This window comes from Macaca nemestrina, chromosome 3 (genome assembly GCF_043159975.1).
Source record: "Macaca nemestrina isolate mMacNem1 chromosome 3, mMacNem.hap1, whole genome shotgun sequence".
Lineage (NCBI taxonomy): Eukaryota > Metazoa > Chordata > Mammalia > Primates > Cercopithecidae > Macaca > Macaca nemestrina.
In genome coordinates, this window is record NC_092127.1 from 119,781,456 (window position 1) to 119,853,037 (window position 71,582).

The following is a 71,582-nucleotide window of genomic DNA, read 5'->3' on the forward strand; positions in this document are numbered from 1 at the left end:
ATGCTTACATTTGCCTTTTTTTGGTATAAATTTATGGGGTACACATGTAATTTTGTTTCATGCATACATTGTTTAGTGTTGAAGTCAGGGCTTTTAGAGTATCTACCACCCAAATAATGTACATTTTACCCATTAAGTGATTTCTCATTATCCATGCCCCTCCCACTCCCTCCCTCTTCTGAGTCTCTATTGTCTATCATTCTGCACTTTAATCCATGTGTCCACATTATTTAGCTCCTACTAGTAAGTGAGAACATGCAGTATTTGTCTTTCTGTTTCTGAGCTGTTTCACTTAATGGCTTCCAGTTCCAACCATGTTGTTGCAAAAGACATGACTTCATTCTTTTTATGGCTGAATGGTATCCCAATGTGTGTGTGTGTGTATGTGTGTGTGTGTGTGTGTGTGTGTATATATATATCACGTTTTCTTTCTCCAACCATCCATTTGATGGATAGTTAGGTTGATTCCTTATCTTTGCTATTGTGAACAGCAGTGTGATAAACACATGAGAGCAGATGTCTTTTTGCTGTAATGATTTCTTTTCCTTTGGGTGGAAACCCAGTAGTGGGATTGCTGGATTGGTTGGTAGTTCTATTTTTAGTTTTTTGAGAAATCCCCATACTATTTTTCATAGAGAACACACTAATTTATATTACACCAATAGTGTATTAGAGTTCCCTTTTCTCCACATCCTCACCAACATGTTATTTTCTGTCTTTTTAATAATGGCCATTCTGACTGATATAAGATGATCTCTCATTACGGTTTTAATTTGCATTTCTCTGATGATTAGTGATGTTGAGCATTTTCTCATATGTTCGTTGGTTATTTGTATGTCTCCTTTTGAAAAATATCTTGGAGGCCGAGGTGGGCAAATTGCCTGAGTTCAGGACTTCGAGACCACCCTGGGCAACATGGTGAAACTCCATCTCTACTAAAATACAAACAATTATCTGGGTATGATGGTGCATGCCTGTAGTCCCAGCTATTCAGGAGGCTGAGATGGGAGAATCACTTGAGCCCAGTAGGTGGAGGTTGCAGTGAGCCAAGATCACGCCACTGCACTCCAGCTTGGGCAACAGAGTGAGACTCTCTCTCTCAAAAAAAAAAAAAAAAAAAAAATGTATATTCATGTATTTTGCCCACCTTTTAATTTTTATTAGAGACAGAGTCTTGCTCTGTCACCCAGGTTAGAATACAATTGCATGATCATAGTTCACTGTAACCTTGAACTCCTGCTTTGCTCACTTTTGTTTTGTTTTGTTTTTTGTTGTTGTTATTTGAGATGGAGTTTCGCTCTTGTTGCCAGGCTGGAGTGCAATGGTGCGAACTCAGCTCACTGCAACCTCCGCCTACCAGGTTCAAGCAATTCTCCTGCCTCAGTTTCCAGAGTAGCTGGGACTACAGGCATGTGCCACCACACCTGGTTAATTTTGTATTTTTAGTAGAGACAGGGTTTCTCCATGTTGGTCAGGCTGGTTTCAAACTCCTGACCTCAGGTGATCTGCTCACCTTGGCTTCCCAAAGTGCTGGGATTACAGGCCTGAGCCACCGCACCCGGCCTTTGCCCACTTTTTCAATGGGGTTATATGTTTTTCATCGTTGAGTCGTTTGAGCTCCTTGTAGATTCTGGCTATTAGTCCCCTGTCGGATGCATAGTTTGCAAAATTTTTTCCCATCTGGCAGGTTGTCTGTTTACTCTGTTGATTATCTGATTATTTCTTTTGTTGTGCATAAGCTTATTAGTTTAATTAAGTCCCATTTGCCTATTTTAGTTTTGTGGCCTGTACTTTTGAGGTCTTAGTCATAAATTCTTTGCCTAGACCAATGTTCAGAAGAGTTTTACCTAGGTTTTCTTTTAGTATTTTTATAGTTTCAGGTACATATAAGTCTTGTAATTCATCTTGAATTGATTCATCTTATATGGTGAGAAATAGGGGTCCAGTTTCATTCTTCTGCATACGGCAATCCAATTTTCCCAGCACCATCTATTGAAAAGGGTGTCCTTTCCTTAATGTATGTTCTTGTCAGTTTTGTTAAATATCAGTTGGCTGTGCTTTCTTATAAATGTTGACTCATTTAATTCTCATATGACCTTTATCAGAAAGGTGCAATTATTATTCCCATTTTACAGATGAGGAAACTGGGGCACAAAGTGGTTAAGCAACTGTCAAGCTAGTAAATAGTAGAGTTGGAATTTGAATTCAGGCAATTTGTCTCCAGAATGTGTTTTGTCTTTTTTTTCTTCTTTTCAATGTTTAAAAAATTTCAATAGAGGGCCGGGTGCAGTGGCTCATGCCTGTAATCCTAGCACTTTGGGAGGCCAAGCTGGGCAGATCACCAGAGGTCAGGAGTTCAAGACAAGCCTGACCAACATGGTGAAACCCTATCTCTAGTAAAATACAAAAAAAAAAAAAAAATTACCCGGGCATGATGACAGGTGCCTGTAATCCCAGCTACTTGGAGGCTGAGATGGGACAATTGCTTGAACCCGGGAAACAGTGATTGCAGTGAGCCGAGATCGCGCCACTGCACTCCAGCCTGGGTGGCTGAGCGAGACTCCATCTTAAAAAAAAAAAAAAAAAAAAAACATCAATAGGGATGGGGTCTCACTATGTTGCCCAGATTTGTCTCGAACTCCTGGCCTCCAGTGGTCCTCGCCGCTCAGCCTCCCAAAATGTTGATATTACAGATATGAGACATCAAGCCTGACCCCCAGAATGTATTTTAATCACTACATAATCCTGCCTAGTCCTTATTTATTGAACCACAGCACCTAGCTCCATCTCTGGCATTAAGTAGATGTTCAATAAAATATTTATTAAAGAAGAAACAAGTGGCTGGGCACGGTGGCTAATGCCTGCAATCCCAGCACTTTGGGAGGCCAAGGCGGGCAGATCACCTGAGGTTGGGAGTTCGAGACCAGCCTGACCAACATGGAGAAACTCCGTCTTTACTAAAAATACAAAATTAGCCGGGAGTGGCAGCGCACATCTGTAATCCCAGCTATTCGGCAGGCTGAGACAGGAGAATCACTTGACCCTGGGAGGCAGAGGTTGCAGTGAGCTGAGATTCTGCCATTGCACTCCAGCCTGGGCAACAAGAGCGAAACTCCATCTGGAAGGAAGGGAGCGAGGGAGGGAGGGAGGAAGGGTAAATGATTCACTTTTGTACAACAATCACATTCCAGGATATTCTTGGGGAGTTCTAATTTAAAACATTCTGCCATGTTTTCAAAACATGTTAAATTAGGCATGAGATGATACATTTGGATTTAGGGATCAGAAACCGTGGCAGTTTCCATAAGATTATTAATTCCATTTACTCTGATTCTATGTTCAACACATCATCTTCAAATTGATAATTCTTTTTTTTTTTTTTTTTTTTTTTTTTTTGAGACAGAGTCTTGCTCTGTCGCCCAGGCTGGGGTGCAGTGGCCGGATCTCAGCTCACTGCAAGCTCCACCTCCCGGGTTTAGACCATTCTCCTGCCTCAGCCTCCCGAGTAGCTGGGACTACAGGCGCCCGCCACCTCGCCCGGCTATTTTTTTGTATTTTTTAGTAGAGACGGGGTTTCACCGTGTTAGCCAGGATGGTCTCGATCTCCTGACCTCGTGATCCGCCCGTCTCGGCCTCCCAAAGTGCTGGGATTACAGGCTTGAGCCACCGCGCCCGGCCTCTCCAAATTGATAATTCTTAGTCTACCATCTTAATACCAGGAATGAGGTGCCCTGGGATAATTGTTGTCAAATGCCAAGCACTGGAAAAATATCAAGTGTTGACCAGGTGTGGTATCTCATGCCTGTAATCCCAGCACTTTGGGAGGCTGAGGTGAGAGGATCACTTGAGACCAGGAGTTCATGGCCAGCCTGAGCAACATAACGAGACCCCATCTCTAGAATTTTTTTATTTTTTATTTGAAAAGGATAGAACTTTTTGTTTTAGAGATGGGGTCTTGCTATATTGCCCAGGCTGGAGTGCAGTAGCTATTCACAGGCACAATCCCACTTCTAATCAGCACAGGACTTTTGACCTGCTCTGTTTTCGACCTGGGCTAGTTCACCCCAGGTGAACCTGGTGGTCCCCTGCTCCCAAGAGGTCACCATATTGATGTCAAACTTAGTGTGGATGCCTGATCGACATAGCACAGTACAGCCCAAAACTCCTGGGCTGCAGCGATCCTCCCAGCTCTGTCTCCTGAGTAGCTGGGACTACAGGCATGCGCCACTGTGCCTGGCCCCTAGAAAGAATTTAAAATTCACTGAGTGTGGTGTGGCAGTGTGAGCCTATAGTTCCAGCTACATGGCAGGACAGCTTGAGCTCAGGAGTTCAAGGCTGCTGTGAGCCATGACTGTGCCACTGCACTTCAGCCTGGGCGACAAAATGATATGTTGTCTCAAAAAAAAAAAAAAAAAAGAGAGAGAGAGAAGAGGAAATTTGGACACAGAGAAGTACAGAGGGAAGACCATGTGCAGACTCAGGGAGAAGTTGGCCATTTTCAGAGCCAAGACAGACCTCAGAAGAAGCCAGCCCCGGAACACTTTGATCTTGAATATCTAGACTCCAGAACTGTGAAAAAATTAATTTCTGTTGCTTAAGCCATCCAGTCTGTGGTACTTTGTTACAACAGCCCTAGCAAACTACCCCAGGGGCCTAGCCAAGAATGTACCTTGTTAGGATACTATCTTATGGCAGGGACTGCTTATCTTGTATTATAATCTGGTCTACAGAATCTTTCAGCTAAGGATTCCATGGTCCAGAAAACTTTCTATGCTAGTGGTTTTTATGTGTTCCCTGACCAGCAGCATCAGCAGCTCCAAGGAACCCATTAAAAATACAAATTTTCGAGCCCATTCTATAACTACGAAATCAGAAACTCGGAGTGGAGCTTAGCTATGTGTGTGCCCTCCAGATGATTCGGCTGCAGGCTAGCGTTTAAAAGTGACTGATCGGCTGGGAGAGGTGGCTTACGCCTGTAATCCCAGCACTTTGGGAGGCTGAGGCAAGCAGGTCACTTGAGGTCAGGAGTTCAAGACCAGCCTGGCCAATATGGTGAAACCTCATTTCTACTGATAAAAAATACAAAAATTAGCTGGGCGTGGTGGCAGACACCTGTAGTCCCAGCTATTCAGGAGGCTGAGGCAAGAGAATCACCTGTACCCGGAAGGCAGAGGTTGCAGTGATCTGAGATCGTGCCACTGCACTCCAGCCTGGGTTACAGAGCAAGACTCTATCTCAAAAAAAAATAAAATAAAATAAAAAAAGCTACTGTTTTACAATAATAACTAAATTTGGTTTGTTTTTTAACTCAACTTTATTAAAAGAGAAAGAAAAAGAGATGGCAGGTACATCCCAAGTTCCAAGAATCCCCATGAGGTTAAAGCGGTGTTTGTTTCATGTATAATCAATCAGAGGCTGCCCCTCCTCTACCAGTGGTGACTTGGTGCCCTGTCTGCTCTAGCTGTGCTTTCAAAACTAATTCTGGCACACCTTGCCAGAGTGCTCCCTAAATGCCTTTTTCTCCTTAAAGAAGCCTGCAGGGAAAGGGGCTTTGGGCCCTGCTCCACACTCCTGGGGAACCCTAGGTGTTCTCATGAGCACACCCAGGCCAAGGCTGGACCCTTCTTCAAGGGGCCAACCACTGCCGCCTCCCCATTTTCCCCTCCTGACCATTCCATACAGGCGCTGCTGCCTATTATAGTGCCTTCTTTCAGGGTGGGGGCTCTCAGCTGTGTCTCTCTCTGTCCTCACTGCTCTGGGGGTTGTCTCCCACCTTGAGATGCCCTCTCCCCTTGGCAAGGAAGGAGCCATAGAATCCTAAGAAGATGAATGTTCCCTAACTTGCCCTTATGTGACCAGGGCTTATGCAACTACTGACTGCCTCAACCTGCCTGCTCCTGGGGGCCTTTCCTGTCCCCCATAAGCATCAGTAAAGTCGTCTGACTCCGGGTGGTGGGGGGTGATAAGGCTGATTATACTTTCACAGCCATAACTACTGCTATTATCTATCAGAGCTGTGTTCACTTTCAAGATGCTTCCTGTAACCTGCCAGCTGTAGCTCCTACTCCCTTAAGCGGACTTCTTTCTTTCTGTATGATTTTTGCTCTGCTTTTATTTCAGAGAGGTCATGTACACTGACGTTGGGGCAGGAAGAGAACAAATTCTAGTAGTTCATCCAAAGTATCTGGAAAGTCTACCACAATGTGCAGGAGATATTGACTTCATTGTTATTTTCTAGGTGGCGCTATCTAACTCCCCTTGGCAATAGCTCCTCAACACTTCCCCATTTAACAATTCATGTCCACTATGTGTGGGCTTCACTTATCCTAGGGATCGAAGACTATCTGTGTGTGAGTCTTGACGAATGAGCTATTTGAAGACAGCTAATTACCCTTAGGGAGGCCTGAAAATGTTCCACTATTTTAAAGTAAATATTCCTAAAGTATTCTTTTGTAGTTCTGTCACCCTTGTTTCTTATTTCTGCCATTAAAATATAGCGGCCAGGCGCGGTGGCCCATGCCTGTAATCCCAGCACCTTGGGAGGCCAAGGCGGGCAAATCACAAGGTCAGAAGATCAAGACCATCCTGGCTAACACGGTGAAACCCTGTCTCCACTAAAAATTCAAAAAATTAGCCAGGCGTGGTGGTGGGCACCTGTAATCCCAGCAACTTGGGAGGCTGAGGCAGGAGAATCACTTGAACCCGGGAGGTGGAGGTTGCAGTGAGCTGAGATTGCACCACTGCACTCCAGCCTGGGTGACAGAGCAAGACTCTGTCTCAAAAAAAAAAAAAAAAAAAAAAATATATATATATATATATATATATAGAGAGAGAGAGAGAGAGAGAGAGAGAGAGAGACAGAGAGAGAGAGAGTTAGTCAAAGAGCTTAGGATGCAATTGTGATGTAGAACAAGATTGACCTTAATATTTATCCTCCTTATGCCCTTATCATCCAGTTTGCTGGTTTCTGGAACCCTGACCAAGAAGATAATATATTAGCAACTCATCCAGATTATGCTGCTAAGGTAGGGAGGGATGCCATATAGGCCTCTACTCATATGCCAACGTTGACTAGCCTACATAGGCTGCCAGCAGCACTGTGTTGAGGATTCTTTTTTTTTTTTTTTCCTGAGATACAGTCTCTCTCTGTCACTCAGGCTAGAGTACAGTGGCGCAATCTCAGTTCACTGGAACCTCCACCTCCCGGGTTCAAGCAATTCTCCTGTCTCAGCCTCCTGAGTAGCTGGGATTTACAGGTGCTGGCCACTATGGCCAGTTAACTTTTGTATTTTTTTTTTTTTTTTTTTTTAGTAGAGGTGGGGTTTTACTGTGTTGGTCAGGCTGGTCTCGAACTCCTGACCTCAGGTGATCCACCTGCCTGGGAGCCTCCACACCCAGCCTTTTTTTTTTTTTTTTTTTTTTTTGAGACAGAGTTTTGCTCTTGTTGCCCTGACTGGAGTGCAATGGCATGATCTTGGCTCACTGCAACCTCCGCCTCCCAGGTTCAAGTGATTCTCCTGCCTCAGCCTCCTGAGTAGCTGGCACCCACCACCGTGCCCAGCTAATTTTTGTGTTTTTAGTAGAGACGGGGTTTCACCATGTTGACTGGGTTGGTCTCAAACTCCTGATCTCTGATGATCCACCTGCCTTGGCTTCCCAAAGTGCAGGGATTACAGGCATGAGCCACCACGCCTGGCTGCCTTGAGGATTCTAACGCTAATTCCAGACTCTGTGAGAAAGCGCGCGATGATAGATTAGTGACACCTGCAGTCAATTGGCAGCATGCCTGGGAACTTGCCTAGAATTTGCATCCCTGTGTTAAAAACTTAATATATTACCTTTCTATAGGATATTTGCATGTTAAAAGAAGAATGTGAAGGAGACAACCATTTATTAAACGACCGATGAAATGTGGAGGCTCAGACATTGGTAGAAGGTCAGTGGGATATATTAAATACATTTTGCAGGAGCCATGGAGAGAGTTGAAGAAGGTGGAAGCAACATCTGTCCCAAAAGAAAGAATCAGCTTGAAAGGGTGCAGAGAGAAATTGCTGATCTTAGCCTTACTAACTACCATTTTATAGACCTAATATTAACTCAAAATTCTGGTTAAATGTATAAAATATGTCCAAGGTGCTGTGATTTATTTTGCCAATAATGTGGTTTCTATTTAAAAAACAACTTTCCAGGCTTCACATCGTGCCCTGGCTCAGTTGTTTATTTTATTTTCCTTTGTCTGATGTGAGCCAAAAAGCCTGAGAAGGTGGCCTTATAGAAGGCATGGAAGGTACTGTATGTGATTTTCCTACTGGTCTGAGCACATCTTTGGTGCTCCACAAATAATAAACCACCTAAGTGCTGCCACCTACTTGGGAACCAGCTTTTTCCCCAACAGAGTCTAAATGAGAAGCTCCTGTCTCAGCAGCACTGAGAACTACATCCTTTCAGCACCTTAGTTGTTTATGTAATCCCAGCACTTTGGGAGGCCGAGGCAGGGAGATCACTTGAGGTCAGCAGTTCAAGACCAGCCTGGCCAACATGGTGAAATCCTGTCTCTACTAAAAATACAAAAATTAGCTGGGTATGGTGGCGCATTCCTGTGATCCCAGCTACTCAGGAGGCTGAGGCAGGAGAATCGCTTGAACCCTGGAGGTAGAGGTTGCAATGAGCTGAGATTGCCCCACTGCACTCCAGCCTGGGTGACAGAGTGAGACTGGGTCTCAAAAAAAAAAGAAAAGAAAAAAAAAGAAAACAGTAACAGTAGCCACCAAATCCACTGCAAAGAGAGGAAACAAAGGTACTGTTGATCACGACAAGTCCCAAATATATTTACAAGCATTTATTTAGTGTGTAAAACCACACTACCCTAAAATCTCTACCGTAAATGCTCCTTTTGAAAGATTTTTCTGCATGAGTAAGACTTGTTGCAACTTTCGAAAATATATGGTTTAGAAAGACAACTTTCCCTAATAAATCACCTGTGGCAAACAAAGGAATTCTTCACTCTTCCAAAGACCTCCAAACAACATTGAAAATGAGGGTCATCTGTCTCACATATATATTCATTGCTGATTTGATGTGCACAGATGCCTGTGAAAGTCTTTGAATAGAAAATGCTTCCACAGTGTTGCCTTGCTCTTCCTTTTCAGAAAGAAATTCACTGCCAAGCTCCGTATTTGAGATCCTGGACTTTTCACTCTGCCCACATCAGGAGCTTTAGCCAGCAGGCTGGTCAGTGGTCTCAGGCCAATGCGATGTCATTAGGGCTTGGTCCAATAATCCAGTGGTTTCCAACAGCAGCTTTAGTCACTTGGGGTGTACTCATTTCCAATATAGTGAAGGTCAAAAGCCCAAACCATTTCAGATCATGGGTGGAAAACATGCGTGAAAATATAAAGTATGAACAACTTTGTAAACAGTATAGCCAAGCAAAGATAGAATGTTATATGCATTGCCTGAAGTAATGCATAAAGGCAGAAGTTTTAGCCAAAATGAAAGATTGTGAACTGGGGGTGGGACAGGGGACCACGGTATTGAGGCAGAAAAGCTGGAGAAGAAAATTGGGAACTTCCTCCTCAACCCGCCACCCACAGAGAAGCACGCCCCTCTTTCTGATGGCTGCGGGAGCTAGGTTAACCTGGACCGCTAAGTTTGAACCCTACCGTGGCAGCTTGTCAAATCCCTTTCCCTGACTCCTACTCCAGAAGGCAAAATGGTTTCGGTTTGTCTTTATTTCCCATCTTTTCACCCAGGTCCTCAACTACATGCTAACCTCCTCCGGACCATTGTTCAGTTTTATTCACAGAAACAGTGTCTTCAAGAAATCAAAGCATAAGAGCCTTTGGAAGCAGCATTTAAGTGCAACGTAACTTTCCCAAGGTTGGTGACGATGAATAGATGAATCGTAGACCGCAGGCTGAGCTGCTTGAGCTAGGAGCAGCAGCAGTTCTCAGGGAGGCACTCACTGCCCCCTGGTGTCTCCACACTGGCCAGGAAGCATTTTTGGTCATTATCTGTAAGAGATTATTGCTGGGCTCTTTCTGACTCGTGCATTTGTTGGTTCAAACAAGACTTCCTTCATCTCATGGCTTTTAAAATCAGACCTTGCTTCCTCCTCCCCCCACTCTGATTTTTAATAAGACCCATTTTATTATAATTAGCAAAATAGTGTATACTGCTTGAAGAAAATTTGAGTATGATTATTTAATTTCATTAATGTTTTAATGTATTTCCTCCCCCAATTTTTTTTCTTTCTACGGATAAGGAAATCTAATTTTACTTGGGGGCAGAAAGAAAAGCCACAAAAACTATGAAATCTAATTTTATCATAAATGTCATATAAACACAATCCTCTGCACAGTAATAAAACCAGTTTTTGAATCTGCTAGAGTACTAAGAAACAGAGTTGATGTTTCTCTCTTAATCAATATAAAACATAAAGGATAGCACTTTAAATCATAGGCCCGCATAAAATGTGCCTGAAGTTCCAATACTATGGATTAAGAATACTGGAGTGGGTTTTGGCCAGGCTCAGTGGCTCACGCCTGCAATCCCAGTACTTTGGGAGGCCAAGGCAGGCAGATCACGAGGTCAGGAGTTCGAGACCAGCCTGGCCAATATGGTGAAACTCCGTCTCTACTAAAATACAAAAAGTAGCCGAGCATGGCGGTGCGCACCTGTAGTCCCAGCTACTCGGGAGGCCGAGGCAGGAGAATCTCTTGAGCCAGGAAGGCAGAGGTTGCAGTGAGCCGAGATTGCACCACTGCACTCCAGCCTGGGTGACAGAGCGAGACTCCATCTCAAAAAATAAAAAAAGAAGAAGAAGAAGAAGAAGACTGTAGTGGGCTGGGCATGGTGGCTCATGCCTGTAATCCTAGCACTTTGGGAGGCTGAGGAGGGCAGATCACTTGAGGTCAGGAGTTCAAGATCAGCCTGGCCAACATAGTGAAACCCTGTCTCTACTAAAAATACAAAAATTAGCCAGAAATCACTTGAACCCAGGAGGCAGAGGGTGCAGTGAGCCAAGACTGTGCATTCCAGCCTGGGCAACAGAGCGTCTCGAAAAAAAAAAAAAATACTGTAGTGAATGCAACTATAGACAACCATTAAATTAAATATTATCTGATTTTCAACACAGAAAAATAAAACTCCCTGCTCTCAAGAGAGAATGTGCCAATTATTCAATTTGGCAGTCTAAATGATTCTGTTATTGGCAACTGCTTTCACATGTGATTGCTCATATTGCTAAATATTGTGTAGGTATGTTGCTTCCTGTCACCATGGAGAATACAGAAACAGAGGCTTAGATCTGGGTGTTATAGAAGGAGGTGAGAATGAGGTCTTTTCTTCCCCAAGTTCCTTTTCTTCTGTATTTTATTCGTTGTGTGTACCAGTTAAATGCGTATACAATATAACCTAAACATAGTTGTATCATGTCAGAGAGCAACTGTGGATGAGAACTGGAATGAGGTAGAAGGAAGTTTAATGCTTTCAATATTTTGTCTGATGCTTTATTTTCTTTGAAGACCCTGTGACTAAGAGAGGACATTTCAGTATGAGCAGAATTTGATCTCAATTAGGAGTTTGGAGAGGGACAGGTGAAAGAAGCCCTGGAATGTGGGTTCTCAATTTTTTTTTATCCTAAGATCACTTTAATTCTACGGGAAGAAAACTCCATGGTTGGCTGTGCTGGCTCACTTCTATAACCCCAGCATTTAGGGAAGCCAAGGTGGAAACCTCATTTGAGCCCAGGAGTTTGAGACCAGCCTGGGCAACATAGTGAGACTCCTATGTCTATTATTTAAAAATAAAAATTAAAAAGGCCAGGTGCAGTGGCTCACACCTGTAATCCCAACACTTTGGGAGGCCGAGGCAGGCGGATCACTTGAGGTAAGGAGTTCGAGACCAGCCTGGCCAATGTGGTGAAACCCCGTCTCTACTAAAAATACAAAAAAAATTAGCCATGTGTGGTGGCGGGTGCTGTAGTCCCAGCTACCTGGGAGGCTGAGGCAGGAGAATCACTTGAATCCGGGAGGTGGAGGTTGCAGTGAGCCGAGATTGCGCCATTGCACTCCAGCCTGGGCAACAAGAGCAAACCTCTGTCTCAAAATAAACAAATAATAAAGACAAATAAAACAAAGTGCTTTTTTGTTGTTGTTTTTATTTTTTTAAATTATACTTTAAGTTCTGGGGTACATGTGCAGAGCATGCAGTTTTGTTACATAGGTATACATGTACCATGGTGGTTTGCTGCAAAAAAATTAATAAATAATAATAAAATAATTAATAATAAATAAATAATAGAGACAAATAAAACAAAGTGCTTTTTTGTTGTTGTTGTTGTTGTTTTTATTATACTTTAAGTTCTGGGATACATGTGCAGAGCATGTAGTTTTGTTACATAGGTATACATGTGCCATGGTGGTTTGCTGCACCCATCAACCTGTCACTTACATTAGATATTTCTCCTAATGCTATCCCTCCGCTAGCCTCGCACCCCCTGACAGGCCCTGGTGTGTGATTTTCCCTCCCTGTGTCCATGTGTTCTCTTTGTTCAACTCCCACTTATGAGAACATGTGGTGTTTGGTTTTCTGTTCTTGTGATAGTTTGCTGAGAATGGTTTCCAGCTTCATCCACGTCCCTGCAAAGGACATGAACTCATCCTTTTTTATGGCTCCATAGTATTCCATGGTGTATATGTGCCACATTTTCTTTATCCAGTCTATCATTGATGGATATTTGGGTTCCAAGTCTTTGCTATTATGAATAGTGCCACAATAAACATATGTGTGCATGTGTCTTTATAATAGAATGACTTATAATCCTTTGGGTATATACCCAGTAATGGGATTGCTGGTTCAAATGGTGTTTCTAGTTTTAGATCCTTGAGGAATCGCCACACTGTCTTCGCAATGGCTGAATTAATTTACACTCCCACCAACAGTGTAAAAGCGTTACTATTTCTTCATATCCACAAAGTGCTTTCTTAAAAACAAATAGTGTTGACCAGGTACAGCATCTCACACCTGTAATCCCAGCACTTTGGGAGGATGAGATGGAAGGATCGCTTGAGCCCAGGAGTTCAAGACCAGCCTGGGCAATATAGTGAGACCCAGACTCTGTCTCTACAAAAAAAAAAAAAGTTAAAAAGGGTTAGCTGGGCATGGTGGTGCATGTCTGTAGTTCAAGCTACTTGGAAAGCTGAGGCAGGAGGATTGCTTGAGCCCGGGAGGTCAAGGCTGCAGTGAGCTGTAATCTTCACTCCAGCCTGGGTGACAAAGTGAGACCATGTCTGAAAAAAAATATATATATATGTATATATATATATACACACACACACAAGCATACACATATAGTGTTCAGCAAATAAATGTTCAATAAACTAGGACATAGGGCCCCTTATTTTGAGGTTTATGGCCTGGGTGAGCTCACCTCCAAGACATGGTGAGGAAGTAGCTCCCCTGAAGGTTGAATGAAAGTGATTTATGTCTAACTGTTGCCACTTGCTTTGCTGCCTGAAGTTCAGCTTCTCCTTTTGTCCAAAATACTCTTGCCATTGTAATGCAGAAGCCATCAGAATGAAACTGACTTCAGTAAGCCCGCTCAGAGCACTTATTAAGCACATAATGTATGACAGGCACTATGCCAAGTGCTGGGAATTCAGTAGGGAACACAACAAATATTGGTTTTAACCTCACGGAACTTACAAGTCTACAGCAGACATCAGATTCTTAGTTTTCAAGAGTGAGAGTTTTTCTGCTTTTCAGAGAAAAAGAATGATCCTATAAGTTCTGCATGTATAGGAGCTAAGGGTCATTTGTCATTGTATACCCCATGCTCATCACATAGTAGATATCTACAAGTGTGTACTACATAAATGAGTGAATGATCAGATGTAAAGACTTTTTGTCATTAAAAAAATCTAAGCCAGGGCCGGGTGCCGTGGCACATGCCTGTAATCCCAGCACTTTGGGAGGCCAAGGCAGGCGGATAGCTTGAACTCAGGAGTTCAAGACCAGCCTGGGCAACATGGCGAAGCCCCATCTCTACAAAAATAAGAATAATTTTCAAAATTAAAAAAAGGGCCGGGCATGGTGGCTCACACCTGTAATCCCAGCACTTTGGGAGGCTGAGGGGGGTGGATCACAAGGTCAGAAATCCAAGACCAGCCTGGCCTATATGGTGAAACGCCGTCTCTACTGAAAAATACAAAAAGTTAGCAGGGTTTGGTGGCGGGCTCTTGTAATCCCAGCTACTTAGGAGGCTGAGGCAAGAGAATCGCTTGAACCTGGGAGGCGGAGGTTGCAGTGAGCCAAGATCACACCACTGCACTCCAGCCTGGGCAACGTAGCAAGATTCCATCTCAAATAAATAAATTAATTAAATAATAAAGAAAGAATCTAAACCAGTTTAACGTATGCTCCTGGAACTGTTCATGATCATCTGGGCATGCAGCATTGTTTTTTCAGAGTAACATAGGAAAAAATGAAATTCACTCTTGGGCAAGTCAAAATCTTGTTTTCTTTGTGGTGTGTGGATTTCTGGTTTGAGTTATCTTGCCTGTTCTTGCAGGAAGGAAATTCGTGGAGGTTGGTGGTTTTGTTGTCATTATTTTGTGAGCCTCCTAAGCCGTATTTTCATGTCCTCAACCAACAAATATGCACTGTGCTAGGTGCTGTTCTGAAATACTGAAAATACCATGATGAGCAAGACTTGGAGGATCTCCATCCTTGGCAGCTTCTATTCTAGAACTGTCCATAGACTGTTGCACTTTCTTCTCACCATTTACTTGAGACAACTATAATTACTATGCCACCTTTAAAGAAGAACATTAGACCAGCCTGGCCAACAAGGTGAAACCTCATCTCCACTAAAAATATAAAAACTAGCTGGGCACAGTGGTGTGCCCCTGTAATCCCAGCTATTCCAGAGGCTGAGGCAAGAGAATCACTTGAACCCAGGAGGCAGATGTTGCAGTGAGCCGAGATCACGCCACTGCACTCCAGCCTGGAGCGAGACTCCGTCTCCAAAAAAAAAAAAAAAAAAAAAAAAGTAAGAAGAAGAAGAACATTAAGGGGGAAAAAATAATTCTTCAATAAAGAATGAATGCTGGCCAGGTGCAGTCGCTCACACCTGTAATCCCAGTACTTTGGGAGGCTGATGCGGGTGGATCACCTGAGGTCAGCAGTTCGAGACGAACCTGGCCAACATGGTGAAACCCCGTCTCTACTAAAAATTCAAAAATTAGCCAGGCATGGTGCCACATACCTGTAATCCCACCTACTCCAGAGGCTGAGGCAGGACAATTGCTTAAGCCTGGGTGACGGAGGTTGCACTGAGCCAAGATGGCACCACTGCACTCCAGCCTGGCCGACACAGTGAGATTCTGTCTTGAAAAAAAAAAAAAAAAAAGAATGGATGCAAACTGAGTTTGCAGAACAAGTCTGAGTAGATTCGGGACAGCACTACTTCTCTAACTCAATGGTAGTAGAAAGAAGAACCAGGCACTCATTTATCACAGAGGATGTAGATAGGTACACCCTTTTCAAAAATGTTTTGCAATTTCTTTCAATATTTTAAATTTGTGTATCTTCTGACCAAGTAATGCCAGTCTTATGAATTTGTCCTACAGAACGTGCACAAACAAGGAAGGGCATGAGTACAAAGACGTAAGTTTAGCCGGGCGTGGTGTCACATGTCTGTAGTCCCAGCTTCTCACGAGGCTGAGGTGGGAGGATCATTTTGGGTCCAGGAGTTCTGGGCTGTAATGCGCTGTGCCTATGGGTGTCCACACTAAGTTTGGCATCAATATGGTGACCTCCTGGGAGCAGGGGACCACCAGGTTGCCTAAGAAGGGGTGAACCGGCCTAGGTCAGAAACAGGGCAGGTCAAAATCCCAGTGCTGATGAGTAGCAGGATCTCGCCTGTGAACAGCTACTGCACTCCAGCCTGGGCAACATAGTGAGACCCATCTCTACTAAAAGAAAATTTTTCACTTTTTAAAAAATAAATAGGCCAGGCGCAGTGGCTCACACCGGTAATCACTACACTTTGGGAGGCCGAGGCGGGTGAATCATCTGAGGTCAGGAGTTCAAGACCAGCGTGGCCAACATGATGAAACCCCATCTTTACTAAAAACACAAAACATTAGCTGGGCATCATGGTGCACACCTGTAATCCCAGCTACTCAGGAGGCTGAGGCAGGAGAATCACTTGAACCCAGGAGCCGGAGGTTGCAGTGAGCCTTGATCGTGCCACTGCACTCCAGCCTGGGCAACACGAGCAAAACTTCACCTCAAAATATAAACAGAAATTTATAAATAAATAAATAAAAATGAAAGACATAATTTTAGCATTATTTGTGATACTGAAAAATGAGAAATAACGTAAGTGTCCATCAGGATGAGACTGAATAAACAAATTATGGTATGTCTATATAACGGAATACTATGCAAGTGTTTTCAGTGATGTAGATCTACATGTATAGATTTGGAAAAATATCAGTGAAATACTAAGTCAAAAAAGCAAGCCGTTTTTGAAAAAAAGGTATAGTTTTCTATAATACAGCCAACATTTCAAGTGTCCTGAACACCTTACATGCATTATCTTAAGTGATACTATTATCTTCCTCACTTTATAAATGAGGAAACTGAGTTAAGCAGTAACTTGGTCAGTGAATGCAGACATCTGGCTTTGAACCAATGTGCTTAGTCACTTCACTACACCAAGGCGGTAATTATGTCCCCCTTTAGCTTAGGCTAGTTCGAGTTGGGATTTCCCACTTTCAATCAAGAGAATCCTAATAAATAATCCAGATATAGGTCAACAGAGACTGGATAAATTATGGCACAATAACAGGATACTGTGTAGCTGTTTTAAAGAAGAAACAGGCTGGGCATGGTGGCTCACGCCTGAAATCCCAGCACTTTGGGAGGCCAATGAGGCAGATCCCTTGAGGTCAGGAGTTCCAGACCAGCCTGGCCAACGTGGTGAAACCTTGCCTCTACTAAAAATACAAAAATTAGCCAGGTGTAGTGGTGGCATGCCTATAAGCCCAGCTACTCCAGAGGCTGAGGCAGGAGAATCGCTTGAACCCGGGAGGCAGAGGTTGCAGTGAGCAGAGATTGTGCCACTGCACTGCAGCTTGGACAACAGAGCAAAACTCCGTCTCAAAAAAATAATTATTTTAAAAAGAAGAAACAATATATATCGACATGAAAACAAACCCAATATTTAAGAGTAAAAGCAAGTTTACAGGACAGTTTGTGTGTGCACATGTGTAATTTTGTATACATATGTACTTAGAGAGAAAAGACATTTCAAAACAGTTTTGGGTGCCTCTGGAGGCTAGGATGGGCAAGACTCTCACTCTATTTTTATATAATTCTGCATCTTTTTTTTCATTTATTTATTTATTTAATAGAGATGGGGTCTTCTACGTTGTCCAGGCTGGTCTTGAACTTCTGGCCTCAAGTGATCCTCTTGCCTCAGTCTCCCAAAGTGCTGGCATTACAGGGATAAGCCACTGCACCCGGTGCGTATTTTTCTTTTTAATTTTCCAAAAAGCATATATGATTTTTTTTTTCAAGATGAAGTCTTGCTCTGTCAATGCAGGCTGGAGTGTAGTGGTGCGATCTCAGCTCACTGCAACCTCCACCTCCCAGGTTCAAGTGATTTTCCTGCCTCAGCCTCCCGAGTAGCTGGGGTTATAGGCACGTGCCACCACGCCCAGCTAATTTTTGTATTTTTAGTAGAGACAGGGTTTCACCATATTGGCCAGACCGGTCTCAAACTCCTGACCTCGTTATCTGCCCACCTTGGCCTCCCTAAGTGATGAGATTATAGGCAAGAGCCACCACGCAGGCCCAGGCTCAGTTTTAAATGTGTTCTATCACTTTAGGCAAATGTGTTTGCCTTTGTGGGCCTGTTTTCTTCTCTCTAGGAGGGGTGTCTGAAACAATAGTAGTACCTATTTCAGTGGCTTCTATATGCCAAGCACTATGCTAAACAGTTTCCTCACCACAGCTCCAGGAGCTAAACATCAACTCCATTTCCAGATACGAAAACTGAAACACAAGTGTTGGAATCAGAATGAACTCAGATTTAGCTCACCTCCAAAAGCCAGGTTCTCCCCACTATACCACTCTCCCAGCTACCTCTTGCCACGTGTCTCACAATTTCCTGGTGCTGGAATATATTTAAACCCAGGCCTTATGACTCAAATTTCTCTACCTGGAAAATGCTATCATTCTAAATGCCTGTTCACTTATATTATTGTTATAAAATGTTTATGCTGTATCAAACTCTAAAACAGGGTGTCTCAACCTTAGCACTACTGACATTTGGACTGGAAAATTCCTTGCCGTTGGGGGCTGACCTGTGGCAATGTAGGATGTTTAGAAGCATCCCTGGGTAGCACCCCACACCTCAGCTGTTATACCAAACATGCCTCCAGACATACTGCCAAATGTCCCCTTGAAAATCACCCTGGATTGAGAACCACTGCTCTAAAAGGAAGAAAAAGCCAAACTCCTGCGTGAACTCAGAATGAAACTGTATTGAAAGGAAATTTTGAATCTAATAAATATTTGTACCTCCATGATTCTTTAACTCTATGAGTTTCGGTTAATGTTAGCACCAAGTACCTTACAATTATTGGCCGTGTGCAGAACACTGTACCAACTACACATAAAGTAATTATCCAAGAATTAGGGAAAGAAGGAGTTAGGATAGATCTTGCCCTCTCAACAATAACTCCACTTCACACCTACTGAAATCCATCCATGCCTGAGAGGAACAGGGCCATGTGAGGCCGCTGAGTGATGAAGGAGATAAGAATATGCCAACCCAATATATGCTGCCCTGGCATATTAACTATTTTGAGCTAAAAGCACTTGAAAAACAGCAGATGCAAGATCATTCTGACTTTCCTTCTGTTTCTTAAAAGCAGGAGATAAAATTCCCCTGTGAAAGACGTCCTCTCTATGCCAGAAGTAAAGTAACATTCTTATCATCAAGGACGGGGGGAAATTGGAAATTGAGGTCAAGGGAAACGTGTACAAACCAACCTTGTTAGACTAATCCTTATCCTCCCAGCCACTTCTCCACCCAATTAACTCAGCCCAAGCCCCTCTGCCGTGTCACACTTTCATAATTCACAACTCCTTGTCTAATTCAGCATATAGTGTTCAACTCTGTGTCTTTGAGTGTTTATTTCTTTTTCTTTCTTTCGAGATGGAGTCTCGCTCTGTTGCCCAGGCTGGAGTGCAGTGGTGCGATTTCAGCTCACTGCAACCCCTGCCTCCCGGGTTCAAGCGATTCTCCTGCCTCAGCCTCCCAAGTAGCTGGGACTACAGGCACGTGCCACCATGTCCAGCTAATTTTTGTATTTTTAGTAGAGACAGGGTTTCACCATGTTGGCCAGGATGGTCTCGATATCTTGAGTTCATGATCTGCCCGCCTCGGCCTCCCAAAGTGCTGGGATTACAGGCGTGAGCCACCATGCCCGGCCAAGTGTTTATTTCTTTATGAAGGCTCCCATGCCAAGTGAAACTTGTATTAAATAAGTCTGTATGCTTTCCTCCTGTTGATCTGTCTTATGTCCATTTAATTTTCAGAGCCAGCTGAAAAACTCTTAAAGGATACCTCCTCTGCAATGAGAATGATATTTTCAACAGAGCACAGTAGGAACTAAATTCAATGCTGATTTTATTTCAACTAAATAAAGCAATGCACAAGTTATCTGGGCAGCAAGCTTAACTCTAGGAGCAAAAGCCAAGAAACAAGGATTCTTTTTTTCTTTAAATTATCCATCACTACACATGGCTGTCTTCCATACCTGCTCTCAGAAGATGTGTGTTAACAAATTTTATGTAAAGAAATACAGGAAAAGAGAAAAAGGGGAAACGCAATTTATCTAGTCTGCCAGTGAAGGTGGTCTCTCCATCTTCTGTTCTGTAAACTGCTCCATCAGCAGGGTCCACGTCGGAGGATTTTAATATTTTGACCACTTTCCCTGCAAATTGAACAATCATAGAAACACATTTATTACCTACCATACTGAAACTGTCTCATTATTTGTGTTAAGAAGACCCATACAGATATACATTAGATTCCTTCCATGGCTACACTTACTTAATCATTTTTTAAGCTAAATCTAGGAAACAAAGAGGGTGGAAGTCACCAGTCTGCCATTTTTTCCCTAACCCTAGGGCACAGGACATTAACCCCAAACAATCACTCAGAGAGCTGGGCATGGTGGCTCATGCCTGTAATCCCAGCACTTTGGGAGGCCGAGGTGGGCGGATCACTGGAGGTCAGGAGTTCGAGACCAGCCTGGCCAACATGGTGAATCCCCGTCTCTACTAAAAGTACAAAAATTAGCCAGGTGTGGTGGCACATGCCTGTAACCCCAGCTACTTGGGAGGCTGAGTCAGAAGAATCGCTTGAACCCAGGAGATGGAAGTTGTAGTGAGCCAAGCTCTTGCCAATGGACTCCAGCCTGGGCAACAAGAGCGAAATTCCATCTCAAAAAAAAAAAAAAAAAAAATTAGCTGGGTGTAATGACGCATGCCTGTAATCCCAGCTACTCTGGAGGCTGAGGCAGGAGAATAGCTTGAACCTGGGAGGCAGGGGTTGCAGTGAGTCAGGCGATAAGTGAGACTCAGTCTCAAAAAAAAAAAGAAAAGGAAGACCAACTGAGGTCAAATAATGAATCTCCGCTACGTACAAAGCTGCATACCTGAAGGAGTAGTTGCAGTCACCTGGTCAGGTGTGTTACATGAAGCATATCAAGTATCATTACTTAGCATTCTACTAAGCAGAGTCAGTAAGTCGCACTTCCTGACTAGTAGTACAGGGTGTGCAGATCACCTACACATGCCCTTTGAATCAAAAATAAAATTTAATACTTCACGGAGTTTAACTATTAAATAGACTCTTAATTTTAGGAAATTTCACATTAGTGGGCAATAACACAATTTGATTACCTGGCCTATAGTTGACTAATCACACATCTCATTGTTTAACTTGATCTGAAAAATGCACTGAGGATTTTGCATCTCTTTAACCATCACCCTGAAAAGTGAGAACTACCATTATCACTTTTGATTCTTACATCCAAGAAAATAGTCACTACCTCCTAAGTAATCAAAATTCAATAAAAGAAACGAAGAGGCTGGGCGTGGTGGCTCACGCCTGTAATCCCAGCACTTTGGGAGACCGAGGCGGGTGGATCACTTGAGGTCAGGAGTTCGAAACCAGCCTGGCCAACATGGTGAAACTCTGTCTCTACTAAAAATAAAAAATTAGCCAGGCGCGGTGGCGGGTGCCTATAATCCCAGCTACTTTGGAGGCTGAGGCACGAGAATTGCTTGAACCCAGGAGGCAGAGGTTGCAGTGAACCAAGACTGCACCACTGCACTCCAGCCTGGGTGATAGAGCGAGACTGTCAAAAAAAAAAAAAGAAAGAAAGAAAAAGAAAAAGAAAAAGAAATGAAGAATACTTGGCTAGTCTACAGCTGTAAAATCATGTTACCTGATTTTCATGCACAGAGTACATTCATTGGGGTAAGTGATCATGTCAGTGCCACACACAGGGTTAAAGTCCCTGGGACATCCTGGTAATTGATACCGAGCGCAGAATGGCTGGAAAAAAGAAAGGGACAGAGAAATTCAAGAATGATTTGAGATACACTCATAAAATAGTTCAGAGAAGAAAATGTCCCAGATCTCCTTAGATTTCCTAGAATCATTCAATAAAAATATTTTTATTTTCCAGAAAAACAAATTTTTTTTGAGACAGAGTCTCACCCTGTCTCCCAGGCTGGTGTGCAACGGCACAATCTCAGCTCACTGCAACCTCCGCCTCCTGGGTTCAAGTGATTCTCCTGCCTCAGCCTCGCAAGTAGCTGGGATTACAGGAGTATGCCTCCATGCCCAGCTAATTTTTGTATTTTTAGTAGAGACAGGGTTTCACCATGTTGGCCAGGCTGGTCTCGAACTTCTGACGTCATCCACCCACCTTGGCCTCCCAAAGTGCAAGGATTACAGGTGTGAGCCACTGCACCTGGCAAAAAAAAATTTTCTAATGCTAAAATCAGATACAATGTTGGTGTGATGGTTCCATACAAACTATGTAAAAAAAGGACCCCGGCCGGGTGTGGTAGCTCATGCCTGTAATCCCAACACTTTGGGAGGCCAAGGTGGGCAGATCACCCAAGGCTGGGAGTTCGAGACCAGTCTGACCAACATGGAGAAACTCCATCTCTACTAAAAAATACAAAATTAACTGGGCATGGTGGTGCATGCCTGTAATCCCAGCACTTTGGGAGGCCAAGGCGGGCAGATCATGAACTCAAGAGATCGAGACTGAGGCAGGAGAATCAAATGAACCTGGGAGGCAGAGGATGCGGTGAGCCAAGATCACGCCATTGTACTCCAACTCTCCAACCTAAGCAATGAGAGCAAAACTCCATCTAAAAAATAAAAAAAATTTAAAAATTAAAAAAAAAGGACCTCAGAGGCTTCAATCTGGCTGATTTTTAAATGAAAGTCTGAGACACGCCACCATACCTACTTTTTTATTGTCTAGCTTCATAATTTGCACTTCACTACAATGTCCATGTGGATGTTCTATTAAATTCCACCTTAATCCCTTGCCTGAATGCCAAGACAAAATCAAGAATCTAATCTTTCAATCTGAACTTTTAAGGCACTGACATTTAACCAAAAACATTAAAGAAAGCAGGAGATTCAGAATTGAAGCAAATTTGTGCCAAAGGAAAAATGTTCAAAACAGGTTCATCATCTATGGAGGCTCCAAATTTCATCCCACAAGAGCTAACTACAGGAAGAGAGTTGAATCTGGGCAAACATTGCCCCAAAACTTCCTCTCCACCCTCTGGAAGAGGGCCACTGCACATTTATTATTCCTTAATGTCATTGTAATTCTTATAGAAGGGCGGAGCGTGGTGGCTCATGTCTGTAATCCCAGCACTTTGGGAGGCTGAGGCAGGTGGATCACTTGAGGTCAGGAGTTTGAGACCAGCCTGGTCAACATAGTAAAACCCCGTCTCTAGTAAAAATACAAAAATTAGCCGGGTATGGTGGCACACGCCTGTAATCCCAGCAACTCGAGAGGCTCAGACAGAAGAATCGTTTGAACCTGGGAGGCAGAGGTTACAGTGAACCGAAATTGCACTACTTCACTCCAGTCTAGACAACAAGAGCAAAACTGTCTCAAAAAAATTACAAATTAAAATAAAAATAATTCTTATAGAAGGATATGCTAAAATTTTAAGCAATTCTCTGACCTTTATACTCTAGGGCAGGGGTTTCCAACCATCAGGCCACAAACTGGTACCAGTCCATGGCCTGTTAGGAACTGGGCCTCCTGTTAGCAGGAAGGAAGTGGCTGGCCAGTGAGCATTATCAACTGAGCTCCGCCTCCTGTCAGGTCAGCGATGGCATTAGATTCTCATAGGAGTACGAACCCTATTGTGACATGGGCATGCGAGGAATCAGGTTGCGCACTCCTTATGAGGCTGTTATTTTTTTTTCGAGATGGAGTTTTGCTCTTGTTGCCCAAGCTGGAGTGCAATGGCGCCATTTCGGCTCACTGCAACTTCCGCCTCCCAGGTTCAAGCAATTCTCCTGCCTCAGCCTCCCCAGTAGCTAGTATTACAGGCGCATGTCACCATGCCCAGCTAATTTTTTGTATTTTTAGTAGAAATGGAGTTTCACCATGTTAGCCAGGCTGGTCTCAAACTTCTGACCTCAGGTGATCCACCTGCCTCAGCCTCCCAAAGTGCTGGGATTACAGGCATGAACCACCGCACCCGGCCCTTTTTTTTTTTTTTTTTTTTTTTTTGACAAAGTCTCACTCTGTCGCCCAGGCTAGAGTACAGTGATGCCATCTCGGCTCACTGCAATTTCCGCCTCCCGAGTTCAGGCAGTTCTCCTGCCTCAGTCACCCAAATGGGTAGGATTAAAGGCACCCACCACCACGCCCAGCTAACTTTTGTATTCTTAGTAGAGACTGGGTTTCACTATGTTGGCCAGGATGGTCTCAAACTCCTGACCTTGTGATCTGCCGGCCTCGGCCTCCCAAAGTGCTGGGATTACAGGCGTGAGCCACCGCACCCTGCAGAGACTCCTAACTAATGCCTGATGGTCTGAGTTTCATCCCAGACCATCTCTGCCCACCCCACTCCATGCCTCAGTGCATGGAAAAATTGTCTTCCACAAACTGGTCCCTGGTCCCAAAAAGGTTGGGGACCGCTGCTCTAAAGCTTTTCTCCTGAAAGTTTCTTATATCGTTTACTGGTATAGTCACTCATTTACAGATGTTATGGCAGACACAAAGACAAAGAAAAGTTGGATCCTGACTATAAGGAATTTAGGATGGAATAAGGCAATCAAGAAATACACATGCTGGTCTTGAAGAATGGGTAAAATTTAATATAGAAGGCTGGGAGAATGTCTACCGCAAAGAAATAAAATTGATCAAGCAAAGGCACAGTGGCAAGAGAAGTGGTTGGCATTGGAGTTAACAGTTTAAAGGAATCTCCAAAACTCTTTTATGATTTAAAAAAAAAAAAAAAAAGGTTGAGGCAGGAGAATCGCTTGAACACAGCAGGCAGAGGTTGCAGTGAGCCAAGATCACTCCATTGCACTCCAGCCTAGGGCACAAGAGTGAAACTCTGTCTCAAAACAAACAAACAAACAAACAAAAAACAAACAAACAAACAAAAAACACAGTACTCAATGAACTAGGAACAGAAGAGAACTTCCTCAACCTTATAAAAGGCATCCATAGAAAAAACAAAAACAAAAATAAAATAAAAGGCATCCATAAATAACCTACAGCAAACATTCTACTCAGTGGTAAAGGACTCAATGCTTTTCCCTAAAATCAGAAATAAAAACACAAGAATGTTCACTTTCACCTCTTCTATTCAACACTGTACCGAAGTTTCTTGCCAGGACAATTATCCAAGAAAAATAAATAAAATGCACCCAGATGGGAAAGGAAGAAGTAAAACTATCTCTATTCAAAGATGACACAGGGCTGGGCACAGTGGCTCATGCCTGTAATCCCAGCACTTTGGGAGGCCGAGGCAGGCAGATCACTTGAAGCTAGGAGTTCGAGATGAGCCTGGCCAACATGGTGAAACCCTGCCTCTACTGAAAATACAAAAATTTGCCAGGCATGGTGGCAGTCACCTGTAATCTCAGCTACTTGAGAGGCTGAGGCAGGAGAATTGCTTGCACCCGGGAAGCGGAGGTTGTAGTGAGCTGAGATTGCACCACTGCCCTCCAGCCTGGCGAAAGAGTAAGACTCTGTCTCAAAAAATAAACAAGCAACAAAGATGACACAATCTTGTTATACAGAAATTCCTAAGAAATTCATACACACACACACACACACACACACACACACACACACCCCAATAATTACTAATAAACAAGGCCAGGTATGGTGGCTCATATAATTATATGTACTTTGGGAGGCTGAGGTAGGAGGATGACTTGAGGCCAGGAGTTCAAGACCAGCCTGGGCAACATAGCAAGACCCCATCTCTACAAAAAATTAAAAATTAGCCATGTGTGGTGACCTGTGTGTGTAGTCCTAGCTTCTCAGGAGGATGAGAAAGAAGGATCACTGCAGCCCAGGAGTTCAAGGTTATATTAAGTTATGATCATACTATTGCACTCTAGCATGAGCCACAGAGCGAGACTCAGTCTTGGAAAAAAGAAAAAGGACTAATAAGCAAGTTCAACAAGGTTGAAAGATACAAGATCAACATATAAAACTCAATTTTATTTCTATACACGAACAATGAACAATCTGAAAATAAAACTAAGAAAACAATTCCACTTACAATAGCATCAAAAAGAATAAAACATCTCTAGGGCCAGGTGTGGTGGCTCACACCCTTAATCCCAGCACTTTGGGAGGCCGAGGATCACCTGAGGTTAGGAGTTCAAGATCAGCCAGGCTAACATGGTTAAACCCTGTCTCTACTAAAAAAAATATAGGCCGGGCACAGTGGCTCACAGCTGTAATCCCAGCACTTTGGGAGGCTGAGGTGGGCGGATACCCGAGGTCAGGAATTCAAGACCAGCCTGGCCAGCCTGGTGAAACCCCATCTCTACTAAAAATACAAAAATTAGCTGGGCATGGTGGTGGGTGCCTGTAATCCCAACTACTCAGGAGGCTGAGGCAGGAGAATCGCTTGAACCCAGGAGGTGGAGGTTGCAGTGAGCCGAGATCATACCATTGCACTCCAGCCTGGGTGACAGAGTAAGACTCCATCTCAAATAAATAAATAAATAAATATATATATACACACACACACACACACACACACACACACACACACACACACAAAGTAGCTGGGCATGGTGGCGGGAGCCTGTAATCCAGCCACTTGGGAGGCTGAGTCAGGAGAATCACTTGAACCTGTGAGGCAGAGGTTGCAGTGAGTCGAGATGGCTCCACTGCACTCCAGCCTGGGTAACAGAGTGAGACACTGTCTCAAAAAAAAAAGAATAAAACATCTAGAAAGGCCAGGCGTGGTGGCTCATTCCTGTAATCCCAGCACTTGGGGAGCCCAAGGCGGGCAGATCACAAGGTCAGGAGTTTGAGACCAGCCTGACCAACATGGTGAAACCCCGTCTCTACTAAAAATACAATAATTAGCTGGGAGTGGTGGCCTGCGCTTGTAATCCCAGCTACTCAGGAGCCTGAGGCAGGAGAATCACTCGAACCCAGGAGGTGGAGGTTGCAGTGAACCGAGATCACACCATTGCATCCAGCCTGGGCAACAGAGTAAGACTCTGTCTCAAAAAAAAAAAAATTAAGACTAAATATTTACAAAGTGTAAGACACGTATACTGAAAACTACAAAGCATTGTTGAAAGAAATTAAAGGCCTAAATACATAGAAAGACATCCCATGTTCATGGATCAGAAGACTTAACACTTTTAAGATAGCAATACTCTCCAAATAGATATACAAGTTCAATGGAATCCCCATCAAAATCTTAGCTTTTTTTTTTTTTTTTTTTTTGAGACGGAGTCTCGCTCTGTCTCCCAGGCTGGAGTGCAGTGGCCGGATCTCAGCTTACTGCAAGCTCCGCCTCCCGGGTCCATGCCATTCTCCTGCCTCAGCCTCCCGAGTAGCTGAGTAGCTGGGACTACAGGCGCCCGCAACCTCGCCCGGCTAGTTTTTTTTTTTTTGTATTTTTTAGTAGAGACGGGGTTTCACCGTGTTAGCCAGGATGGTCTTGATCTCCTGACCTCGTGATCCACCCGTCTCGGCCTCCCAAAGTGCTGGGATTACAGGCTTGAGCCACCGCGCCCAGCCTTAGCTGTCTTTTTTTGCAGCAGAAACTGACTAATTGATCTTAAAATTCAGATAGAAATATAAGGGACTCCAAGTAGCCAAAACATTCTTGAATAAGAAAAAAAGGTTGGAGGATTCACACTTTCTCATTTTGAAACTTACTATAAAACTACAGTTTTGTTTTTTGTTTTTTTTTTTTGAGATGGAGTCTCACTCTGTCATCCAGGCTAGAGTGCAGTGGTGTGATCTCAGCTCACTGCAACTTTTGCCTCCTGGGTTCAAGCGATTCTCCTGCCTCAGCCTCCCCAGTAGCTGGAATTACAAGCATGTGCCACGATGCCTGGCTAATTTTTTGCATTTTTAGTACAGACGGGGTTTCACCATGTTAGCCAGGATGGTCTTGATCTCCTGACCTCGTGATCTGCCCACCTCGGCCTCCCAAAGTGCTGGGATTACAGGTGTCAGCCACCATGCCCAGCCGCAAAATGGTTAAGACTTGATTACTGACTGACAGCTTCCATAATTTCTGTCCTTGATTCCAACTTAGGACAACCAGAGAAAACAAATACGCACCCCTAATCCATACCATAGAATGTCCTGCTTCTAGCTAGCTCACCTGCAGCTTCCCTGTGCCAACGGCCTCCAATCAGGCCATACCTGAAGCCATTTCTTTTTTCCACTATAGTTTTCGCACTCCTCTCTTTGACTCGAGTCCCTATTCAAATGCAGGTGACAGTGGCTGACTCTCTTGCTATAACAAGCCCTGAAAAACACAGCCTTTGCTTGTTCTCATTTGGTTGGTCTCCTTTTACATCCTCACAATTTAATTTGATAAAGTACATAAAATATCTAGTACAAGGCATAACTATTTTTCTAAGGACCTTTTGAATCTTTAAAGGAAATATTAACAGAAACAAAGACTGGGCTGTTTTCAACTAAAATTTACACTTTTATCTGAATCAAAAGGGCTGCGTGACAACCTGGTTTCAAACGCAGTCCTCAATGGTTTCAAAAGTGGCAGGTCAGACCTGAGAGCCAGCCTCCCTCCCAGACGGTTTTGGGCTTCACTGTATTGGTAGAAATAGTACAAGTGGTTTCCTACTTACCGTTTTATATTTTGAAAATCGACGGAACAGAGGGCCTGTAAGAAGAAAGCATAGACATTTTACAGTATGGGATCAAGGTAAGGTATTGTTCATGAGGACTTTTTTTTTTAATGAGATCTTGCTATGTTGCCCAGGCTGGTCTTGACCTCCTGGGCTCAAGCGATCTTCCTGCCTAGGCCTCCCAAAGTGCTGGAATTCGAGGCGTGAGCCACCACATCCAGCTTCATAAGAATGTTTTAAAATCCAGTTTGGGATTTATCCAGGTCACATCTTCTATTTTCCCCTCTAAATCCTACCTTCTTTAAACTGTCCCCAGCCCACTTCCTCCAGAAAGGATATTCAGTTTTTTATGGCACCTCTCCCCACAAGCACACAGAAATAACATTTGGTTCTGTTGCCATTAGGTTTGGTTGAGAAAGGACTTTGAAGCTACGGAATAAAAGTCGCGCTAGCGCACTGCAGCTTCAATTCCTGGTCTCAAGCGAGCCTCCCGCCTCAGCCTCCGGAGTAACTGGGACTACCGGCCCAAGCCACCGCAGCTGGCCAAGGAAGTAACCCTTAATTAATAGTTCATGATATTCTTTTCCTTTGCAGCTCGGGGTAACAAATATAAAATTTAATGCAAGATGTGAGCATTTTAACTCCATTGTAAGAGAGGTGTGGACTAAAGCCCCTTTCTCGTAAGCATCCACAATTCCTCATTCCTGCGCATCTCCTCCTGTGGGACCATACATAAAAACCCAACTCCTCATCTTGGGCACCTGAAAATCTACTTTAACAGAGAAAGCGCTCTAGATAGCAGGCGTCCTTGGAGCTGGGAGTGAAATCCAAGCAAGAACTAACCACACCCCCCAATTCGCGCTCCTCCACCTGGCAGGTCCTCTGGGGAACCGCCCGTAACGGCCGCGCGGGTACCGTCGCCGAGGCCGCCCAGAGCCGGGCAGGGGCCGCCGCCGGCGTGACTCCCTCTCCCGCTTTTCTCCAGAGGTCCCCGCTCTCCAGGACCGCTCCGAGCGCTACCTGCGAAGGTAACTGCCAGGAGCAGCAGCGCCAAGCGCAGCACCGCTAGCGCCATCCTCCTCCCGCGCCGGGCGTCTGGCCCCTGCGCTCTGGTGCCAGCGCCACTCGCAAGGGGCGCGGGGAGGGCGGGGGAAGGGAGGAAGAAGGGGCGGGGCGAGAGTGGGAGGAAGTGCAGGGGTAGGTGGCGAAGGCAAGAGGGGCGGCGGGAAGAGGAGCCGTGAAGGGTCGAGGGAGAACCGGGAAGGGCTGGGAAGGAGAAAGGTAGAAGGACGGGGGAGGGGGCCATGGGGAAGGAGGGGGCGAGGGAGATAGAGGAAGGGGCGGTTGTTGCCCCACACCCTCTCCTTCCCCCCGAGGAGACTAAGGGGAAGACCTCTCCCTCCGACATACAAGAACCTGAGAGCCCTAGGGAACCCTCGTGGAACTCTTTGGGAGCTCTGTCAATCAATCCCTATTTCTTAAGCATCTACTGAGTCCCAGATAGTGTTTTGTTGCTGAAGACACAGCCCTGACCTCGACAAAGGAGGTCCTTGCTCTCAGGAAGCGTTCCGCCTTTCCCTCTTTTAATATATTTTTTTAACTATTTTAGTTGACACATAATGATTATACATACTTATGGGGGTACATAGTGATATTTGGATATATACAATGTGTAGTGATCAAAACAGGATAATTAGCATATTCATCACCTCAAACATTTATTACTTTGTGTTGAGAACATTCAAAATCCTTTCATTTAGCTACTTGAAAATACGTAATAAATTATTATTATTATTTAAATTTCAGACAGGGTATCGCTCTTTTGCCCAGGCTGGAGTGCAGTGGCACAATCTCAGCTCACTGCAACCTCCACCTCCCAGGTTCCAGGTATCCTCCCACCTCAGCCTCTCTCCCAAGTAGCTGGGACCACAGATATATGCCACCATGCCCAGCTAATTTTTGCATTTTTTGTAGAGAGGGGTTCTCACCATGTTGCCCAGCCCTTCTTTTGAAGCCGAAATGCCTACTCACACAACTCTGAGCATTGCCCCTGAGTCTGGGGTCAGATTTGTGCTGTAATCCCAGCACTTTGGGAGGTTGAAGTGGGTGGATCACTTGAGGTCAGGAGTTCGAGACCAGCCTGGACAACATGGTGAAACCTAGTCTCCACTAAAAATACAAAAATTAGTGGGCATGTTGCCATACTCCTGTATGTACTCAGGAGGCTGAGGCATGAGAATTTCTTGAACCCGGGAGGTGGAGGTTGTAGTGAGCCAAGCACACCACTGCACTGCAGCCTGGGCAACAGAGTGAAACTCTTGTCTCAAAAAAAAAAAAAAAAAATGCTGGAGACTGGAGCCAGCTGATTTTGTCAGAGTGATGAAGAGTCATTGCTGTGGCACTGCTGAAAGAAACAGCCAGCAGGCAGGAGCCAGTCCCTTCTCCCTCCTCCTGCCTTCTGGTGTTCCCCTCACGGACCCTATGGGCATAACCTTCCAGAAGCCAGCTGGAAAAGCAGAAATGAGGTCTGCTGAGACCTGGCACCACATAGCAGAGTATAGAAGGGGAGGTGTAGAGCTGATGGAGAATCACCTTATGACTGGCATGTTCCCATGCCCACCCCTTGACCTTAGCAACCTCAAGGGCTGGAACAAGAAGACACTGTGCAGTTTTCAACTCCACTTGGCACCACACATGGCTGAGTTCTGGCTGGTATCCTGCTGAGGCCAAGGGGTAAATTTGAAATGAGTGCTAGTACTTTTCTAAGTCACATCACATTCAGTTCTTTGAACAACAGTCATAAAATGGTCATAGGTCATTTTGCTGAAGATTCTTATCAAGAATTGATAAAATATAATTTATATATAAAGCTTTCTCAATTCTGTTGGATGTCTGTTACCAAATGACATGTGCACTTGCTTACGAACACCTTTGATGCTCTGGGAACACAAATCTGACCCCAGACTCAGGGGTAATGCTCAGAGTTGTGTGAGTAAGAATTTCGACTTCAGAAGAAAAGCCATTTACACCTCAAGATAGATTTCTTATAAATGTGATGTGTGTGGATACAGCTGCCTTTACGTTATTTTGTTTCGAAGAGCTGACTGACTGGCAGGATGGCTCATGCCTGTAATCCCAGCACTTTGGGAGGCAGAGGGAGGCAGATTGCTTGAGCCCAGGAGTTGGAGTGCCAGCACCACTCACAGGTGATGCGGGGAGGGCAGGGGAAGGGAGGCAACATGGTGACAAAACCCTGTCTCTACAAAAAATACAAAAATTAGCCTAGTGTGGTGGTGCACACCTGTAGTCCCAGCTACTCAGGAGGCTGAGGTGGGAGGATCACCTGAGCCTGGGAGGTGGAGGCTGCAGTGAGCCATGATCACACCACTACATTTCAGCCTGGGTGATAGGAGTGACAACTTGTCTCAAAAAAAAAAAAAACAATAACATTGATAGTTATACCTTAGAAATATTTTCTATAATGGTGCTTTTCACATGTTGTCTCAGCATTTGTGAGCCAAGAACAACGGTCAAAAAACATTTTCTGTAAAGGGCCAGATAGTAAGTACCGTAGACTTCTTGTCACAGCTAAACTCTGTCATTGTAGTGCAAAAGGAGACATAGACTGTAACTCAATGAATGGGCATGACTGTATTCTTGTTTTGTTTTGTTTTGTTTTGTTTTTTTGAGAGAAGGTCTTGCTCTGTCACCCAGGCTGGAGTACAGTGGCGTGATCTCGGCTCACTGCAGCCTCAACCTCAGCCTCCTCCCACCTCAGCCCTGCAAGTAGCTGGGACTACAGGCATGCACCACCACACCCAGCTAATATTTTTGTAGTTTTTGTAGAAGTAGGTGATATGGTTTGGCTGTGTCCCCACTCAAATCTCAACTTGAATTGTATGTCCCAGAATTCCCAAATGTTGTGGGAGGGACCCAGGGGGATAATTGAATCATAGGGGCCAGTCTTTCCCATGCTGTTCTCATGATAGTGAATAAGTCCAGGAGATCTGATGGGTTTATCAGGAGTTTCCACTTTTGCTTCCTCATTTTTTCTCTTGCTGCCACCATGTAAGAAATGCCTTTCACCTCCCACCATGATTGTGAGGCCCCCCAGCCATGTGGAACTCTAAGTCCAATTAAACTTTTCTTCCCAGTCTCAGGTATGTCTTTATCAGCACTGTAAAAACAGACTAATGCACAGGGTTCTGCCATGTTGCCCAGGCTGGTCTCAAACTCCAGAGCTCAAGTGATCTGCCTGCCTCAGCCTCCCAGAGTGCTAAGATTATAGGCATGAGCCACTGTGCCCAGCTGGCATGGCTATATTCTAATAAGACTTTACAAAAATAGGCAGCAGGCCGTGTTTAGATTATGGGCCTTAGTTTACTGACCTTAAGCCAAACATACCCCAAAAATGGCCATGCAGACCACTGGCGTGTTTGTTAGAGGGTAAAACCAGGTGCAAGCTAAGAGATCTGTTTTGTGGTTAATCCTTGTGGTTTGGTTTTTAGTCATTTTTTAGGTATTCATTGCTGCTTAGGTCACCATAGCTCAAAATGAATTAAAAAAAATTGATAAAGTGTCTAGACAATTTAGGCAAAATAAAAAATTTTTTTCAGTCTTATTATCTGGTCACTACCTTTAAAATCATGTTTTTTAAATCATGAATTATCTAGCTAATTCTGCCTGTAGAAGTCTGACTTTCAATTTTAGTTTTCTGTCAGTTCCTGCTGCTCCCCTTGTCATCATAGGGGCTTACAGAGGAGCTTTCACTGTTTCTCATGCTACAGCCTACTAAGATCTTATTACTAACCCCATCAAAGCATATTATCCGATACCTGTTTAATAATCAATTCTAGGCTTTTGAAATGCAGCCATAGGCATAAAAAAGCAAGCTCTGTTATACTAAAATTAGCTCAAAATGAAACATAGACTTAAAATATGAAACTTTAAAATTTTAGAGAAAAGCATAGGAGAAAGCATTTGCTCTGGAAAAAAAAAAAAATCCTATGCAGAAGATGAGGCTGGGTGCAGTGGCCCACGCCTATAATCCCAGCACTTTGGGAGGCCAAGGTGGGCGGATCACCTGAGGTCAGGAGTTTGAGACCAGCCTGGCCAACGTGGTGAAACCCTGTCTCTACTAAAAACACAAAAAATTAGTCGGGCTTGGTGGCACATGCCAGGAGGTTGTGGCAAGAGAATCACTTGAACCCGGGAGGTGGAGGTTGCGGTGAACCAAGATCATGCCGTTGCACTCCAGCCTGGGCAATAGAGTGAAACTCTCGGGAAAAAAAAAAACAAAAAAAAAAAACAGAAGATGAAAAGTAGCAAGGCTCAGTGGCAAGCACCTGTAATGTCAGCTACCCGGGAGGCTGAGGCAGAAGGATCACTTGAGCTCAGAAGTTTGAGGCTCTAGTATAGACCGGGCATGGTGGCTCACACCTGTAATCCCAGCACTTTGGGAAACTGAGGTGGGCGGATCACCTGAGGTCAGGAGTTCGAGACCAGCCTGACCAACATGGAGAAACCTCATCTCTACTGGAAATACAAAATTAGCTGGGTGTGGTGGCACATCCCTTTAATGCCAGCTACTTGGAAGGCTGAGGCAGGGGAATCACTTAAACCTGGCAGGCGGAGGTTGCAGTGAGCCGAGATCACATCATTGCACTCCAGCCTGGGCAACAAGAGCGAAACTCCGTCTCAAAAACAAAAAAGAAGTTTGAGGCTGTAGTGCTTAATGATCTCACCTGTGAATAGCCACTGCACTTCAGCCTGGGCAACACAGGGACACTCCATCTCTAAACACAAACAAACAAAAAAGGCAGAAGGCTAAGGCACAAGAATCACTTGAACCTGGGAGATAGAGATTGCAGTAAGCTGGGATGGCGCCACTGCACTCCAGCCTGGGCAACAGCAAGACACCATCTCAAACAAAAAAAAAAAAGAGAAAGAGAGAGAGAGCGCTAAAAGGAGAAATTGTAGACCAGGAGAACATATTTTGTCTAAAATATATAAAAAGATCTCAAAACCAAGAATAAAAAAATATACATGATTAGAAAGTGGGCAAAAAGATATGAATAGACATTACCCTGGAGAGGATATACAGGTGGCAGATGAGCATAACATTGTAAGCCATTAGGGAAATGCAAAATAAAAACTGCAATAACACTACACACCTGTCAGAATGACTAAAATAAAAAACAGTAGTAACATCAAATGCTGGCAAGGATGTGGAAAAAGTGGATTACTCATTGTTCACGGAAATGTGAAATAGTACACCTACTCTGGCCGGGCACGGTGGCTCACGCCTGTAATCCCAGCACTTTGGGAGGCTGAGGAGGGTGGATCATTTGAGGTTAGAAGTACAAGACCAGCTTGGCCAACATGGTGAAACCCCATCTTCACTAAAAATACAAAAATTAGCTGGGCATGATGGCGTGCGCCTGTAATCCTAGCTACTCAGGAGGCTGAGATAGGAGAATCACTTGAACCCGGGAGGCAGAAGTTGCCATGAGCTGAGATCGCACCACGGTACTCCAGTCTGGGCGACAGAATGAGATTCCACCTCAAAAAAATAAATAAATAAATAAATAGCCTGGGCGCAGTGGCTCGTGCCTGTAATCCCAGCATTTTCAGGGGCTGAAGTGGGCAGATCACCTGAGGTCAGGAGTTCAAGACCAGCCTGGCCAACATGGTGAACTCCTGTCTCTACTGAAAACACAAAATTAGATGGGCGTGGTGGCGCGCACCTGTAATCCTAGCCACTCAGGAGGCTGAGGCAGGAGAATCGCTTGAACCCAGGAGGTGGAGGTTCCACTGAGCTGAGATCGAGCCACTGCACTCCAGCCTGGGTGACAGAGCGAGACTCCATCTCAAAAAATAAATAAAATAATAAAATAAAATAAAATAGTATGGTTGCTCTGGAATAGAGTTTGGCAGCTTCTTAACAATCTAAGTGGTTGGGCGCGGTGGCTCACGCTTGCAGTCCCAGCACTTTAAGAGGCCAAGGCGGGTGGATCACCTGAGGTTGGAGTTTGAGACCAGCCTGGCCAACATGGCAAAACTCTGTCTCTACTGAAAATACAAAAATTAGCTGGTCTTGGTGGCGGGTGCCTGTAATCCCAGCTACTGAGAAGGCTGAGGCAGGGAGAATCCCTTGAACCTGGGAGGCGGAGGTTGTGGTGAGCCGAGATCGCACCATTGCATTCCAGCCTGGGTGACAGAGTGAGACTGTCTCGGAAAAAAAAAAAAAAAAGAAAAAAATCTAAACATACAAATACCACATGACATATGACTCAGTAATTGCACTCTTGGGCATTTATCCCACAAAAAAGAAAACTTGGGGCCAGGGGTAGGGGCTCGTGCCTGTGATCCTAGCACTTTGGGAGAACAAGTCAGGTGGATCATTTGAGGTCAGGAGTTCGAGACCAGCCTGACCAACATGGTGAAACCCCATCTCTGCTAAAACTACAAAAATTAGCCAGGTGTGTGGTGGAACATGCCTGCAGTCCCAGCTACTCGGGAAGCTGAGGCAGGATAATCACTTGAACCCAGGAGACAGAGGTTGCAGTGAGCCGACATTGTGCCACAGCACTCCAGCCTAAGTGACAGAGTGAGACTCCGTGTCAAAAAAAAAAAAAAAAAAACCCACAATCAATCAATCAATCAATCAATCAAAGCAGGCCAGACGCGGTGGCTGTTTTTTATTTTTGTTTTTGAGATGGAGTCTCTCTCTGTGACCTAGGCTGGAGTGCAGTTGCGCAATCTCATCTCACTGCAACCTCCGCCTCCTGGGTTCAAGTGATTCTCCTACCTCAGCCTCCCAAGTAGCTGAAATTACAGGCGTGCACCACCACGCCAGGCTAATTTTTCTATTTTCAGTAGAGACAGGGTTTTGCCATGTTGGCCAGGCTGGTCTCAAACTACTGACCTCAGGTGATCTGCCCACTTCAGCCTCCCAAAGTGCTGGGATTACAGGTGTGAGCTACCATGACCAGCCCTTTTTTAAAAAAAAAAAGAAAAAGAAAGTAAACCCTGGGTTTTTTAAATTCTGTTATGTATCTTCACGGGGTTGGTGGTCACAGGAATCTTCAAATGTGGATACAATTGCATAGAATTAAATATACGCACAAACACGCACAAATGAACATTGGTAAAACTGGTGAAATCTGATTAAAGTTAGTAGACTGTATTGTCAGTTTCCTGTTTTCTACATTATAGTTACGCAAGATATTACTATACTGTTTTCTAACAACTACACGCAAGTCTACTATCATCTCAAAATATAAAGGTGAAGCTCTGAAAATTATCTATAGAATCTGAATAGTAAAGGGACATAATTCTTTTTTTTTTTTTTTTTTCTTGAGACAGAGTCTTGCTCTGTCAACAGGCTAGAGTCTTCATTCCAGCCTGATCTTGGCTCTCTGCCTTCTGGGTTGAAGTTATTCTCCTGCCTCAGCCTCCCAAGTAGCTGGGACTACAGGTACACGCCACCATGCCTAGCTAATTTTTGTATTTTTAGTAGAGATGGATTTTACCATGTTGGCCAGGATGGTCTTGATCTCTTGACCTCATGATCCACACATGTCGGCCTCCCAAAGTGCTGGGATTACAGGCGTGAGCCAGCGCGCCTGGCCTTCGTTTTTTGGGTTTTGTTGTTGTTGTTGTTGTTGTTGTTGTTATTGTTTTTGAGACAGAGTCTCGCTATGTTCCCCAAGCTGGAGTGCAGTGGCACGATCTCGGCTCACTGCAACCTCCGCCTCCCGGGTTCAAACAATTCTCATGTCTCCACCTCCCAAATAGCTAAGACTACGGGCCAGCGCCACCACACCTGGCTAATTTTTATATTTGTGTACAGATGAGGTTTCACCATGTTGGCTTGACCTCAAGTGATTCCCCTACCTCAGCCTCCCAAAGTGTTGGAATTATAGGCATGAACCACTATGTTCAGCCATAAAGGTATGTAATTCAAAATATTCTGAGCATACAGAGTCTCTTTTCCTTCTTTAACATCATCATGATTTAAATGAACCTGAGTAATTAATGTTATTCTAGTAAATCGTAGTGGCCTTAAGTCTAAGTATTAAGAATAGGTAATTTTAGCCGGGTGCGGTGGCTCAGGCCTGTAATCCCAGCACTTTGGGAGGCCGTAGGCTGGTGGATCACCTGAGGTCAGAAGTTTGAGACCAGCCTGACTAACATGGAGCAATCCCATCCCTACTAAAAAAAAATACAAAATTAGCTGGGCATGGTGGCACATGCCTGTAATCCCAGCTACTTGGGAGGCTCAGGCGGGAGAATTGCTTGAACCCGGGAGGCAGAGATTGCAATGAGCCAAGATCTGGCCATTGCACTCCAGCTTGGGCAACAAGAGCGAAACTCCTTCGCAAAAAAGAAAAGAAAAGAAAAAAGAATAGGTAATTTTATTATATTCTACAATGAAGGGCAATTTAAACGTAATGTAATTTAATGTTTAGACATTTGTGAAACTTTCATCTAAAAGATTCCAAGGTTTCTATGAGAAAAATTAAAATAACCTTTTGTCAGAGTAGGCATCCCAATTATTTTACAAAATATGCTCACCGTAAACAAGACAATGATATGACATAGAATTAAATGTTAATATAACCTTTCTTGCCTTGCTTTCTACACAGCATTGTGAAATTATGTGTCCTGGGTATTTTTGACTTGTATGTGCTTCTGATTAGCTGGAAAATAGCTAGGAAAATACAGTGGTCAAAACACAGAATTTGGCCAGGTGTTCTAATCCCAGCACTTTGGGAGGCAGAGATAGGAGGATAGCTTGAGGCCAGAATTTGAGACCAACCTGGGCAACATTGTGAGAGCCCTATCTCTACAAAAAATAAATAAAAGGCAAGCCTAATTCAATGTGGTTTTCTTTACCATTAGGCTCTGTGGTGTAGATAGAAACTTTAACCCTGAAGCTAACATAATTGAAATGCAATTGTCGATCAAGTTGGCAACCCAACATGTATGTTCCGTATTGCCTCTGGCACCAAGTTTAAACATTTAAGAAAAATTATCCTAATGTGTCCTCCAAATATGTCCTTTCTTTATTTTATTTTATTTTATTTATTTATTTTTTGAGACGGAGTTTTGCTTTCCTTGCCCAGACTGGAGTGCAGTGACGTGATCTCGGCTCACTGTAACCTCTGCTTTCCAGTGGTTTCAAGCAATTCTCCTGCCTCAGCCTCCTGAGTAGCTGAGACTACAGGCACATGCCACCACTCCCAGCAATTTTTTTTTTTTTTTCTGAGATGGAGTCTCGCTCTGTTGTCCAGGCTGGAGTGCAGTGGCACAAACTCGGCTCACTGCAAGCTCCACCTCCCGGGTTCATGTCATTCTCCTGCCTCAGCCTCCCCAGTAACTGGGACTACAGGCACCTGCCATCATGTCCGGCTAATTTTTTGTATTTTTAGTAGAGATGGAGTTTCACCATGTTAGCCAGGATGGTCTCGGTTTCCTGATCCCATGATCCGCCTGCCTCGGCCTCCCAAAGTGTTGGGGTTATGGGCGTGAGCCACCGCACCCAGTTTACGCCCAGCTAATTTTTTGTATTTTTAGTAGAGACAGAGTTTCACCATGTTGGCCAAGATGGTCTCGATCTCTTGACCTTGTGATCTGCCCACCTCGGCCTCCCAAAGTGCTAGAATTACAGTCATGAGCCACCGCGCCCGGCCCAAGTATGTCCTTTCAAAGTCATACTAGAGTACTGTCTAAAAGGCCGGCATGAAAGTTATCTGATTCCAGAGGAAGTCATTTCATTTCATTTATTTACCATTGATAGGGCCCGGAGTCTGTAAAGTTAGATGTTAGCTTATGGAAAATAAGTGGCAAATGATTTTGTTGGGTAGAAAAGATATCTCCAGGCCAGGTGCGGTGGCTGACCCCTGTAATCCCAGCACTTTGGGAGGAAGTGCTGGGATTACAGGGGTGAGCCACCTTGCCCAGTCAAAAAAAGGTTTTTTGTAAGATAAGGTCTTGCTGTGTTGCCCAGGCTGATCATGACTTCCTGGGTTCAAGTGATCCTCCTGCCTCAACCTCCCGAGTAACTAGACTACAGACACGCCACCCAGCTAATTTAATTTTTTTTTTTTTTTTGTAGAAACAGGGTCATGCTACACTCCCCAGGCTGGTCTCAAACTCCTGGCCTCAAGCAGTCCTCCTGCCTTGGCCTCCTAAAATGCTGGGATTACAGGTATAGGTCACCATGCCTGGCCTAATACAAAGGTTTTTTGGTTTTTTTTTTTGAGACAGAGTCCCACTCTGTCACCCAGGCTGGAATGCAGTGGCTCAATCCTCAGCCTCCCATAGTGATGGGATTGCAGGAGAATCGATTGAACCCAGGAGGCAGAAGTTGCAGTGAGCCGAGATCACGCCATTGCGTTCCAGCCTGGGCAACAGAGTAAGACTCTGTCTCAAAAACAAAGATGAAAAACCAAGATGTGCACATCCAAAGATGAAGATGGAAACTGAGGGAGAGGGGTATGGAACAGGCTCTATATTAAGAATAATCATTTTTCACAATCCACATCAAGCAAAAATATTTCTAAGCTCAAGCAGGTAGTCCATTCATTTGAAATCAAAACTCCAACATTTCAATATAATCACAAATCCAAGACTAGTTAAGTCATTTCCTAAAAATGTACGTTCTCCAACAGCTAGTAGAGCTAAGCTGGTTTTGGCGATGTCTACTGCCATCTAGTGGAAATGGATTGACATAACTAGTGCATCATTTAGTGCTAAAGCTTTCAAAGTAAAGCTTTCAAATTAAAGTTTTCAAAGTACTCTCATTTTATCTCCACAGTAACCTGTGAAATAGACATTATTATTCAGTTTGTTTCAATTTATTAAAAAATTTGGGCCGGGCGCGGTGGCTCAAGCCTGTAATCCCAGCACTTTGGGAGGCCGAGACGGGCGGATCACGAGGTCAGGAGATCGAGACCATCCTGGCTAACACCGTGAAACCCCGTCTCTACTAAAAATACAAAAAACTAGCCGGGCGAGGTGGCGGGCGCCTGTAGTCCCAGCTACTCCGGAGGCTGAGGCAGGAGAATGGCCTAAACCCGGGAGGCGGAGCTTGCAGTGAGCTGAGATCCGGCCACTGCACTCCAGCCTGGGCTACAGAGCAAGACTCCGTCTCAAAAAAAAAAAAATTTAAGGCCGGGCGCAGTGGCTCACTCTTGTAATCCCAGCACTTTGGGAGGCTGAGGCAGGCAGATCACTTGACATCAGGAGTTCAAGACCAGCCTGGTCAACATGGCAAAACCCTATCTTTATTAAAAATACAAAAATTGGGCCAGGCACAGTGGCTCATACCTGTAATCCCAGCACTTTGGGAGGCTGAGGCGGGTGGATCACTTGAGGTCGGGAGTTGAAGACTAGCCTGACCAACATGGAGAAACCCCATCCCTACTAAAAATACAAAAATTAGCCGGGCATGGTGGTGCATGCCTGTAATCCCAGCTATTTGGGAGGCTGAGGCAGGAGAATCACTTGAACCCAGGAGGCGGAGGTTGCAGTGAGCCAAGATCGTGCCATTGCACCCCAGCCTGAGCAACAAGAGTGAGACTCCGTCTCAAAAAAAAAAAAAAAAAAAAAAAAAATTAGCTGAGCATCGTGTCAGGCTCCTGTAATCCCAGCTGCTCAGGAGGCTGAGGCAGGAGAATTGCTTGGACCTGGGAGGCGGAGGTTGCAGTGGACCGAGATTGAGCCACTGCATTCCAGCCTGGGTGACAGAGTGGGACTCTGTCTCAAAAAAAACACAAAAAAACCTTCATATTAGGCCACGCATGGTGACCTATACCTGTAATCCCAGCATTTTAGGAGGCCAAGGCAGGAGGACTGCTTGAAGCCAGGAGTTTGAGACCAGCCTGGGCAGTGTAGCATGACCCTGTTTCTACCAAAAAAAAAAAAAAATTAAATTAGCTGGGTGGCGTGTCTGTAGTCTAGCTACTCGGGAGGTTGAGGCAGGAGGATCACTTGAACCCAGGAAGTCATGATCAGCCTGGGCAACATAGCAAGACCTTATCTTACAAAAAACCTTTTTTTGACTGGGCAAGGTGGCTCACCCCTGTAATCCCAGCACTTTGGGAGGCCCAGGCAAGCAGATCACTTGAGGTCAGGAGTTCAAGACCAGCCTGGCCAACATGGTGAAACCCCATCTCTACTAAAAATGCAAAAAATTAGCTGGACGTGCTGACACATGCCTGTAATCCCAGCTACTCAGGAGGCTGAAGCAGAGAATTGCTGGAACCTGGGAGGCAGAGGTTGCAGTGAGCCGAGATCGTGCCACTGTACTCCAGCCTGGGAGACAGAGCAAGACTGCCTCAAAAATAAAACAAAACAAAAAAAAACTAACCCTTCATATTGTCAAGCACTTATTATAAGCACTGTACATGAATGATCTAATTTATTTTCCATTACAATCTAATATAGTAAGTATTATCTGTGTTATTATTCCCACTTACAGATAAGAAGCCAAGACTTAGAGAATTTAAGAAGCATGCTGAAAGTCCAACAGCTAGTAAAGTAGGAGCATCAGGGTCAAAGTAGGGGATCCTACAAGGCATGCATGCTAATGTAAGTTATCATCAACATCACAAAATGTGTCAGACATTCTCCTAAGCAGTTAGTTTATAGGTATCAGCTAATTTAATCTTCACAAAACCCGAACCAGGAGAGGTGGCTCATGCCTATAATCCCAGCATTTTGGAAGGCAGAGGTGGGCAGATCACTTGAGGTCAGGAGTTCGAGATCAGCCTGGCCAATGTGGCAAAACCTCATCTCTACTAAAAAGACAAGAAATTAGCCGGGTGTGATAGCTCCTGTCTGTGGTCCCAGCTACTCGGGAGGCTGAGGATCACCTGAGCCTGGGAAGTTGAGGCTGCTGCAAGCCATGATCACGCCACTGCATCCAGGCTGGGTGATGGGAATGAGACCCTATCTCAAAAAATAAAACCAAAACCAAAAATGTATGAAGTATGAATAATTATTATTTCCATTTTCTACATTAAGAAACCAAGGTATGGAGGAGTTAAGCAAGATATTCAGGGTCACCAACTAGTGAAAAGCATAGCCAGAACTGGAATCCAGGAAGTTTAATTCTAGAGCCTATGTTCTCAACCAGTAAGCAATTTTTTAAAAAATTATTATAACTTAGGCCAGGCACGGTGGCTCATGCCTGTAATCCCAGTGTTTTGGGAGGACTTTAAGACCAGCCTGGGCAGGAGGACTTTAAGACAAGCCTGGGCAACATAGTGAGACCCCCATCTCTACAAAAAATATATATTTTTAAATAGCTGGACGTGGTGGCACATGCCTGTAGTCCTAGCACTTTGGGAGGCTGAAGTGGGTAGATCACTTGAGCTCAGGAGTTCAAGACCAGCCTGAGCAGCATGGCAAAACCAAGTCTCAAAAAATAAAAATAAAAAAAAAAGGCCAGGCATGGTGGCTCAGGCCTGTAATCCCAGCACTTTGGGAAGCCTAGGTGGGTGGATCACTTGAAGTCAGGAATTTTGAGACCAGCCTGGCCAACATGGTGAAACCCCGTCTCTATTAAAACTACAAAAATTGGCCGGGCACAGTGGCTCACGTCTGTAATCCCAGCACTTTGGGAGGCTGAGGCGGGCAGATCACGAGGTCAGGAGATCGAGACCATCCTGGCTAACACAGTGAAACCCCGTCTCTACTAAAAATACAAAAAAATTAGCCGGGGGTGGTGGCAGGTGCCTGTAGTCCCAGCTAGCTACTCAGGAGGCTGAGGCAGGAAAATGGCGTGAACCCAGGAGGCGGAGCTTGCAGTGAGCCGAGATTGCTCCACTGCACTCCAGCCTGGGCGACAGAGCGAGACTCCGTCTCAAAAAAAAAAACAAAACACTACAAAAATTAGCTGGGCATGGTGGTGAGCACTTGTAATCCCAGCTGCTCAGGGGGCTGAGGCAGAAGAGTCAATCGAACCCAGGAGGCAGAGGTTGCAGTGAGCCGAGATCGCACCACTGCACTCTAGCCTGGGTGACAGAGACAGACTCTATCTCAAAAAGAAACAAAAACAAAAAACAAAAACAAAATGCAGATTCTGATGCAGAAAGCCTGAGGTAGGGCCTAAGATTCTGCATTTCTATAAAGCTCTCAGTAAGGACAGTGCTGCTGGCAAAGTGTGCTCCTACATTTTCAGGAGCAAAATTCTGGCAAGGGGAGGGAGGGGAGAGGAGCAACTGAACTATTGAAAGAAAAACTCTAGACAAATTAAATTTAACAGAGGGTAATTTAACAGATAATGAGTCCTTAAAAATATATATTATTTTTTAGAGACTGGTCTCACTCAGTCGCACAGGCTGGAGTGCAGTGGCGCAATCCTAGCTCACCACAGCCTCAAACTCCTGGGCTCAAGGGACCCTCCTGAGTAGCTAGGACCACATGCCACATGCCATGATGCCCAGCTTTTATTCATTTCTTTCTTTCTTTTTTTTTTTTTTTTTTTTTTGAGACAGAGTTTTGCTCTTGTTGCCCCAGCTGGAGTGCAATGGCACAATCTTGGCTCACTGAAACCTCTGCATCCCAGGTTCAAACGATTCTCCTGCCTCAGCCTCCCGAGTAACTGGGATTACAGGCATGCACCACCACAGCTGGCTAATTTTGTATTTTTAGTAGAGATGGGGTTTCTCCATGTTGGTCAGCCTGGTCTCGAACTCCCAACCTCAGATGATCCACCCACCTTGGCCTCCCAAAGTGCTGAGATTACAGATGTGAGTCACCATGCCCAGCCTAAAGAACAATTCCTGAATCGGGTGGCTCTGGGAACAAGCAGAGCTTCAGAGAGCTCCAGTTTGTAAGGTAGGCAGGGATCACTTATAGACAGAAAAAACAGAAATGAGGTGTGGAAAACAGCTTGATCGGTTACAGCTCAGTATTAAGACATGATCTGATCAGCTGGTAGCCCGTGACTGACTGAAGCTCAGCTGCTGTGCTTGGCTGACACTTAGCTATTTGTTACAAAACAAAACTTCTATATTAGGCTCTCAGTTTACCTGCTGAAGTTAGGTTGCAGTTCTTTCAGTAGGAACTCAAGGTAAGGAGGCAGCCTCTGGCCAAACTTAGTTTAATTTACTAGGACCCTCAGTAATGCCTATGTTATTGGGGTAGGAGTGGAATTAAAGGAGGCTCTGAAGGAGCCTGAGGGTGAGAGGGGACTTGGCCTGAAAAGGTCCTTGGAGAACCAGGACAGTGTGTTGTCGGAAAAGATACTATAGAAGCATTTCTTTCTTTCTCCTTCCCTTCCCTTCCCTCCCCTCCCCTCCCCTCCCCTCCCTTCCCCTCCCTTTCCCTTTCCCTTTCCCTTTCCCTTTCCCTTTCCCTTTCCCTTTCCCTTTCCCTTTCCCTTTCCTTCTTTTTCTTACCAGAGTCTCACTCTGTCTCCCAGGCTGGAGTGCAGTGGTGCAATCTTGGCTCACTGCAGCCTCCACCTCCCAGGTTCAAGTGATTCTCCTGCCTCCACCTCTGAGTATCTGGGATTACAGGCATGTGCCACCAAGTCCAGCTAATTTTTGTATTTTTAGTAGCAACAGGGTTTCGCCATTTTGGCCAGGCTGATCTCGAATTCCTGACCTCAAGTGATCCGTCCCACTCGGCCTCCCAAAGTGCTGGGATTATAGACATGAGCCAATGAGCCCAGCCTATAGAAGCATTTCAAGGCAAAATAGTCAACAGCAATATAAGCTAAGTGACAGTAAGGGGCCCTGCTGGTTTCTCAATTAAGAGGCAACTACAAAAAACAAAAGGCTACTGATCAATGTAGTGAATATGGTTTCTGTGAATAATAGAAGCTGAAAGATTTTGTGATGTTGGGGTGTAGGGAGTGAATGGGGAAATGGAGCTAATCTCTTTTTCTAGAAAGAGAGAACAGTAGCTAAGGTGGATGGCAGGGGCAAATGAGAGAAAGAAAGTGGGGCAGGGATGGCTTATGGGGAAGCTTGTTTGGTTTGGTTTTGCAGGTGTGACACCAGAAGCTATGGCGTTATGCAGAAAGGGAAAGCATGAGGGAGAAATTGACCCAGAGAATGTGGGTGGCTTCTTCTCTCCTAAATAGACCGTCATGTTTACTGAATGTCTGCAGTGTGGCAGCTCCAGGAATAAATAGGACACATCCTTGAGCTTCAAGGTCTTGACTACTAAGGGACCTTTGTGCCTCTTCTGTGAAACTTTGAGAGACGGCAGTAAAACAGGCGTGGGGTTCACAATGAACAATCTTTTCTACATGAGGCCCAATTCAAGAAAGATACATGTGTATCTATCTGGTCACCAGTTGTCCTGACAATTCAGTTGAAACATTCTTTATTTCTCCATCACTGGAGAGTTCAGTTTTTAACCTAAAATTCCAAAACAGCGCCGTACTGTCAGAATAGGTAGTTAGGCAGATGTGAGCAGGGCAGGAGAGGACTACCCTCCCCCTAGGAATGTCAGGTGATGATCAGGCAACTGTCAGGTGATGGTCAGGCAGCTGTTAAACTGTCTCTCTAAAATAATAATTGGGCCAGGAGCTGTGGCTCACACTTATAATCTCAGCACTTTGGGAGGCCGAGGTGGGCAGATCACCTGAGGTCAGGAGTTCAAGACCAGCCTGGCCAACATGGTGAAACCCCATCTCTACAAAAATACAAAAATTAGCTATGCATGATGGCAGGTGCCTGTAGTCTCAGCTACTCAGGAGGCTGAGGCAGGAGAATCACTTGAACCCGGGATACAAAGGTTGCAGTGAGCCCAGATCATACCATTGCACTCCAGCCTGGGCGACAGAGCAAGACTCCATCTAAAAAATAATGAAATAAAATAAAAATTGGTTGCAACAGGCACCAGGGAAAGGCAGTCTCCCAATAGATAGAAAACATCTAGTGGCCGGGCACGGTGGTTCACGCCTGTAATCCCAGCACTTTGGGAGGCCAAGGCGGCTGGATCACGAGGTCAGGGCATCAAGACCATCCTGGCCAACATGGTGAAACCCCATCTCTACTAAAATACAAAAAATTAGCCGGGCGTGGTGGTGCATGCCTGTAGTCCCAGCTACTCAGGAGGTTGAGGCAGTGGAATCGCTTGAACACAGGAGGCAGAGATTGCAGTGAGCCAAGATCACGCCACTGCACTCCAGCCTGGTGACAGAGCAAGATTCTGTCTAAAAAAAATAAAAAGAAAGAAAACACCTGACGCTGGTGATCTACAGCTTCCCGATAACATCTCAGGAGTTGGGGGAGTGGGCTCAAGCGTATGCACTAAGAGGCAAAATGGCAGAGTTTAACTGGTATATGACCTTCCTCTAGGAACACTCAACTGGTAAGAGAAGAATGCCTCAAATGAGCATGTGCGTAACTTCAGCAAACACACTGCACTGCTCACGTGGCCCCTCCCAAGTATCCGCAGGCCACTGCACAAGGACAGCCCACACCAAGGGAAGAATCAGGGGAGAAGGAATGCACACCCCAGAACCATGCCAATGTATAAACCTCAAGCCAAGGTCAGTTGGAGCACTTGGATCTCTCAAGTTGCTTGGTTGCCCCTGTTCCAAGTGTAGTGTATTTCCTTTTGTTCTTGCTCTGAAGCTTTTTAATAAACTTTAACTCCTGCTCTAAAACTTGCCTCAGTCTGTCACTCTGTCTTATGCCCCTCGGCTGAACTGTTTCCTCCCGGAGGCAAGAATGGAGTTCTTCTGACCCGTGGGAATCACTGCTGCTGACATTATCAGTAGCACCCCCTGCAGTACTAAGCGACAACACTGGTTCTCTGAAGCAATGTTGAGTGAGACAGGCCACATGGGGTTGTTGAAGGGGATAAAACATGGGGTTAGGTTAGAGATTTGGTGCTGAAGGACTGGGCAAGGTGGCCCATGCCTGTAATCCCAGCATTTTGGGAAGCCAAGGCAGAAGGATCACTTGAATCCAGGAGTTTGAGACCAGCCTGGGCAACATAGCAAAACATCGTCTTTACAAAAAAATTTAAAAAAAACCAAAATAACAAAAAAAAAAAGGCCAGGCACAGCCCACGCCTGTAATCTCAGCACTTTGGGAGGCCAAGGCAGGTGGATTACCTGAGGTCAGTGTTTGGGTGAGGGAGAAAGGACAAGATGGAGGAAGGTGAACAAGAAGGCACAATCCATGTTGCTTCCGGGTTCTTCCTCACCAACTTTCCCACGTGCGGGAAAATGCAGCCCGCGCCCAGGAAGATGCAGATCAACCGAGCAGGCACCAGGTGACGTAAATCCGAAGAGATTGAAACTTACCCGGCCACGCCTATGGAGACCCCCTATCACACCCTTATCCCGCACACTGCCCTCCCCCTTCCAGTACCAACGCATAAAAGTCCGGTGCCGGCGGGAGCCGGCGTGACTTCTTCGGCCCCTCCTACTTGTGGACCGGAGAACCTCACCCGAGAGCGCCGGCGCGACTTCCCTGGCCCCATACCTGAGGACCAGAGAACCTCACCCGAGAGTGTGTGCATATTTGCAATAAAAGACTGCCGCTTTCTTATGTACTTTGGCCTCATGTTTAATTATTTAGCTCTCCTAAATTAAGTATTAAATTAAGACAATTATTAAATTAAATTAAATTAAGACAGTCAGGAGTTTGAGACCAGTCTGGCAATATAGTGAGATCCTGTCTCTACTAAAAATAAAAAAATTAGGTGGGCATGATGGCAGATGCCTGTAATCCCAGCGACTTGGGAGGCTGAGGCAGAATTGCTTGAACCTGGGAAGCGGAGTTTGCAGTGAGCCAAGATGGTGCCATTGCACTCCAGCCTGGGCGACAAGAGCAAAACTCTCTCAAAAAAAAAAAAAAAAAGAAAAGAAAAAGAAAAAGAAATTAGCCAAGCATGCTGCATTACTATGTACATGCTACAGGCATTAGTGCATGCCTGCAGTCCCAGCTACTCAGGAGGCAGAGGTGGGAGGATTGCTCCAGTCTGGGAAGTTGAGGCTACAGTGAGCCACGATTGTGTCACTGCACTCCAGCCTGCATGACAGAGCAAAACCCTGTCTCAAAAAAAAAAAAAAAAAAAAAAAGAGAGAGAGAGAGAGAGATTTGGCATTGTGATACAGTCACAGACCAGGGACAACTGCAAAAGTTCCAGCCCTTTGGAAAAATTCAACATCTGATGTCAACTGGAGGCAGGGGCTGCTATCTTAGTGGTAGCGGGTGGGTTACAGAGTAAAGTGTAGTGTGCAGGGCATAAATAAGAGGGTGAGGGTCATGGTGCAAAAGCCTTCCAGAAATCTCCATCCACCCCTAGCTTCTCTCATCCTAAACAAAGATAAAAGAGAATTCAAGTATTCAGACCCCACTCAGCCCATCCTTCTGAATAGACTCTGCAGTCCATTAAGTTGCTCTGCAGATTTCTAGAGGAGTTGAAGTTCAATCCTCCTCCAATTCTGCTCCCCAAATCAGCCCACCTAGGAGTTTATGTAACTGTTGTCTCTGGTTTTCATTTATATGCAAATATTCAAAACCTGACCATCACAGAACTGCCCCCAGGGAGCAAACAAGCTTCAGACTCATTTTCCTTCCAGCTTGAAAGTGCCTACAGGTTCCCAGAATCAGATAACTGGAGATTGAGGGATGCCTCTCGCATCTTGGCTTTGGAGGCGCTCAATGCCTCTTGCCGTGGGCCAATGCCTCCTCTGCTATGCTCTCTGGGGCCTTCTCCCTCCTCTGCCTCCCTCCATCCCCTGGGCATTCAGAGCCATCTTAAAGCAGTTGGGCCCAAATAAAGGAAGAACCATTGCAGTTCTTTCCTTGAAGAATAAGTGCTGGCCGGGCTCAGTGGCTCACGCCTGTAATCCCAGCACTTTAGGAGGCCGAGATGGGCGGATCTTGAGGTCAGGGAATCGAGACCATCCTGGCTAACACGGTGAAACCCTGTCTCTACTAAAAATATTGCCGGGCGCGGTGGCTCAAGCCTGTAATCCCAGCACTTTGGGAGGCCGAGACAGGTGGATCACGAGGTCAGGAGATCGAGACCAGCCTGGCTAACACAGTGAAACCCCGTCTCTACTAAAAAAATACAAAAAACTAGCTGGGCAAGGTGGCAGGCACCTGTAGTCCCAGCTACTCGGGAGGCTGAGGCAGGAGAATGGCGTAAACCCAGAAGGCGGAGCTTGCAGTGAGCTGAGATCGCACCACTCACTCCAGCCTGGGCGACAGAGCGAGACTCCGTCTCAAAAAAATAAATAAATAAAAAAATAAATAAAAATACAAAAAATTAGCCGGGCATGGTGGCGGGCGCCTGCAGTCCCACCTACTCAGGAGGCTGAGGCAGGAGAATGGTGTGAACCTGGGAGGCAGAGCTTGCAGTGAGCCGAGATGGTGCCACTGCACTCCAGCCTGGGGGACAGAGCGAGACTCCCTCTCAAAAAATTAAAAAAGAGTAAGTGCTTATACAGGCAGTGATGTATGATGCATGATTCAGGATTGGCTCTATGGATAGTGAGTTTCAGGCTGCAATAAGCCATGATTGTGCCACTGCACTCTAGCCTGGGCCACAGAAGCAGACCCTGTCTCTAAACAAACAAAACAAAAGAACTTGAGGAGCTTTTCCCAGGTGGGCAGAGGCCAGGACTTTCGTCCAGGCTTTTGTCTGTCTATTCTGCCTGCCTGGGATGCCCTCCCTCATTTATCTTCCAGAAAGCCTTTCTAGGACCCCCGAGTCTGGTTAGTTTTCCATGGTACTTGAAGAACACCCCAAAGATATCATCTACTATATAGTAATTTGGTAGTTCCTTGGGCATAGAACTGTTCCATTTTATTCATCTTGGAATTTGAGTGCCTTTCAAAAGCACCAGGCACTCAGTTCAGTAGGCCCTCATTTTTTTTTTTTTTTTTTTTTTTTGAGATGGATTCTCGCTCTGTCACCATGCTGCAGTGTAGTGGCGTGATCTCAGCTCACTGCAACCTCCGACTCCCTGGTTGAAGCGATTCTCCTGCCTCAGCTTCCCGAGTAGCTGGGATTACAGATGCCAGCCACCACGCCCGGCTAATTTTTCTATTTTTAGTTAGAAAAGGGTTTCACCATGTTGTCCAGGATGTTCTCCATCTCCTGACATTGTGATCCGCCCACCTCAGCCTCCCAAAGTGCTGGGATTACAGGAGTGAGCCACCGTACCTGATCCTCTCTCTCTTTTTAACAGAGATGAGATCTTACTATGTTACCCAGGCTGGTCTCAAACTCCTGGGCTCATCGGATCCTTCCATCTTGGCCTCCCAAGCTGCTGGGATTACAGGCCTGAGCCACTAGGCCTGGCCTCATGAATGTTTTCTGAATGAACGAGTGTGAATGAGGGTGAGCTGAATCCAAAGGGTCAGCTGGCCTGGAGAGTAGGGGCAGGCAGGGCAAGACTGCAGTGGAGACCAGGACCAAAGCATGGAGGAGCTTATGAGCTGTGCTAAGGAATTTGGCCTTGACCCCTTGGGAAGGTGGGCCGTTCAGGAAAATTACTCTGGTTTTTTTTTTGTTTTTTGTTTTTTGTTTTTTGTTTTTTTTGAGATGGACTCTCTCTGTGTCACCCAGGCTGGGGTGCAGTGGCACAATTTCGGCTCACTGCAAGCTCCGCCTCCCGGGTTCTCGCCATTCTCCGGCCTCAGCCTCCCTAGCTGGGACTACAGGCGCCTGCCACCACACCCGGCTAATTTTTTGTATTTTTAGTAGTGATGGGGTTTCACCGTGTTAGCCAGGATGGCCTCGATCTCATGACCTTGTGATCTTCCTGCCTCGGCCTCCCAAAGTGCTGGGATTACAGGCAAGAGCCACTGCGCCCAGCCGAAAATTACTCTGTCATATGGTGAATACATTGGTTGAGGTGAGGGAACTGCTAGAGTGAGGGTGTCTCACACAGGGTTTGACACAAGCAAGAAATGGATGACTATTTCCTTATGAAGAGGCAGCTAGAAGGCTACTGAAGTTAGGCTGCGTGCGGTGACTGACACCTGTGATCCCAGCACTTTGGGAGGCCAAGGTGGGTGGATCATCTGAGGTCAGGAGTTTGAGACCAGCCTGGCCAACACAGTGAAACCCCGTCTCTACTAAAAATACAAAAATTACCCAGATTTGGTGGTGCATGTCTGTAGTCCCTGCTTCTCAGGAGGCTGAGTCAGGAGAATCACTTGAACCTGGGAAGCAGAAGCTTGCGGAGGTTGCAGTGAGCTGAGATCGCGCCACTGCACTCCAGCCTGACAACAGAGCGAGACTCCAGCTCAAAAATAAAAGGCTACTGAAGTTATCCATGTGAGAGTTGACTGGGCTGAAGCTAAACAGATGACTGTCGGGGGCAAGAAATACTATCTCACTGTTTCTGCAGGTCAGGATTCTGGACATGGTTTTGCTGGGTCCTTTGGCTCAAGGTCTCTCACAAGGAAGCAGTTATGGTGTCAGCCAGGGCAATAGTCATCTCAAGGCTCTACTAGGGGAAAGTCCACTTCCAAGCTTACTCAGTAGTTGTTGGCAGGTCTCAGGGTCTCCCAAGCTGTTAGCCCAAGTCACCAGTTCCTTGCCACATGGCCCCCTCCACAGGGCTGCTGACAACATGTCAGCTGACTTTCCCCAGAATGAAGGTAGAGAGATCCAGAGAATACAGGATGAAAATCACATCTTCTTTTTGTATGCTAATCTTGGAAGTGCTAGCCCATTACTCGTGCCCTATTCTATTCTATTTGTTAGAAGCAAGTCACTTTGTTCAGCTGACACTTAAAGGAAGGGGAGGGAGTACACAAAGGCATGAATACCAGGAGGGGGAAATGTTGGGAGCTATCTTACAGACTCCTATGGCAACTCCCAAAAAGGAAGGGAAGGAGAAGCTGGGGAGAGAGAGAGGGAGAAATGTAAATACCGGCCAGGTGCAGTGGCTCACGCCTGTAATCCCAGCACTTTGGGAGGCTAAAATGGGTGGATCACTTGAGGTCAGGAGTTTGAGACCAGCCTGGCCAACAGGGTGAAACTCTGTCTCTACTAAAAATACAAAAAAAAAAAAAAAAAAATTAGTCAGGCCTGGTGGTAGGCCCTGTAATCCCAGTTTTTTGGGAGTCTGAGGCAGGAGAATCGCTTGAACCTGGGAGGCAGAGGTTGTAGTGAGCCGAGATCACGCCATTGCACTCCAGCCTGGGCGACAAAGCGAGACTCCCTCTCAAAAAAAAAAAAAAAGGAAAAGAAAGAAAAACATGCAAATTTAATTTTAAGATGGGTAAAATTGAAGGAGTCCAGCTAACAGTTGCCAGGAAATATAATATCCGTGGAACAGATGGAAATTATCAATGATATTAAGCAGCAGGTAGCAAAGAAAAGTTAACCCCTGGAGGCTGGGTACGGTGGCTCATGCCTATAATCCCAGCACTTTGGGAGGCCGAGGTGGGGAGAACACTTAAGGCCAGGAAAAAAATTAGCTGGTTGTGGTGGCACATGCCTGTAATTGCAGCTACTCAGGAGGCTGAGCCACGAGAATCGCTTGAACCCAGGAGGCAGAGGTTGCAGTGAGATCGCACCACTGCACTCTAGCCTGGGCGAGAGACCACAACTCTGTCTCAAAAAAAAAAAAAAAACAAAAAAAAAGTTAGCCTCTGGAAAAAATGAAGCCTATAAGGAAATGGTATAAACCACGGAGAAAAAAAAACATTTTAAAAAAATTTCAATAGTTTTTGAAGTACAGGCAGTTTTTGGTTCCATGGATAAGCTCTTTAGTGATGATTTCTGAGATTTTGGTACCCTTGTCACCCGAGCAGTGTACACTGTACCCTGTGTAGCCTTTTATTCCTCAACCGCCCTACCTTTCCTTCCGAGTCCCCAAAGTCCTTTTTCTGTTGTTGTTTTGAGACGGAGCCTCGCTCTATCCCCTAGGCTGGAGTGCAGTGGCATGATCTTGGCTCACTGCAAGCTCCACCTCCCGGGTTCACGCCATTCTCCTGCCTCAGCCTCCCGAGTAGCTGGGACTACATGCGCCTGCCACAACTCCCGGCTAATTTTTTTGTATTTTTAGTAGAGTCAGGGTTTCACCATGTTAGCCAGATGGTCTTGATCCCCTGACCTCGTGATCCACCCGTCTCGGCCTCCCGAAGTGCTGAGATTACAGGCGTGAGCCACCACGCCCGGCCTCTTTCTTTTTTTCTGTTTTTTGAGATGGGGTCTTGCTCTGTCACCAGGCTGGAATGCAGTGGGGTGATCTTGGCTCACTGCAACCTCCGCCTCCTGGGACGGAGACGGGGTTTCACCCTGTTAGGCTGGATGGTCTCTATCTTGTGACCTCGTGATCCACCCGCCTCAGCCTCCCAAAGCGCTGGAATTACAGGCATGAACTAGGGCGCCCAGCCATATCATTCTTAGGCCTTTGTATCTTCATAGTTTAGCTCCCACTTATCAGTGAGAATCTATGGTATTTGGTTTTCCATTCCTGAGTGACTTCACTTAGAATGATGACCTCCACCTCTATCCAAGTTGCTTCAAAGGCCATTATTTCATTTTGTTTTATGGCTGAGTAGTATTCCATGGTGTGTGTATATATATATATATACATAACCCATTTTCTTGTGTGTGCAAGTGTCTTTTTCATATAATGGCTTCTTTTCTTTTGGGTAGATACCCAGCAGTGGGATTACTGTTAAATGGTAGTTTTACTTTTAGTTCTTTAAGGAATCTCCATACTGTTTTCCATAGTGGTTGTACTAATTTACATTTCCATCAGCAATGTAAAAGTGTTCCCTGAGAAAAGCTTTTTAATCGAAAAAAGTTGACTTTCCTGTATCGGTGTTAGGGTTAACAATTAAACAGGCTTAGGCTGGGTGCAGTGGCTCATGCCTGTAATCCCAGCACTTTGGGAGGCTGAGGCGGGCAGATTACCTGAGGTCAGGAGTTCAAGACCAGCCTGGCCAACATGGTGAAACCCTGTCTCTACTAAAAATACAAAAATTAGCCAGACGTGATGGCAGGTGCCTAGGACCTGTAACCCAAGCTACTTGGGAGGCTGAGGCAGGAGAATTGATCAAACCCAGGAGGAGGAGGTTGCAGTGAGCCAAGATTATACCACTGCACTCCAGCCTGGGCAACAGAGTGAGACTCCATCTCGAACAAAAGAAAACAAACAAACAAAACAAAAAATTAAACAGTCTCTAGGCTCCCTAGAATGTACTGAAGAACTGCTTTCCATATACCCTGAGACCTGTGCAGTAGTGACTTTCAAACCCTTTGACCTCAGCAAATAGTAAGAAATACATTTTACACAGCAACTACTATGCACACACTCACACACATAAAATGAAAGTACAAATTTTATAAAAACAATACTTACCCTGATTATGTACTATGTACTCAAATTTTTATAGTCTATGTCTCTTAAAAATATTTTATGTTAAGAACTATTAAATTTTTTATAACATTTTATGAACTATTAATAGGTTATGACATGCAGATTGAAAATGCTGCTCTGGGCCAGGCACCATGGCTAGCACCTGTAATCCCAGCACTTTGGAAAGCTGAGGCAGGTGGATTGCTTGAGCTCAGGAGTTGGAGACCAGCCTGGGTGACATGGCTAAACCCTGTCTCTACAAAAAAAAAAAAAAAATTAGCCAGGTGTGGTGGTGCTAACCTGTGGTCCCAGCTACTCAGGAGGCTAAGATAGGAAGATCACTTGAGCCTCGGAGGCAGAGGCTGCAGTGAGCAGAGATCACAACACTGCACTCCAGCCTGGGCAGCAGGCTTGTTACTTGCAGTAGTTATATTCTATGAAGTTGCCATAAGCACTGAATTAGCAAATATTGAGCCATTGCGTGCACGGGAAATGCAGGGTTAGGTTCTGTTGAGCCTGTGGTCATATTTTTGTCAACTAGTCAATATGTAACCTTGTTTTATGGGTGTTTCTGTTTTGGTTTTGTGTTGCTGTGTTTTTTGTTTTTTTTTTGTGGTTTTTTTTTTAAGATGGAATCTCACTTTGTTGCCCAGGCTGGAGTGCAGTGGCGTGATCTCAGCTCACTGCAACCTCCTCCTGCTTGGTTCAAGCAAGTCTCTGCCTCAGCCTCCCGAATAGCTGGGATTACAGGTGCCAGGCACCTACCACCATGCCCAGCTAGTTTTTTTTTTTTTTTTTTGTATTTTTAGTAGAGACAAAGTTTCACCATCTTGGCCAGGCTGGTCTTGAACTCCTGATATCATGATCCACCTGCCTTGGCCTCCCCAAATGCTGGGATTACAGGCATGAGCCACCGTGCCCAGCCCATGCCAGTGGTTTTTGAAACCTCTGTGCTGGGCTTTGAGATGGTGGGGCTGAAACTCTACAAACTACATTTATTCTTTGTCAGCCAGCTTCTGTTAGGGTCAATTAGTAGGGGGCACTAGAGAAACATGTGAAGGAGGAAGGGGGAGCAGGACCAGGCTCCTTCCTACTGCATGGTTCCTGTCAGAGTCTGTCATGGCATTGACATTTTACAAAAAACAGAAGCCATCATAAGAATGCTTTTCAGCTGGGCACGGTGGCTCATGCCTGTAATCCCAGCACTTTGAAAGGCCATAGTGGGCAGATCACTTGAGGAGTTCCAGACTGGCCTGGCGAACAAGGTGAAACCCGTCTCTACTACAAATACAAAAAATTAGCTGGGTGTGGTGATGTGCACCTGTAATCCCAGTTACTCGGGAGGCTGAGGCAGGAGGATTGCTTGAACCCAGGAGGCGGAGGTTGCAGTGAGCTGAGATAGTGCCATTGCACTCCAGCCTGGCAACAGAGTGAGACTCCGTCTCAAAAAAAAAAAAGGGTCGGGCACGGTGGCTCACACCAGTCCGCCTATAATCCCAGCACATTGGGAGGCTGACGTGGGGAATTTGAGACCAGCCTGACCAACATGCCAACATGGCGAAACCTGTTCTCTACTAAAAATACAAAATTAGCTGGGCGTGGTGGCGCATGCCTGTAATTCCAGCTACTCAGGAGGCTGAGGCAAGAGAATCGCTTGAACCTAGGAGGCAGATGTTGTGGTGAGCCAAGATTGCGCCATTGCACTCCAGTTTGGGTAACAAGAGCAAAATTCTGTCTGAAAAAGAAATAATAAATAATAAATAACAATAATTATGGAATTGGCCAGGCACAGTGGCTTACGTTTGCAGTCCTAGCACTTCAGAAGGCCAAGGCAGGAGCATCACTGGAGCCCAGGAGTTCGAGACCAACTTGGGCAACATAGTGAGACCCCATCTCTAAAAAAAAAAAAAAAAAAAAAAAGATCAGAACTAAAAGGACTGAAATAATTATGGAGTTGTATCATACACCCTAACAGCTAGACATTTAGGTTCACTGCAGCCTCTGCCTCCCAGGTTCAAGCAATTCTCCTCCCTTAGCCTCCTGAGTAGCTGGGATTATAGGCATGCGCCACCATGCCTGGCTAATTTTTGTATTTTTAGTAGAGATGGGGTTTCACCATATTGGCCAGGCTAGTCTTGAACTCCTAACCTCAAGTGATCCACCCACCCTGGCCTCCCAAAGTACTGGGATTATAGGCATGAGCCACCACACCCAGCCTATTTATTTTTATTTGTATAAAAGTAAGGAGTACAAGTGCAGTTTTGATACGTGGATATACTGCATAATGGTGAAATCTGGGTTTTTAGTGTAACCATCAACCAAATAGTGTACATTATACCCATTAAGTAATTTCTCAATATTTAGACATTTAATGCTCTCTTTATAATAACTGTGAATAGCAGAAAAATCAGAGAAAATTCAAAACCAAACAGAAAATGTACAAAAGATAAGCATTAAGAAATTTCTAGACATTTTCATGGTCTCAAAATATATTTTGTTTTGTTTTGTTTTTTGTGTTTGAGACTGAGTCTTGCTCTATTGCCCAGGCTGGAGTGCAGTACTGCAATCTCGGCTCACTGCAATCTCTGCCTTCTGGATTCAAGCAATTCTCATGCCTCAGCCTCCCGAGTAGCTGGAATTATAGGTACCTGCCATTATACCTAGTTAATGTTTGAATTTTTGGCAGAGACGGGGTTTTGCCATGTTGGTCAGGCAGGTCTCGAACTCCTGACCTAAAATGATCTGCCCGCCTTGGCCTCCCAAAGAGCTGGGATTACAGGTTTGAGCCACTCCGCCCGGCCTGGTCTCAAAATATCTTGCCATAGATTGCTTATTAATTGCATGCAGAAATAAACAATAAAAATAAAATAAAACTAATTGCATGGACCAAAATAGTGGAGAAACTGGACAACATCTTGTCTATGTAACCAAAATTAACATCACCAGCTGCGGTGCAGTGGCTCACATCTGTAATCTGCATGGTGGCTCATGCCTATAATCCTAGCACTTTGGGAGGCCAAAGTAGAAGGACTGCTTAAGGCCAAGAGTTCAAGACCAGCCTGGCCAATATAGTGAGACTCCATCTCTATTAATCTTAAAAAAAAAATTTTTGGCCGGGCACGGTGGCTCAAGCCTGTAATCCCAGCACTTTGGGAGGCCGAGACGGGCGGATCACGAGGTCAGGAGATCGAGACTATCGTGGCAAACACAGTGAAACCCCGTCTCTACTAAAAAATACAAAAAACTAGCTGGGCACGGTGGCGGGCGCCTGTTGTCCCAGCTACTCGGGAGGCTGAGGCAGGAGAATGGCATGAACCCGGGAGGCGGAGCTTGCAGTGAGCTGAGATCCGGCCACTGCACTTCAGCCTGGGCGACAGAGCGAGACTCCGTCTCAAAAAAAAAAAAACAAACAAAAAAAACAACAAAAAAAATTTTTTAGGCCAGGTGCAGTGGCTCATGCCTGTAACCCCAGCACTTTGGGAGGCCGAGGCAGGCAGATCATGAGGTCAGGAGATCGAGACCATCCTGGCTAACACGATGAAACCCCATCTCTACTAAAAGATACAAAAAAAAAAAAAAAATTAGCCGGGCATGGTGGCAGCACCTGTAGTCCCAGCTACTCGGGAGGCTGAGGCAGGAGAATGGCGTGAACCCGGGAGGCGGAGCTTGCAGTGAGCCGAGTTTGCGCAGCTGCACTCCAGCCTGGGCGACAGAGCGAGACTCTGTCTCAAAAAAAAAGAAAATTTAATTTAAAAATAAAAAATGAAGAAATAAATCATATTACTAAAGTGAAGAAACTATTTGTGACCGGGTGCGGGGGCTCATGCCTGTAATCTCAGCAACTTTGGGAGGCTGAGGTGGGCAAATCCCTTGAGTCCAGGTGTTCAAGACCAGCCTGGGCAACATGGCAAAATGCTGTCTCTATTAAAAAACAAAACAAAACTATTTGTTATGCTTATTTTATTGTATGTTTTTACGTTCTCTTTTTTTCTCTTTTTTTTTTTTTTTTTGAGACGGAGTCTCGCTCGTCGCCCAGGCTGGAGTGCAGTGGCGCGATCTTGGCTCACTGCAAGCTCCGCCTCGCGGGTTCACGCCATTCTCCTGCCTCAGCCTCCCGAGTAGCTGGGACTACAGGCGCCCGCCACCACGCCTGGCTAATTTTTTTGTATCTTTATAGAGACGGGGTTTCGCCGTGTTAGCCAGGATGGTCTCGATCTCCTGACCTTGTGATCCTCCCACCTCGGCCTCCCAAAGTGCTGGGATTACAGGTGTGAGCCAACGCACCCGGCCATTTTTAAATTCTCAAGCCTTTTAATTTAAAAAAAAAAAAAAAATCTGTTAAATTGTTAATATAGTTGAATGGTTCAAAACTCAAAAGATACAAAGAACATACAAAGAGTTTACCTCTCACCCCTGTAATCCAGCTACCCAGTTCTCCTCTGGAAATACTAATGTTACAAGTTTCTCTGTGTCCTTTTAGAGACAATTTTTACATTATCTTAGTTCATATGGGGTGCTATAACAAAATATTATAGCCTGTGTGACTTATAAACAACAGAAATTTATTTCTCACAGTCCTGGGAGCTGGAAAGTCCAAATCTAGGTTCAGCAGATTAGGTGTTTTCTCATTCGTTTGTTTGGTTTGTTTGAGACAAGGTCTCACTCTGTTGCCCAGGCTGGAGTGCGGTGGCGGGATCATGGTTCACTCCAGCCTCAAACTCCTGGGCTCAAGGTATCCTCCCACCTCAGCCTCCCAAGTAGCTGGGACTACAGGCACATACCACTACAACCAGTTATTTTTTTTATTTTTTACTTTTTTTTTTTTGTAGAGACAAGGTCTCACCATGATGTCCAGGCTGGTCTCGAACCCTGACCTCAATCAATCCTTTTGCCTCAGCCTCCCAAAGTGCTGGGATTACAGATGTGTGCTACCAGTACCTGGCCCAGATTGGGTATTTGATGAGAACCCACGTCCTGGTTCATAGCCAGCCATCTTGCTGTGTCCTCACATGGCTGAAAGCAGTAAAAAATCTCTCTGGGGCCACTTTTATAAGAGCATTGATCCCATTATGAGGGCTCCACCCTCATGACTTAATCACTACCCAAAAGCCCTACCTCCAAATACCATTACATTGGGGATTAGGTTTCAATATATGAATTTGGGGAAGGGGGTTGGGGGAGACACAATCATTCAAACCATGGCATGCGTATAAAGCAAAAACATATATTCTCTCCACTCCCCTTTCTCTACTGTTGCTTTTGTGTATACTTTCCACACTGTTCTGCATTTGTCTTTTTTCATGTAACAATTTAACAATACAACCTGGAGATCATTAAATATCGGTACATTAAGTGTCAGCCTCTTTTTTTTTTTTTTTTTTTTTCAGATGGAGTCTTGCTCTGTCACCCAGGCTGGAGTGCAATGATGCAATCTCAACTCACTGCAATCTTCGCCTCCCGGGTTCAAACAATTCTCCTGCCTCAGTCTCCCAAGTGGTTGGGATTACACCACCATTCCCGGCTAATTTTTGTATTTTTAGTAGAGAGGGGATTTCGCTATGTTGGTCAGGCTGGTCTCAAACTCCTGACCTCAGGTGATCCACCTGCCTCGGCCTCCCAAAGTGCTGGGATTACAGGCATGAGCCACTGTGCCTGGCCAATATAAAATTCTTAGAGTTCAAAAACTTACCTTATAGATGACATTAAAATTTTAGTTTAATTCATGTACAAGTGTTGTACAAGTACTGTAAATATTGTTGTTTCTAACACTCCAAAGTCTTGCTATTTGGCTTAATTTTTTATTTAAATAATGTACATATTTCCAGTTGCACTATAAACTACAGAGAGCAAAACTCAGGAAAGTGGCAAATAGTTCAGCTGTTTTGCAGACCTGAGCCCTGGCAGAAGAGAAGAGGTAAAGGGCCTCTCCGCTGGAGCGCTCCTGCAAGCTCTTACTGTCCTTGAGGCATTTTCCTTGCCCAAATAAGAAGGAAAATTATTTTCCAGTCTTAAATCAAGTGCCAAAATTATTCTTGGAATTGCTCCCTTCATCTGTCAGTTTCAGTTTTTTCCCAATGGAGGTGTGGTCAGGGCAGCCAGACCTTCACCATCAGAATCAGGATTGGAACTTAATTGCTCCCACAGACAGCTGGTTTGGAAAAACTCCTTGCAAGGCAATTTTGATAAGGGATGAGAAACATCAGAAAGCTGATACATGTTGGATCTGAAGCTCTAACCATACACCTGACTTGAGTCTTTCTACAGGGCTAGTGGCTAACAAAGGAATTAATCATCTTTGGGAATTTCTTAGGAAAGAAAAGACAGAGGAGCTGAGTTCCATGGCTTCTTAGTGTTAGTCTCTAGCTCATTTCCCAAGTTCTTCATTTTCACTCTCTTGCTTAGTCTGGTCTAGTCAAGAGTGTGGGCTTTGGAGTCAGATGAACCTTAGCCACATCCATGTTTGTCCCTTGTTGGCTGTGGGATCACGGGCGAATTAGCCTCCTAGAGATAGGGTCTCCACCAATAAGACCGGGAGCACGCTATCCTGCTCTACCTTCCTGTCAGTGTTGAAGTGAGGATTAAAGAAAATCAACTATGGGCACGGTGTCTTGCATGGTTCTGACAAATAAGGCTCAGTAAATGTTAGTTCCTTTCATATTATCACCTTTCTACCCCTCTTACTGATGGCCTAAAACTCATTCTTCTGGAGTTTATGGTCTTGACTAGTGTTAAGTTAGAAAAGAAGCATTATGGTAAGGTAATCTAAGTGGAAACACCGGCTGCAGCTGTACCTAAACTAGAATTTGGAATTTTTCTAAAAATCCATTCCTTTCAATGTGGTAAGATTTTCAAACCTTCTGAAATGTATTTTGCAGTGTGTCGACAGCCCCTCTGTGAGAAAATCCATACTTCTGGGGGCAACTCTAACAGGTTTTGTAATCAAGTCAAAACTGCAGCTTATATTTAAACATTTCACAATCTTGTAAAGCAATTTACATACAAATAGATGTTTTACAAAATCAGGTTCAAGTTTCTCTTTTCTTTCCTCTCCCTAGAGAATATAAAAGACAGCTCCCAAAAATAGGAAATGATTTTATCATAGACAGAGACTTTAGAAATTATCTGAAACAAATGGTTTTGAGATGTTATAAATACAGTTCAAATATACAGTAGTGAATTACTTTAATTCAAATTATTTATTTGTAGAAACCTAACAGGAACCAATTTAACCATAGTGGCAGACATTGGCTAGCTATTCACCAAACCTGTTTTTCTCCTGGGCATGCAGCTAGACTATATTTCTCAACTTCACTTGCACTTAGGATGTGCCAAGTAGAATGTGGTCAAAAATGATATACAGCCGGGCGTGGTGGCTCATGCCTGTAATCCCAGCACTTTGGCAGGCCAAGGCAGGAGAATTGCTGGAACCCAGGAGTTCAAGACTAACATGGGCAACATAGCAAGACCCTGTCTGTACAACAATTACAAAAATTAACTGGGCATGGTGGCTGGCATTCACCTGTAGTCCCAGTTACTCAGGAGGCTAAGATAGGAGGATCACTTGACCCCAGGAGGTTGTGGCTGCAGTGAGCTGTGATCACACCACTGCACTCCAGCCTGTGCAACAGAGTGGGGGTGGGAGAAGTCATATACATACATATGTGTGTGTGTATCTATATATATGACTTCAGCACACACACACACACACACACACACATATATATATATATATATATATATCACTTCCAGACCTGGTCCATTAGAACTGCATGCCGTTTAACCTTACCGGATGAAAGGAAGGAACATGACTCCCCGGACAATCCTGGGAGCTATTTTTTTTTTTTTTTTTGAGACTGAGTCTTGCTCTGCTGCCCAGGCTGGAGTGCAATGGTGGGATCTCGGCTCACTGCAACCTCCGCCTCCCAGGTGAAAGCAATTCTCCTGCCTCGGCCTCCTTGAGTAGCTGGGATTACAGGCACACGCCACCAGGCCCGGCTAATTTTTGTACTTTTAATACGGATGGGGTTTTGGCATGTTGTCTAGGCTGGTCTCAAACTTCTGACCTCAAATGATCCACCCACCTCGGCCTCTCAAAGTGCTGGGATTACAGGCGTGAGCCACCACATCGGCCAGCTACCTTTTTAATATGGCAAAAAAGCTAGAAGGAAGAAATGTGGGTCCCTGAATCACTCCTGGAGGAGAACTGCCCAACCAGGAACATCTGTGTTAGAGTACATTGTGAGTGAGAAATAACCTTTTTTGTATTAAGCTACGGAGATTGGGTGGGGCGGGAGCAGTATTTACTGTAGCAGCTAGTATTACCAATACAACCTCAAACACAAAATGCCATCTCCCAGACCTCGAATGTGTTCACATCAGCCCCTTCTTTCCTCCCTCTCTCTCCCTCTCGTTCCCACTTCCTCCTTCTGTCTTCCTCCTTTTCCCCTTCTTTCCTTCCATGCTTCATTCATTCTTTCCTTCCTTTCCCAGTACAAATGGAATATCCAGTATATTTTTTCCAGGCATTGTTCTAGGCACTGGGGATCCTGGGTGAACAAAGCAGACAAATCTTTGCCCTCATGAAGCTCATCTTACCATGGGTAACACAGGCAGTAGACAAATAAATAATAAGATTTCAAGCGCTGATTAATACAGCTGTCCCTCGGTATCCATGAAGGATTGGTTCTAGGACCCCCCCCATGGATAAGAAAATCCAAAGATGCTCAAGACCCTTATATGAAATGGAATAGTACTTGTATATAACCTATACACATCCTCCCGCATACATTTTTTTCTTAATAAAAAAAAAGTTTGAGTTTTTCTTTGAGACAGAGTCTCACCATGTCACCCAGGCTGGAGTGCAGTAGCATAAACACAGCTCACCACAGCCTTAAGTCCCTGGGCTTAAACGCCTGCCTCAGCCTCCCAAGAAGCTAGGACTACAGGCATGTGACACCACGCAGGGCTATTTTTGTTTTTATTTTTATTTATTTTTTATTTATTTTGAGACGGAGTCTCTCTGTGTCTCCCAGACTGGAGTGCAGTGGTGTGATCTCGACTCACGGCAAGTTCCGCCTCCTGGGTTCACGCCATTCTCCTGCCTCAGCCTCCCGAGTAGCTGGGATTATAGGCACCCGCCACCAAACCCGGCTAATTTTTTGTATAGAGACAGGGTTTCACCGTGTTAGCCAGGATGGTCTTGATCTCCTGACCTCGTGATCCACCCGCCTTGACCTCCCAAAGTGCTGGGATTACAGACGTGAGCCACCATGCCTGGCCTGTTTTTATTTTTTTTTATAGAGACAAGGTCTTGCGATGTTCCCCAGGCTGGTCTCAAACTCCTGGCCTCAAGTGATCCTCCAACCTCAGCCTCCCAAGACAGGTATGAGCCAGTCTGCCCAACCCTCTCGTGTGCTTTAAATAATCTCTAGTGTACTTACAATACCTAATACAATGTAAATACATATAAGTAGTGTTTTTGTTTGTTTGTTTGTTTTTTATTTTGTTTTGTTTGAGACGGAGTCATGCTCTGTTGCCCAGGCTGGAGTGCAGTGTCCTGATCTTGGCTCACTGCAACCTCTGCCTCCCAGGTTCAAGTGATTCTCCTGCCTCAGCGTCCTGAGTAGTTGGGACTACAGGCACCCGCCACCACACCCAGCTAATTTTTCTATTTTTAGTAGAGACAGGATTTCACCATGTTGACCAGGCTGGTCTTGAACTCCTGAGCTCAGGTGAACCACCCGCCTCAGCCTCCCAAAGTGCTGGGATTTCGGGAGTGAGCCACCGTGCCCGGCCAGTTTTTTGTTGTTTTTTTTTTTTGAGCCAGAGTATGGCTCTGTCAACAGGTTTCAGTTCTGTACTGCAACATCTGCCTCTTCAAGCAGTTCTCTACCTCCCCAGCAGCTGGGATTACAGGTACCTGCCACCATGCTCAGCTAATTTTTGTATTTTTAGTAGAGACGGGGTTTCACCATCTTGGCCGGCTGGTCTTGAGCTCCTAACCTCGTGATCCACTGCCTTGGCCTCCCAAAGTGCTGGGATTACAGGCGTGACCCACCGCGCCTGGCTATATAAGTAGTTTTTATACTCTCTTGTTAGACAATATGACAAAGGGAAAAAAGGCCTATACTTATTCAGTCTGTACAGCAGCAGTCACCTATTTTTTCTCGTTGAATATTTTGGATCCATGGTTGGTTGAATCCACAGATGTCACACTCGCAGATACGAAACCCACAGATAGAGAGAGCTTACTGTACTTAGATGAAAAATAAAGAACAATAAAAGGAGTTAGAGAGAGGCCAGAAGGATCTTCTAGAAAAGGTGGTCGGGAAAGAGCTTTCTGTGCCGGTAGCATCTGACCAGAGACCTGAATGATACAAAGAAGCTAATCATACCAAGATCAGGAGGGAAAATGAATTCAACAATTGTTCCTCTGAAACAAGTTATTTGTAGAAGGAAAACAAAGGTAACAACAGTATAAAAAGGAAAAGAAAACTAGGCCGGGTAGGCCAGGCACGGTAACTCATGCCTATAATCCCAGCACTTTGGGAGGCTGAGGTGGGCAGATCACTTGAGGCCAGGAGTTCAAGACCAGCCTGGCTAACATGGCTAAATCCCACATCTCTACTGAAAATACAAAAATTAGGCCAGGTGCAGTGGCTCACGCCTGTAATCCCAGAATTTTGGGAGGCCGAGGCGGGCGGATTACCTAAGGTCTGGAGTTCGAGACCAGCCTGACCAACATGGAGAAACCCTGTCTCTACTGGAAATACAAAATTAGCTGGGCGTGGTGGCGCATGCCTGTAATCCCAGCTGCTCGGGAGGCTGAGGCAGGAGAATCGCTTGAACCTGAGAGGCGGAGGCTGCAGTGAGCTGAGATTTCCCCATTGCACTACAGCCTGGGTGACACAGTGAGACCCTGTCTCAAAAAAGAAAGGAAGGAAGGAAAGGAGGGAGGGAGGGAGGGAGGAAGAGAGAGAGAGAAAGAAAGAAAAAGAAAGAAGGAGAAAAGAAAGAAAGAAAGAAAGAAAGAAAGAAAGAAAGAAAGAAAGAAAGAAAGAAAGAAAGAAAGAAAGAAAGAAAGAAAGAAAGAAAGAGAGAGGCCAGGTGCGGTGGCTCACGCCTGTAATCCCAGCACTTTGGGAGGCCAAGGTGGATGGATCACCTGAGGTCAGGAGTTTGAGAGCAGCCTGGCCAACATGGTGAAACCCCATCTTTACTAAAAATACAAAAAGTTAGCCGGGTATGGTGGCGCATGACTGTAGTTCCAGCTACTCAGGAGCTGAGGCAGGCGAATCGCTTGAACTTGGGAGGCAGAGGTTGCAGTGAGCCAAGATGGAGTCATTGTACTCCAGCCTGAGCAACAAGAGTGAAACTCCATGTAAAAAAAAGAAAGAAAGAAAAAGAAAAGAAAAAAGAAAATATCAAGGTACATCGTATATAGCAAGAGTAGGTATTTTTTACTGAAACAGTTATATAAGTTTACACATACACACACACACAGCATGCACACATAATTTTACATATATATATGTTTTATATATATTAGTTTTAGGGTTTGTTGTTGTTTGAGACAGAGTCTTGCTCTGTCACCAGTCTAGAGTGCAGTGGTGTGATCTCAGCTCACTGCAACCTCTGCCTCCTGGGGTCAAGCAATTCTCCTGTCTCAGCCTCCTGAGTAGCTGGGACTAGAGATGCATGTCACCATGCCTAGCTAATTTTTGTACTTTTAGTAGAGACAGGGTTTCACCATGTTGGCCAGGATGGTCTCGATCTCTTGATCTTGTGATCTGCCTGCCTCGTCTTCCCAAAGTGCTGGGATTACAGGCATGAGCCACCGCGCCTGGCCTAGTTTTAGTTTTATATATTGCGGATTGCAGAAGATGCTGTGATGTACTACCCAGAGTCTGTCCTTCAGGACTAAGGCACACAGTCCCCAGCTCCCAGGAATGCTGCTTGCTGACTACTCATAATTTAATCCCTGCCCAGGAGCTGCCCATGGTCTGAGAGAGCTGAGTAAACCCAGGGTCAGGACTCCTTCCCAGGAAAAGCCCACGTCCAATGACTGGCCAATGTGAAAGGTAGGTACAAAGGCCCAGCCCTCCCAGAGTGACCAACTTGTCCTGGTTTGCCTGGGACTTTCCTGGCTTTAAAACAGAAAGTCCCATGTTCTGAAAACCCAGGGCAAACTAGGTAAACTGGGATGATTGGCCACCCTACTCTTGCCTCAGTTTGGGATACCACTGATGACCCACCCTCAGAACTCTCTCTGGGATCAACTGAGGCTCCCCCTGGGTTGTAAGGGCATCACAGTTCAACCTCTGCCTCTGTCCAGTCCTGCTTCCCTTCTCTGACAGGTGCTGCTCCTAGGGTGCTCCCCAATGAACAAGTTGCATGTAACTCCCCAGCCCAGATCTCCTTCCAAGGGAATCTAGCCTGCTAGTATAGCAAGTCCTAATGATCAAATGCATTTCTTGCTGGGAACCAAGGTTAAAAATATTTAAAAGCCGTTTCTACAGTAGATACTACCAGTTTGTAGTATTTACATAGCACACCACTTTTCCATTAGTAATAGCGTCCTGCTTCTTTTGGGGAAGTAGTACTACTCTGACTCAAGTCAGGGGTTCTAGTGGGTACCTCCAACTTCCAACCATCACCACAAGACCTGTGACTCAATCTAGACCAATCAGAATCATTTCCTGGAATTTTTTCTATTCATACTTAAAGAAAAAGACTCCTGGCCAGGCGCAATGGCTCATGCCTATAATCTCAGCACTTTTGGAGGCCGAGGCAGGTGGATCACCTGAGGTCAGGAGTTTGAAATCAGCCTGGCCAACATGGCAAAACCTCGTCTCTACTAAATATACAAAAATTAGCTGGGTGTGGTGGCCGGCACCTGTAATCCCAGCTACTCAGGAGGCTGAGACAGGAGAATCGCTTGAACGCAGGAGATTGCAATGGTGCCAAGACTGCGCCAATGCACTCCAGCCTGAGCAACAAGAGAGAGACTCCATTTCAAAAAGAAAAAAAAAGAAAAAGAAAAAGATTCCTTTCCTGGGGCCTCCCAGAGGCCACGTAGCCCATACATAGGCAGAGTAGTGGGGGAAATCAGGATAAACAGATTCCTGCGACATCACAGTGGGATTTCAGGCAGTCCTGGGACCCACTTGCACCTCTACTCTTCCTTGTTTCTCCTCCAGGTGGGCTTCTGCCATCTGCAGCCAAAAGAATCCTGTCTGGTGGCACAGACTTTTAAGAAAAGCAGATCATGATCATTCATCAGGTAGATAATCAACAGCTATACTGCTGCTTATACCTAATGGTTTTTTTCTTTGTTACACTTATCTGTCTTCACTTCTCTTGCCGTCTTTCCTCTACTTAAGTACTTTCCTCTTTTGAACCACTTTTTTAAGACCTGTTCAGACGTCTCCTGCTCAGTGAAGTCAAACTTTCCTGCCACTCCCAGACAGGCGCATAATTAGATCCATGGACAAACGTTCATGAGCTCTTGCTATTGTGGTGCTTATAGCTGCTGCTGTGCTAGCACAAGGCCAAAGATGGAGCAGTGCCCAGCCCGGACCTCCAGGAGCTTTAGTGTTGTAGTGGAGCAGGCTGGCTCCCAAACAGATAATTACCATTTGAGGTGGTAAGTGCACTAACAGAAATGTTAGAGACCGACCCCTAGGAGAGGGAAGTGTGAGGTAGCAACATGTTTGTCTATAATCTATTAGCCCCTTTTTTTTCTTTCTTTTCTTTTCTTTTCTTTTTTTTTGAGACAGAGTCTTGCTCTGTCACCCAGGCTGGAGTGCAGTGGTGTGATCTCGACTCACTGCAATCTCCGTCTCCCAGGTTCAAGTGATCCTTGTGCCTCAGCCTCCTGAGTAGCCACCACACCAGGCCAATTTTTGTATTTTTAGTAGAGACGAAGTTTTGTCATGTTGGCCAGGCTGGTCTCGAACTCCTGACCTCAGGTGATCCACCCTCCTCAGCCTCCCAAAGTGCTGGGATTGTACAGACTTGAGCCACTGTGTTTGGCCTTTTAGCTCCTTTTCTGTAGTGCAGGTACATAATTGCTTCTTCCTTTTTATTTCCTCAGCACCTTTGTATTTCTTTAGCATTTATTTCATTCTATTTTATCTTAATGGTTTTCTTCAGGAACCACTTCATGGGTATGTGTATTAGTCAGTCGTTGCATTACTAGAAAGGAGTACTTGAGACAGCGTAATTTAAGAAAAGAGGTTTAATTGGCTCACGGTTCTGCAGGCTCTACAGGAAGCATAGTGCTGGCATCCACTTCTGGCAAGGCCTCAGGAAGCTTCCAATCATGTTGCAAGGTGATGGGGAGCCAGCATGTCACATGGCCAGAGTGGGAGTGAAAAAGAGGGTGGGGTAGTTCCCACACTCTTCAACAACAAGATCTCACATGAATTCACTGAAGGAGAACTCACTCATCATCAAGGGAATAGTGTTAAATCATTCATGAGGAATCCACCCAGTGATCCAGTCACCTCCCACCAGGCCCCACCTCCAACACTGGAAATCACATTTCAACATGAGATTTGGAGGCAACAAATATCCAAACTGTATCAGTATGCAACATGTATAGCCATATGGAGCCCTGCAGTTAGAAGCACCCTGTGCTGGATATAATGCTCTGTTGTCACTGTCTTGAAATTCTCTTTCAAAAAATAATTAACAAGGGTTTCACATTTTCATTTTATATTGGCCTTGGCTTTCAGATTTATCTATCCTAGAATATCCTGGCAGAGACCCAGGGCTAAGATCTTGTCATGGACACCTTTGAATTCCTCACGGCACCTTGAGAATGCCCACAGTAAATGTCTTTTTTTTTTTTTTTTTTTTTTTTTGAGGCGGAGTCTCACTCTGTCTCCCAGGCTGGAGTGCAGTGGCGCCATCTCGGCTCACTGCAAGCTCTGCCTCCCGGGTTTACGCCATTCTCCTGCCTCAGCCTCCCGAGTAGCTGGGACTACAGGTGCCGCCACCTTGCCTAGCTAGTTTTTTTTTGTATTTTTTAGTAGAGACGGGGTTTCACCGTATTAGTCAGGATGGTCTGGATCTCCCGACCTCGTGATCCGCCCGTCTCGGCCTCCCAAAGTGCTGGGATTACAGGCTTGAGGCACCACGCCCGGCCTCACAGTAAATGTTTTTTTTTTTTTTTTTTTTTTGAGACGGAGTCTCGCTCTGTCGCCCAGGGTGGGGTGCAGTGGCCGGATCTCAGCTCACTGCAAGCTCCGCCTCCCGGGTTCACGCCATTCTCCTGCCTCAGCCTCCCGAGTAGCTGGGACTACAGGCGCCCGCCACCTCGCCCGGCTAGTTTTTTGTATTTTTTAGTAGAGACGGGGTTTCACCGTGTTAGCCAGGATGGTCTCGATCTCCTGACCTCGTGATCCGCCCGTCTCGGCCTCCCAAAGTGCTGGGATTACAGGCGTGAGCCACCGCGCCCGGCCAGTAAATGTTTTTAACATGAAGGAGCTGGGTGCCATGACTCACACCTGTAATCCCAGCACTTTGGGAGGCCGAGGCAGGCAGATCACCTGAGGTCAGCAGTTCAAAACCAGCCTGGCCAACATGGTGAAACCCCGTCTCTACTAAAAATACAAAAATTAGCCAGGCATGGTGGTGGGAGCCTATAGTCCCAACTCAGGAGGCTGAGGCAGGAGAATCACTTGAACCTGGCAGGCAGAGGTTACAGTGAGCTGAGATCACACCACTGTACTCCAGCCTGGTCAACAGTGAGACTCCACCCCAAAAACAAACCAAACCAACAACAACAACAACAAAACATGAAGGGAAAACTCCTTATCTCTGAAGGGCTTTTCTTCTTATTGTTTGTTTTTGTTTTGTGAAGCCATATACAGATATGTTTAGTGATGATCAACACACACGGAAGCCTCCAGAATTTATTTATTTATTTATTTATTTGAGACGGAGTCTCGCTCTGTCGTCCAGACTGGAGTACAGTGGCGTGCTCTCGGCTCACTGCGACCTCTGTCCCCCAGGTTCAAGTAGTTCTTCTGTCTCAGCCTCCTAAGGATTACAGGTGTGTGCCACCATGCCCGGTTAATTTTTGTATTTTTAGTAGAGACGGGGTTTCACCATGTTGACCAGGCTGGTCTCGAACTCCTGATCTCATGATCTGCCCACCTCTGCCTCCCAAAGTGCTGGGATTACAGGCGTGAATTACCATGCCCAGCCCTCCAGAATTATTATGTTGGAGTCCCATTTTCCCTCTGATCTTTGTATGTTACTTTGAGCTTTATTTATTCCAAGCAAGAAACAAAGGAAGAATATTGTTTTCTGTTTCTCATTTAGAGAGATCTATAAACACTCTCAAGAAGCAACAATTTCAGCCACTTGAAGCTTATAAGCTCAATGTATCAACAATAGCTGTACTCAAAGAAGAATTGTGAGCTATGCACAAAGTTCATATTTTCAAGCAAGCAGTAGGAGCTAGTGAATATATGATGGAGCATATAACTATGATATTTTACATTTTTTGTCTGTCCAATTTTAGTCACTGATTTTTCTGGATACTTTCAGTTGTTCAAAGTTCCTTGAATTTCAGTCATGGGAATATTTACCATCACTTCTTGAAAAGAACATAAAAGATTTCAGATTGTTCTGGTTAACTTTATTAGAATGTCTTATTTTATTTTTGGAGACAGGGTCTCACTCTGTCACACAGGTTGGAATGTAATGGCACTATAGAATGAGACCACCACTTCTCCTGCTGTCTTTCCCAGCTTTTCCCCGTCTCGCCTTTTCCCTAGTTTATAAGAGAGG

At 45.1% G+C, this 71,582-nt stretch overlaps 1 protein-coding gene and 1 long non-coding RNA gene across 4 annotated transcripts; one reads left to right on the top strand and one right to left on the bottom strand.

Moving 5' to 3' along the window:
- Window positions 1-19,691: 19,691 nt before the first annotated feature.
- On the bottom strand, window positions 19,692-29,721 carry LOC105463562 (serine peptidase inhibitor Kazal type 2). Of its 3 annotated transcripts, none has more exons than XM_071093414.1 (4): window positions 29,477-29,632; window positions 28,457-28,491; window positions 21,537-21,646; window positions 19,692-20,015 (listed from the first exon to the last, which is right to left on the bottom strand). In XM_071093414.1, exons 1-4 carry the CDS (start codon window positions 29,529-29,531, stop codon window positions 19,970-19,972), a joined length of 246 nt encoding a protein of 81 aa, XP_070949515.1. In that variant the 5' UTR covers window positions 29,532-29,632; the 3' UTR covers window positions 19,692-19,969. The 3 variants fall into 3 exon arrangements, with proteins under 3 accessions (XP_070949515.1, XP_070949516.1, XP_070949514.1); XM_071093413.1 differs by having other exon boundaries at window positions 19,898-20,015; window positions 29,372-29,691; XM_071093415.1 differs by lacking the exons at window positions 21,537-21,646; window positions 28,457-28,491 and having other exon boundaries at window positions 29,327-29,721.
- Window positions 29,682-47,083, top strand: LOC139362385 (uncharacterized). The gene is made up of 3 exons (XR_011621200.1): window positions 29,682-29,737; window positions 41,946-42,055; window positions 46,786-47,083. It is a non-coding gene; the product is annotated as an uncharacterized lncRNA (long non-coding RNA).
- Window positions 47,084-71,582: the final 24,499 nt, after the last annotated feature.

Bases quoted from the DNA above. Each gene is read 5' to 3' on its own strand.
- LOC105463562 (XM_071093415.1), bottom strand. From the start codon at position 29,531: ATGGCGCTAGCGGTGCTGCGCTTGGCGCTGCTGCTCCTGGCAGTTACC. The intron at 20,016-29,326 runs GTGGAGGAGCGC...TTCAATTTGCAG, and splicing joins TTCCCCAGAGGACCTGCCAG to GGAAAGTGGTCAAAATATTA.